The following is a 72,089-nucleotide window of genomic DNA, read 5'->3' on the forward strand; positions in this document are numbered from 1 at the left end:
GCCTTTCATGCAGTACACCATGGCAGTCTGCCTTGTTGTGCTGTCTTGTATGCACATTGTGCATTAATGTGGCCAAGGGCTCATATTTCACACACATGCACACTACTCTATACAGATAGCAACTTTGCTACATTGCAGGGAAGTGTAAGGGCATGTACGTAGTATGGTTTTCTTATTTGTGTACACTCATGTAATTTCAAAACCCACACAGTTGGCTCCATAGTTCAGAACAGTGGCCACAAGGTACCAACTCTGAGGGCATAGGCCCAATTAAACTAGGTAGATTGCTACCACTGGCGCTCACCATATCTCCTCATCGCCAGAGTTGGTTATCTGCAGAGTATCACACATAATTTGACTCAGCCCCACTCACTTGTACCAGTACATGACTCCTCTGGCAACCCTCATCATTTAGGCCCGGAAACACACATTTATGGCACCCAGATCATACATTGACTCTCATGTAATCCCAACACCAACAATGTGAATCACCATATTGACCAACATGCTTGTCTGTACTTGAGGGCTATGGGGCAAGCTGTACCCCACATGCTAGTAGTGATGATAATATTTGACATGTACCTACCAATGATTGCCACACAACTAGGCCCATACATTTAACCCTCCAACCATTCCTGAATCCTGCCCATAGTTGTGGCACCTTGGTCATCCTATAACTTCACAATTCCCTGTTTCACATGCTCCTCCTTAGACATATGTGGCATGGTAAGACATTTATTTTTCCTGCTCCCTCCTGACACCTGCTAGATATTCACCCAGGTCCACATCACATGTAGCACTCCAATGCCCACTTCTTTGTCATCCCTTCCCATCTGCCACACAAGTGACACTTTTCGGCACATCAGTGCATGTGTATTGCTCACGCTACCTTTCAGTACACACATCACTTCTCACCTCCTTGCTATGCAATGCCTCCCCTTTCATATACAGTGCCAGTTCAATTTGCTCAGAAACACCTACTTTGCATTGCACTACCATGGGCCCACTGGGCTCACACACCATCTATTCTTTCCACAAACACACATGGGGGCTTATTTATGAGAGCCTTGCATCACTTTTGCACCTTATAAAGTGGTTTATGCATGGTGCAGGGCTCAGATTCAGATTTATGAAGCCACACAAAGCCACCCTGTGTGGCTTTGAGTTGCCTTGTAAATCTTGAGTAGGGCAGTGCAGCGCAAATCGCTTCATTGCCTTACTCTGCATTAACAGCTGCCCCAAATTAACATAATTCTATTAAACTGGAGATGCGCAAAATCCTTACACCTCCTGAGGTGAGGCATAACGAGGATAAATGTCTTAATTTCTCCTTGTTTTTTCCTCTTTCTATCTGGGTTGAATTCTGAAGCACACATAGAAAAAGGAAAACACCTTTTGGGAAGGTTTCTGTGCAGGAAGGTGCCCTTTCCTGCACAAAAACAATCCTGCATGCGAAGGAGTCACCCTTGCACCACGGTGAAAGGATGCCTACAGTGACAGTAGAGAGCCGAAACTACACCAGTGCAGGGAGAAAGCACAGGTATGCAACATATTGCATAAATAAGAGTGCATTCCAGCCCTTTCACTGTGGTGTAGGGCAGCACAGCACGGTAATTTGCAGCATTGGCATATGCTAAAATTACATAAATGAAGGCCATGGTCCTCTGGTGTGTTTAAATTGCATTAATTCCCACCTCCAGTATGGATTTGTACATGACAGGAGTTAGGGTGGTCTCTACCATGGTAGGCAACACCTGTGTGCTCTCAGTCATCAAATCGGAACAGCTTTGTGCAATGTAGTTTCATGCTAGTGACTATACACATGGCTCTTCACTCATTCTTATGTGGTGCTACATCACATGGGCCACACCTGACCATTTTGCGATGCAGCGTGTGCTACGAAATTCGTTTTATTTATTTAATTGTTTACTTACCTGTAATTATCCATATTCCGGTTTTTAGAACCCCCCACCCTGCCCCTCCCCCGACCCGCCTTACTGCCCCACGGAACTCCCTCCACGGGCCGTGGCTGCACCTGACCCTCCCTCTCATGCGAGGAGCTTATACTCTGACTACCCCATTCCATTCCATTGCTTTACAGTTTTGATTTGGCCACATGGGCACAATTAAGACACACTAGCCTCATGATGCATGGGGTCCTGCTTTATCAGCATCTGGTTGGGTAGGGTTCAAGTATCCATGCATGATGTGTTCTTCCTGTCCATGTTTTTTGCTATGTATTGTGGGACTTGTAGTTATGCTGACTTATGTTATACATGCCACTACAAGTCCCAGTATATATTGGTGACCCTGGACTTGTGCTGTACATCACACATGGAATGGACAAACTTGACGGAGCTGGACTGAGCTGTACTACATGCAACTGGGCAGTATGACTTACATTTATATGATGTATGACTGTACATGAGAAAGAATCGTATCCTCTACCTTGCCCACAGCGCAGTGCATTGCAGGGACATGGCTTGCTGCCCTGCACAGCATGGCCTTATTGCCCATATTGCTCCTTGTTGCTACTTATCCTGAAGGTCTTGCTAGTCCCCGAAGCCAACACTGTCCTGTTCTTCTATTCTTGCCACCAACTCTGCTATAATGACTGCTGCCACCTGCTCCTCCAAGGGGGTCAGCTCCTCCTGGTCCTCAGGTCCTCTAACTCTGGTATAAATGGCTGGCCTCAGGTTGTTTACCAGTTTCTTCTTGATCCTGTACTTATAATCATGCCACCACTTCTTGCACTCTGGAACTGTCCTTTAAGCTTGCCCAACACTGTTAAAATTGTCCACTATAACAGCCAAATAGCCTCTTTCTTCCTTAATGGCAATTTTGAGCTGACAAAGAGTTGATGTTCATACTTTGTCACCTCTGTTACCAACATTTAAATCTCCTCCTCTCTAAAATTACTCTTCCTCTTCCCCTGGAAGTCTACCTGGACATCCTGGCAGGGGTTGGGGTTGTTGGAGTTGTTGCCATGGCTGCTGCTGCCTGCTCCATTTTTCTGTATTGAGGCTTGGGAAAATGTTGTTTAACACAAATGCCTCAATTTTCATGCAATTTTTGACACGTTAGGCAGTCCAATGTGACGCTAGGGTGATTTGTGCTGCTCTGTGTGCCACAAAGCAGAGTAGCATCACTTTTGCTGCACATGCGTCAGTTTTCTCTGCTGCACCCGTCCCACGGAAGCTTAATTTATTTTTGATGCATCATAGATCCTTATGCCATAGTGCGCTGTACCGTAAATATGACTCGTCCAAGGCGTTAGAAAATGTTGCACAGCAGCACAGGTGTTCCGACACATCTCTGTCTTACCGCAGCGATGCATCAGTTTTCATAAATGAGGCCCTGAGTGTATTACACCCCATATAGGGTGGGCACAATGCAGGGTGGCCGGGGAATGGAGCTAGGCACACATATTTATATGAATTGGCCTCCAGATGTAGAATGGAGATAGGCATGCATAAGCACATGAATTTGGAATGCCTAATGATAAAGAACTTTGAGGCCCAGGACTACAAGGTACTAGGCAGATTTGGGACAGTAAGTATGGGACCCAAATTCACACTTCTTGGATTGATGGATCAGAAGGGGGTCCATGGGCTCCATGACACTGGTGGGACTGGGATTTTTAATCACAAAACACAACATTGACCATCACTGGATATCTCTCGCTGTACGTCATATAACTGAGTGGCTGAAGGGAATGGACAGATGTGCTACGGCTGACAAAGTAGTATATGTGAGCAGAGGGTGTCCTCAAAAGCATATGAAAATCTGGGGACCATGGATGAACTACTTCAATGGGAATATCAGAAAACGTAAGCAACGCATTCATTTACAACGCATTCATTTACTTCGCCTTGTTTACAACGCACTCATTTGAAACAAATGTTAAAGGAAACAAATTAAAGCTGCATTTGCGAAGTATACTGTTATAAGGCTTTTTCATTATCCAATCCAATCCAAATTTTCTTTATTTCGGCCGATTAGGCCATAAAAGATAGAATCACACAATACATTTAAAACAATCAGTAAAAATACAAGCATAATAAAACCAATAAAATCAATATACAAATATTACGGACATCTATACAGTGGAATTCATTAGACAGCACAGTTCTTGTTTATATTAGACCTTATATGCCACATAGCCGTTAAAAATTTTGCAACTGCAAAGACTATGTGCGGATCAGTGTTCGTTTTCAGTATTCTGTACACCTGCAGATGACTCCTAATGCCTAGATTTCTGCATAGCGGGACTAGCCAGTATCTTCTTGGTCTATTGTAAGCTGGGCAAAAGAACACAATGTGGGTTTCTTCCTCGTCATGATTGCAGCAGCCTGGACAAATTTATCAGTCCCTAGCCTCCATTGTATGAACAATTTTCTGGATAGGATGGGAAAAATAATATCCATAAATCCCTCAAACTGGTAGTGGTCCTTGAAAGTCAAAAATCGATCAGTCAAGGACCCTTTGTTAGATGCAGAGACCAGGGAGGCATAACGTTGCTCCCTATAAATACCCACAAGGCGTTTGCGGGAGACCCCAAGGCAGCCTTGCTCGGGCGATTCCCATAATTCGGGGAGTCCCAGCCGATAGAGTTCTTTCTTTATCAAGGCTAGCCAGGTAATTTTATCGCAGGAGTTCAGATTCATAACATGTACAAGCTCTTGCCTATAGTGTACAAGCTCAGCAGTAGACCAGAGCCTATGCCAGAACCTTAATGGCATAAGTTCCAGGTCCTCTTTTATAGAGGGTAGACCCATATCCATTCTTAGGGGAAGAAGGGGTGTGCCTCGGGGGAGGGCCAGGAGACGCCTTAAAAAATTGTTTTCTACATTAATGATTCCTGTGCCCGCCGTGTATCCCCAGAGTTCTCCACCGTAGGATGCGGCTGCTTTGGCTTGCGACTTGTACATTACAACTGCCGGGCTAGTTGGTTTGTAGGTGGAGGAATTTGCTACCTTCAGAATTCCCCCGGACAGTTGTGCAAGTTTCATGCGACTGATTGCTACATGAGGTTCCCATGATAGGTTCTCATGCAGCGTTACCCCTAGGTACTGAAAGGTTTTTACTCTCTCAAGTGTAACTGAACTCAGGGATGGGTTTGGTCTAGTTTTGGCTGAGGGGTTGAATATCATAAATTTGGTCTTCCCTGTGTTTATTTCCAGGCCATGTTGGCTACAGAAAAGGCCAAAACCATCTAAAATCCGTTGAATCCCCATCGGGGATTTGGACAGCAGGAGGGTATCATCCGCGAACATAATGGCCGGTACCCTCCTGCCGGCCAGAGACGGGGCGTCATTATCATGAACATTGTCAAGATATGCAATTACAGTGTTAACATAGAGGCAGAACAGGGTCGGGGCAAGGACACAACCCTGTCTGACCCCTCTATGAACTGGGAATTTAGATGTCAGCGCACCCGTCCTTCCATACCTGACCTGTGCAAAATTGTTTTCATGGAGCCTAATAATAGCATTTAATAGATGGGGTGGAACTCCCAGCCCCGTTAGTGTCTCCCATAGTTTCTTCCTGGGGACCAGGTCGAAAGCTGACCTCAAGTCCACGAACACCATGTACAGCCTTCCCCTCTCAATGATCACAGTTTTCCAATATAGGAGTACGAGGCGGAAGATCTGGTCCATGGTGGACGTGTTTTTCCGGAAGCCAGCTTGTAAGGGGCTGAGAATTTTATTTTCCTCCATCCACTCCATAAGATGGTTTAGGAGTAGGCGCGAGTAAATTTTCTGGGGGACATCTATGAGACTTATTGGCCTGTAGTTGACTGGGAGTAGAGGAGAACCCTTTTTAAAAATGGGCACTATCTCAGCCCCCAGCCAAGTACAAGGAATCTCCATCCCACCCAGAATAGCGTTAAAGAGTGTAAGAAGATAGGGACCCCATATGTCTGCATATGAACGAAAAAGATCGCCAGGCAACCTGTCAAGACTAGGGGTGGGCGGAATTTGCGTAATCGCGTTACGCAAATCTCCGCGAAACGGTAAAAAATCTCCGCGAACACGCAGAAATTCCGCGAACACGCGGAATTGCTTGTTCGCGATACTTTTTTCCTGTTCGCGATCGCTGTTTGCGTGCTCGGGGTGAAATATCTCGCGAACACGCATATTGAGAACGCGAACAAGCAAAAAATTTCGCGAAGTTGCGGAACGCAGATTTTTGGGCAATTTCGCGTTCTCCACGGAACGCGAAATTACCCAAATTTCGCAAATTCCGCGAACGGAACGGAATTTACCGCCCAGGCCTAGTCAAGACCAGGGGCTTTCCCCATCGAAAGGGCTAGAATAACATTGACCACCTCGGGGAGAGTAAATTCCAGGGCTGGTGCTGTGGCAGGAGCAACAGTAGAAACCATGTCCCTCCCACCATCAATTTGAGGTGGTTCCTGGTATAATTGGCCAAAATGGGCCTCCCAAACGGATGCTGCAATATTTGGCTCTAATGCAGCTTTGGGGTCTGGCATACCGGTATTCACCAGGGACCAAAATTTCCTCAGATCTTTCGCTTCCAGTGCTGATGTTAAATCCTGCCATTTATTCCAATCCCAGTCGGCTCGAGCCACTGCCATGGTTTTCTTGTAGGTTCGTCTAAGCTCAACAAGTTTGCTCTTGTCCGATCCTTTTTTAACACACTTCAGGAGTTCGGACTTAGCCTTTTTACAAGATGCATTATACCAGGTTGGAGTTCGAGTTGTATTTTTCCTTGGGGGTAACACTGGGTAAAAGACCTCACCTAGAAGGGCCACCAATTCTTCATGTATGTGGGCTAGTTTCCTATTGAATTCCAAGTTTCTTGGCTGTGAAATTAGATTGTCCGTTTCTATTAGCTTCGGGAGTGCTAACCGAAAAATTTTACTTAGGGACTCTTCAGAGCTCGCCAGTTTCCCCCATTTGATCCTACGTCTATTGGAACTAATTGTCAAGTTCCCGGGATCTTTACTGGGCTCAGCGGCAAGTGATCGATCAGCACCTTTAGGGTGCGCCATAAACATTACAAGTGCATTATGATCACTGTCCGTTCTTGATATTACTCTGAAGTCCTGAACCATAGGCCAGAGACTAATGTCTACAAAAATATAATCTAACCTAGATTCTTGGTTCACCCTGTTAAAAGTACATGCAGAGGGAGTATCTGAGGTACTGCGGCCATTGCATGCCCTTAGAGAAAAATTTAGCGTTAAGGACAGAATTTGTACTACTAAGGGAGTCCAGATTTTAACATATGGGGATTGGCAACGCGGTACGCCCCAGAGGTCATCTTCCACAACGAGGGCTCCTTCCTTGAGGCCTTCTAAGGGCTCAAAGTGGCAATTCAGGTCGCCTCCCAAGACTATCTTAAAGTCATTAGGGAGGCTGGCCAGAAAGCAGGTAAGATCGTCAAGTGTGGGAGATTCCATGGCCAGCTTAGTGGGACGGGAGTATACATTGATTATTGCTGAACTCGAAGCATTAGGCCACCTGAGCAGAACACACTGGATGTCCTGCGAATGCGTCGGTAAACTCTCCGCATTACACCCAATGTGGCTAGCTACCCAGATCGCCAATCCTCCGGAGGGCCTCCCTCTGCCTGACCAGATCGCGTTTATTTCGAACACAGCATACCCCACTCTAGATAATGGTTCCCTTGCCCATGTCTCTTGAAAGAGGCAGATGTCGCTGTTAGCTATCAGGGAGTCCCAGTCGCTCGTGTCAAGTTTATTGGCAATGCCAGCGACATTCCAAGAAAGAACCTTTAAGGAGACGTCAAGCGGGTCAGGGTCACTTCCACCACTTTTAGGCGGGGCAGCATCCAATGGTGCAATCGTAAGACTGGGCCGGAGTATTTCAACAGTAGATGGTTCCATCGGGTCTGCTTTATGATGTGTTGGGACTGACAATTTTAGCTTGTTATTAATACCGCCCAAGATGGTTTTGGTTTTAGATGATTCAGTTTCTTCACCGTGGGGGTTAATAGATGACAAGTTCTCCCCTCGGGGGGCACCATATTCTTGAGTGGCGATGGCTATTTCGCATACGCCATGCCCCTGACCCTTAGAAAGTCAATCTATCTGTTCAAGACAGCTGTAACTGTTGGGATGGAAAGGGATACCAAAGTTTGTGCTTGGGACATTACGGGTGGGCCTGACTCTGCGGCCATCAGCAGCAGGTCCAACCCGGGTCCAACCATTGTCATTGTTCAAAATTGGCTTAAAGGTATTGGGATAAAAATGTGACAGGTGGACCACTTCAATAGATGTAGACCCTTTGTTCCCGGTCCAATTGCAAATATAGGACACAATTTTGGGGTTCCTAAAATTTACAATTATGCAGTCACCAACACATTTCTTATCGGTGTGGCCGATCCATGGGACTCTTCTAACCATGAGAATTTCTCCCTTAGTATTAGGTGGTAGTGGCCTGTGAGTGTTAAGCCAGCTAGTGACCTTGTTATGTAAAGAATCATAAGGTTCCACCACGGTTCCCTCGAACGGGGGTACTCCCTTCAAGACAACAGAATAGGCAGCAGCCTCGGGAGGCAAATTTACCACTTTGCGCCAATCTTGTTGGCTATCTTGCCTGTCTGTAGGGTTCCTTGCGTCATTTGATAATTTTACCTGATTAGGACCAGAGGCCGTACCAGATGAATTCAGCCTACTGGTAAATCCTGTGACGGGTTGGTGGTTGCAGGGTAGTGCGGGGGCGGATTTTGACAAAGAAGCTGGCTGCACATTTTCCAATGGGGTGACTGTCGGGGGTACAGGGGCCGAGATGATGGAATTTGAAAGTGAATTAGGTAAATTAGGCGTCCCTATGGAGTGCCCACCTACTGCGTGCATACCTGCTCTTTGGTCTGTGACTATACCTAGTAATCCCCTACGCAAATCTATTAGGCAGATTTCAATGTTGGCCAGACGGTCTTCTAGGGGATTAAGCAATTCCCTCAATAGAGTGCGTAAATCAGAGAACATACTATCATACATCCCGGCAGCATTTTGTTGGCTAGGAGGATTTTTTGCCGGGGTGTGTTGGTGCAGGGCTTCGTGTTTACGGGATGAGACCGGCCCTTTGCTAGCTATGTCCTGTTTAGTTCCCCTAGCTCTAGAGTTGGCTTTAGTAGCTTTAGAATTTCCCCCCCTGGTTTTGTAGGCCCTTTTATCCATTTTCGGGATTGCTCCCTCCTTCTCCCGCTGTGTGGGCTGGGTCAGGGCCTTGGTATTGCTTGTGGTCTGCTCAGTGACAGCTACCTCAACAGTGGTGTGTACTGTGGGGCCCTTACAGTTTGGAAGAGGTAGGATACTAAGCTCTGCATGCTCAGAATTATCACAATCAATAGAGGAGGTAATGGAGCAGTTAGTAACAGATAGGTCTGGAAGAGCAGACAGCCCAACTACCCCCCCTGCCGGAGGTGTTATGGGATTTGGTGGCTTGGCGGGGGTGGCAACATGTGCGATGGGTCCCAGGGAGGATCTCCTCACCCAGTCTATTTCTTGGGAGATGCGTCTTTCAAGAATGGAAATCTCATCCACGAGAAGGGACCCAGCTTTAGCAAAGTACGTATCCAATGTACCTGTTGGCCTTCCCGTCGCCATAGCACTCTTGCTCCTGGTTTCTCTCGTGGTCATAGTGTCAGCGACAGCACCTGGTATGCGGTGGATTGCAGACAGGCTGAGGTGCCCCACGCCCTCCCTCGCCCGTACTCGAACGGCCTCAAACGGCCCGCTCTTTGCCCGGTCTTCGCTCCGGGCGCGTCCCGCTGGCGCGTTCGGGCGATAGGCTTATACTAGGGGGAGGGGTCAATGAAGGGGCGGGGCCGGGAAGAGTCACCAGGTGTGCCGAGTAAGGTTGTCAGAGAGCACCCTGGTCCTCGCAGTCCCGGCCTCTCAAGCTCCGCAGCGGCCTCTCCGCAGGCAGCGCGACTTCCCCTCCAGACCAGCAACAGGACACAGACCGGCTCCAAGGTATTCCTCAGTCCGTAGCAGGTTCAGCGAGCGGCACCCGCGAAGCGGTGGCCGCGAGGAGTGATGTAGGCAATAGGGGCGGGGCCGGGAAGAGTCACCAGGTGTGCCGAGTAAGGTTGTCAGAGAGCACCCTGGTCCTCGCAGTCCCGGCCTCTCAAGCTCCGCAGCGGCCTCTCCGCAGGCAGCGCGACTTCCCCTCCAGACCAGCAACAGGACACAGACCGGCTCCAAGGTATTCCTCAGTCCGTGGCAGGTTCAGCGAGCGGCACCCGCGAAGCGGGGGCCGCGAGGAGTGATGTAGGCAATAGGGGCGGGGCCGGGAAGAGTCACCAGGTGTGCCGAGTAAGGTTGTCAGAGAGCACCCTGGTCCTCGCAGTCCCGGCCTCTCAAGCTCCGCAGCGGCCTCTCCGCAGGCAGCGCGACTTCCCCTCCAGACCAGCAACAGGACACAGACCGGCTCCAAGGTATTCCTCAGTCCGTGGCAGGTTCAGCGAGCGGCACCCGCGAAGCGGGGGCCGCGAGGAGTGATGTAGGCAATAGGGGCGGGGCCGGGAAGAGTCACCAGGTGTGCCGAGTAAGGTTGTCAGAGAGCACCCTGGTCCTCGCAGTCCCGGCCTCTCAAGCTCCGCAGCGGCCTCTCCGCAGGCAGCGCGACTTCCCCTCCAGACCAGCAACAGGACACAGACCGGCTCCAAGGTATTCCTCAGTCCGTGGCAGGTTCAGCGAGCGGCTCCCGCGAAGCGGGGGCCGCGAGGAGTGATGTAGGCAATAGGGGCGGGGCCGGGAAGAGTCACCAGGTGTGCCGAGTAAGGTTGTCAGAGAGCACCCTGGTCCTCGCAGTCCCGGCCTCTCAAGCTCCGCAGCGGCCTCTCCGCAGGCAGCGCGACTTCCCCTCCAGACCAGCAACAGGACACAGACCGGCTCCAAGGTATTCCTCAGTCCGTGGCAGGTTCAGCGAGCGGCACCCGCGAAGCGGGGGCCGCGAGGAGTGATGTAGGCAATAGGGGCGGGGCCGGGAAGAGTCACCAGGTGTGCCGAGTAAGGTTGTCAGAGAGCACCCTGGTCCTCGCAGTCCCGGCCTCTCAAGCTCCGCAGCGGCCTCTCCGCAGGCAGCGCGACATCCCCTCCAGACCAGCAACAGGACACAGACCGGCTCCAAGGTATTCCTCAGTCCGTGGCAGGTTCAGCGAGCGGCTCCCGCGAAGCGGGGGCCGCGAGGAGTGATGTAGGCAATAGGGGCGGGGCCGGGAAGAGTCACCAGGTGTGCCGAGTAAGGTTGTCAGAGAGCACCCTGGTCCTCGCAGTCCCGGCCTCTCAAGCTCCGCAGCGGCCTCTCCGCAGGCAGCGCGACTTCCCCTCCAGACCAGCAACAGGACACAGACCGGCTCCAAGGTATTCCTCAGTCCGTGGCAGGTTCAGCGAGCGGCACCCGCGAAGCGGGGGCCGCGAGGAGTGATGTAGGCAATAGGGGCGGGGCCGGGAAGAGTCACCAGGTGTGCCGAGTAAGGTTGTCAGAGAGCACCCTGGTCCTCGCAGTCCCGGCCTCTCAAGCTCCGCAGCGGCCTCTCCGCAGGCAGCGCGACTTCCCCTCCAGACCAGCAACAGGACACAGACCGGCTCCAAGGTATTCCTCAGTCCGTGGCAGGTTCAGCGAGCGGCTCCCGCGAAGCGGGGGCCGCGAGGAGTGATGTAGGCAATAGGGGCGGGGCCGGGAAGAGTCACCAGGTGTGCCGAGTAAGGTTGTCAGAGAGCACCCTGGTCCTCGCAGTCCCGGCCTCTCAAGCTCCGCAGCGGCCTCTCCGCAGGCAGCGCGACTTCCCCTCCAGACCAGCAACAGGACACAGACCGGCTCCATGGTATTCCTCAGTCCGTGGCAGGTTCAGCGAGCGGCACCCATTATTAGTTATGTTTTAAAACAGAAGCACACGAGCCATGTCATCGTCACTGTGAACATTCTATATGGACACTCGAAGCAGAAAAAGCAAGCTGGGCATCGTACAGTTTTTACTTTAATTCCACACTGCCGTCTACTGTATCCAAAACAGTAATAGATACTATCTGAATATTTTTTAAACTCATATTTTTTCCAAAATCACACGCTTTTATATACTATTCAAGATTTTTTTGTTGAAAAGATGTTTAATTTGATTAAACATTTTTGGAGTACGATTAAACGAAATTTCCCCAATCTAAAATAGTGTTTCAATTTCGAAAAACAAAAGTTATGTTTTTTTTAAATATTTAGCATAACTCTGTTTTAAAAAAATAAATAATTTTAAATGGAAAATGTCATTCTTTTATTAGGCATATATGATTTTACCCATTTCAAAATGACATTTTATGATGTAAAAATACCTGTTATCTTTTTTAAAATATTTATAACAATCTTTTTTAGATGCTAAAATAGTAATATTATCCTATGCTTAAAACTAGTTATAGAATGTGTTATCCTAATTTACCTTTACAGGTTTGTTGTTGGTTTCGGAAACACCAGGCTTAGCTGTGCGCGGGCTTTTTAGGTCTCGCCTGACGTTAGCAGCATGCATGCGCTGCCCTAGCCATGCGAGTGCTTCTTGGAATCAATATGGTTCCAGAAGTTCGCTTTGTGCTCTGCCCATGTTTTCCATTGGTGCGCATCATTTTGAGTCACCAATAATGAAAAACAGGGTGTTATGATTGTTCCAGAGGCTTTTTAGTCCCTCCTGGTTACCACCCTGTCCACTTTTTTCCCCGCTCACGTGGACTGGATCTTTTATGGCTGGCGTGGCACAGTCTCCTTCATTAGTCAACACGCACTATTTCCTTTCACAATGCCGACAGCTTTTTGGAAAATGCGCCTCAGGCGGGCTCTTTACCTCGTCTTCAGACCCCAGGTGAAGCGTTTTTTGTGCTGCTCTCGCCATGCGAGGGCTTCTTGGAATCAATACGGTTCCAGAAGTTCGCTTTGTGCTCTGCCCATGTTTTCCATTGGTGAGCGTCATTTTGCGTCACCAATTATGCAAAACGGGGTGCTATGATTGTCCCGGAGGCTTTTTAGTCCATCCTGGTTACCACCCTGTCAACTTTTTTCCCCACCCACATGGACTGAATCTTTTACGGGTGGTGTGACACAGTCTCCTTCATTAGTCAACACGCACTTTTTCTTTTCACAATGCTGACAGCTTTTTGGAAAATGCGCCTCGGGCGGGCTCTCTACCTCTGGATTTGCACGCAAGCATTCTTAGAACTATGACTAGGTCATAATGTAATGAAGTCGGCAGCTCTGGCCGTTGGGCCACATCCTCTCACATCAGCATCATTGCTGGTAGGATGGGCAGATTTGGAAGCATAAAAAACAGGACTTGCCACTGACACAGAAGTAGGAACAGGGCCTGCTTTATTGCAACAGTATTTGCTGGCTGTAGATTTTACACCACCAAAGTCTTCTTTCTCCACGGATTCTCTTGCTACCACCCATGCCGATCAGCTCTCTACAGACCCTCTCTCACATCTATTTAATTTATTTTATAGCGATACTCATCCCATTGCAGGGTATAGAGCGCTTTACATCACACTTATTATGCAAAGCTAATAACTTATAAGTGTGCAAGTCAAGGTATTGGAAATGTTACACAAGACAATGATCACTCCTAGGTGACATTAAAAATGCAATAGGTCTCGTCTTTCATGAAGGTAAAGCCATTTGCTTTGCTATACAATACCATTAGCAAAGCAAATGGCTTTAACTTAATCAAAGGCGAGACCTATTGCATTTTCAATGCTTGTTTTTTGGTTCCCCTGACATTTTATTGATTTTCTTCACGTTCAACATAACGAGAGTGAGAATGAGTAATATATGAGCTGCACATTAATGTTTAAACGCCCGTGATACAACATTACTCGTATTCCGCACATCCCTCCCACCACCCTCTCTCTCCCAGGTGAGTAAACTGGGCATACAGGTCTCCAACAGGGTGCGTTTGACTAAAAGGTAAACCATGGGCACTGGATCTGAGGGGACCCTCCCTCAGTGCTGCGATATATCTATCATTGACGCCTCACAATCTGAGGTATCTCACTTTAAGTGACATCGGTTAAATGGTAAAGTTGAGAGATCGCAGAACCTAGGGGCAGTCACATTCAAAACATTTGTCGTAAGGTGGTCCGCTAAAGGTTGCTACTCGCTATCATATATGTAGACTGTATTGTTAACAATCCAGGTTAGATTTCCATAGCCAGCAGCATTCACAGTTTACTATACCATACCTGCATCGATGGGACGGTTTGAAATTTACATTTTAGTGCCAACAATTGTTTGCAGCTAGAAGCATTTTATGCATCAGTCTGCAGATGGTGTTGGGAAGTTCTCTGCATTTAGAAGGTCCTAGGCCTAGTACCATAGTTGCCAGTTCTCATTGAAAGGGATAGACCCTTTAATAGTCACCCTTTAATATGACTAAGAGCTTGCAGAACATCTTCAACTAGTGGCATGTCCAACACATACGCAATATATCCCCCTCCTGCAAGCAGCCCCTCTAACAAGGACCATCACCAGTCCCAATATTTGTTTTAGCTTCTTCGAAGTAATATGACACACCATCAATATTGTGTGCATCCAATCGCTATTCTGCACACTTTTATAGATTGAGCAGCTATTTCACAACAACTTTTGTCATTGGGGCAGGGGATATTCTTTACCTTACAAAAGGTGCCAATATCTTGTGATTGTCCAATCCGTTTCTGGAAGCGACACTGGATGTTCAGAGTTAATGTTAGAGATGAGGCCTTTAGGACTAGTATAGATACTAAATAATGTCTCCCACTTCATTAGGGGTCTAATGGCAGCTTCTTTATTATCAGAGTGTAGAACATAATGCAGGAGTCAGAAATAGTGTAAGTGATAATTCTCACTCATTCAGTCCATAATGTTGCTTGCACTGCTAAACAGATTTGGGACCATATTTATCAAGTAGTTGCGTCTCACTTGCTCCAGGCAACGGGGTGCATATGTGACACACCTACTAACTGCGATTAACCAAGCCATGCAGGGACCCCTTGCATGGCCCTGAGTGGCTTGATAAATCTGGAGTACCAAAATGCAGTGCAAACCGCTGAGTTGCATCACTCGGCCCCAGGGAGGCGTTTCATGGCTGATACGTGGGTGTTCCCATGCAACTCCCATGGATTTTGGCACCTTGCAAGATTTACGATAAGTGTTAGACCTGGAGATGTGTCAATACTGCTAGACATCCGTAGGGGAGGCACAACTAGGACAAAAATATTTTATTTCTCTGCTTTGTTTCCTCTTTCTGTGTGCAGCATTCTGCACCACAGGTAGAAAGAGAAAAATGCCTCAAGCAATTGTTCTTGTGCAGAAAAGTGCCCCTTCCTGCACAAAACAGTCCTGCTCACAACACAGGCACCCTTGCACCATGGTGCAAGAGTGCCTGCATTGGCGCTAGGCAGCAAATTGTGTGCCAGCACTGGAGAAAGGCAGGACGTGCCGCACTATGTTAAATGCGGCGTATTCCTTCCCTTTCCCTGTCACGCAGTGCAGCAAGGTGGCTTGCTGTGCTGCGCTGTGTTACATATTGATAAATATGCCCGTCAATTCCCTTCCCTTGAAATAGGTCACCCACCATCCTGCACGCTCCCTCCGTCCACTTTCAGAAATAACTGGTCGCCAGGTCTGGCATGAATGATAAGTTACCCATGAGGTGTTTAAATGGAGAAGGGAAGCTGGTCAGACTGGTTCCCTTTGTAGCCGAATCCCTGTGTTCTTAAATCTGAGTGGTGACATAGTTGTGGTCTGGCGCATTTGGGTAGCCATGAAATAGCCCCAGGAGCCCTGTCCATCGCTGCCACCTCCATGTAAACCCAGTGGCTTTCGGTCTCGTAAAGGGACCGCTCAAAGAATATTCTGAACCCTGCAGCTTGGAAGTATTTTCTGTTGTCTGAAAGACTCAACCCCTCAGGTGATGAGGAGTGTCCCTGATATGCGTGTTCCCCTGCCCGCCGATTTGGATGTATCAATGGCTGTTTGCAAGGCTCGCTTGTCATTGTTGAGCAGTCTTATTGGAATTCCTTGGAATATGACAGGTCATCTGGGCAGAATATTCTGCCTGACCACCTCAACTCTGCCCAACCATGACAAACTCTGCCCAACCATGACAGACAGAGGCAGTTTCTGGGAGAGACCACTATGGAGTCTGGGGTCATTTGCCTCGTGTAACTGTTGCAGTTTTGGACTGATAGACATTCCCGGGTATTTAAGATTGATGGCGGCCCAATGAAAGGATGCCGTTTCTGTAAGGCGAGTCACTACTTCATGGGGTGGGCCTCTGTTGAGCATTTCGGATTTATCATCGTTCACCTTGAAACCAGAGATCTGTCAACACAGCCACCTTCTGTGCGCCTAATGTATATCGTATACACTTATAACGCAAACGTATTGTAAATGCATGCGATGTAAATGGTCTTAAGGGTAAACAAAATGCATTGTAAATTGTTATATTGTAAATATGTAACATTGTAATACTGCAGAACAAAGAGGAAACTATTTTAAAAGAAAAGTGAAATCTATCATGAATTATACATTTTTTACGGGGTCTGATCACATTATATATCAAATACAATCGCATGGGAAGGGATATTTTGGGAGTCTCGTTGCTGGAACCTATAAACGCAAGAGATGAGAACCAATGGTGCGTACATATCCAGGCTTCTGCTCAGTCAAGTGAATGATTCTATTGACTGTCTCATCCATAAGCAGGTCTCACAGTGCAGGCTCGTTTTGTGACCTAGCTGAACACTCTAGTGCCTTATTAGAACTCCTTCATCTTCACTGGCAGCTGCTGGGGTAAGAATGCATCGTTATGTGTAGGGTCGGATTGGTAAGGCGGGCACTCGGGCAATGGGCCGGTATCCGAGATCCAGCCATGGGACACTTTTTTGGCCAGCGTGGTGGTAGATATGGGCTGTGTGGGTGCAGTCCAGATGCCGCCACCGGCCCAGTGGGGCCCTGAGTGGCCCATCGGGTGGCAGTCGCTATTTCCTGGGGTAGGCCTCTGTTTGGCATTTCGGATGTATCATGGTTCACCTTGAAATCAGAGATCGCCTAACACCGCCAGAATCTTAGGCACCGAGCACTCTGTCTCGGTCAGTGAGAGCAGGATGGTGCGAACGTTTTTAAAGTCAACACTGCCACCTACTGTGTGCGCCTAATGTATGCCGTATACAGTTACAGCGGAAACACGTATTAATTTGTAAATGCATGCAATTTAAATGGTCTTGAGGTAAAATAAAAATGCATGGTAAAATACATATACGTTCGTTTTAGTAGTATGTACAGTTAGTATTAGGCTTACATTGGAGTGTACACATTTTGATTCGAATGATAAATATGTATTCCTTCTCTGTTGCGTACCTATTTGCATCAGCTGTGTTTTGCTGTGATCAGCATTCTGGAACATTCCTTCGTATGACGTTCCAGTCAAACGGCTCTCCTTGGCAGTTGATTGTACTTGCCTGTGAGAAGGATGCTGTTCTGTGGACACCTTTATATTTAGAAACACATCTCGTTTTACCAACTCCTTGTGCATGGTATATTGGCTCCCAACATTTGGTCATGAGCTGTGTTTAGAGTTGTCTGCGGAGCCCACTTATTAGCCTCTCTGCCCTCGTAGTAAATGACTCGCAGTAGAGGTGATATACTCTTCAGTCTACAGGTGACCACGGAGGAGGGCTGGGGGTGTAACTGATGAATCCATGTCGAGTATTGGGATACAAGGGTACCCAGGCTAATATCAGTATGTTTTGTTTGCGTTCTTAGGCAAAAGTCAATAAAAAGAATGGTACAAAAGAATATACATGGGCAGATTTACAAGTCCCTTGCAACACATTTGTGCCGCCGTTGCGTCACTTCTTTGACGCAGAGGCGGCGTAAACCATGTGCCACGTTTTGACTTATTTACAACGTGACGCATCTAGGCAGATGCATCGTGTTGTAATGCACTGCGCTACATGGTTTCATGTGGGCGGTCCGTCGCAACATGGGCGTTTCGTTGCAGGAAAGCCTCTTAAAACTGACTCAGTGTAATCTTGTAGATTTCACTGAGGCAGTTTTACGACACTGCTGTGTAAAACCTTTACGTCTGCTTGAAGCAGGCGCACAGAGTGACGCACCACGTTAAGAATGGGCGGCCCCTGTGCTTTACTGGAGCTGCGTCGCCCTTACACCACAGGATGCGACACGTATCTGCCTATCCTTGCGCCACAGTGCGCCGCATTGTAAATTGGACGCATCTGTGGTGGCGCAAGGTGAGAATTGCGTGGCGCGTCTATTCTGTCGCATCCCTGCTGATTTGCAGGGTAAGCGCCAGACCTTGTAAACATGTTCCCCAGTTGTTGTCACAAAAATGTCTGTGTGTGCTTTTTAAACAACTAAAAACAAAGGAAATTAATTAAAACATATTGTAGATAGGTAACATTGTAATTCTGCAGAACAAAGAGGAAACTATTTTAAAAGAAAAGTGAAATCTGTCATGATTTACACAGATTTTTCTGGGTGGAACCACGTCATATTTCACATACAATCGCATGGGAAGGAATGTTTTGGGAGACTCAGTTCTAGAACCTATAGCAGCAGAGATAAGATCCAATGGTGCGTACATATCCAGGCTTCCGCTCAGTCAAGTGAATGATTCTGTTGACTGTCTCATCCATAAGCAGGTCTCACAGTGCCGGCACATTTTGTGACCTAGCTGAACACTCTAGTGCCTTCTTAGAACCCCTTCATCTTCACTGGCAGCTGCTAGGTTGATAATTCATCATCATGTGAAAGTGGATACTGTAGTAAGACTCGTCTCGGGCAGCAGGCATTAATCCCGTTTTTACGTATCGACCAGCTGGGAGCCAATGCCACTGCAGGGGGTTCTTCTGGCCAGACTGCACGAGGCGTAGACTTTGCCCAAAAGATGTGTAAATAATTTCCTCCCCGACGTGATGCGTTTTCTGCTCGGTCCGTCTTTGGACCATATCACTCCCGGGACCTACGTGACTAAGAAGACTCCCGCCCCCTATCATAACAGGGGCCATAAGTTAATGGAGTGACAAACTCAAACTCTAATGTGACTTCTGGGACCCTTTGTCCACTAATATTCCTGTTACCACCTTGACCTCTTTACGCCTGTGTCATAAGGGGTTCATCAGTCTGAAGGGCCTCGCGACAGCCCCAGGCCCGCGCGCCACTCACTGGACGAAGCACGTGCTGGCCGAACAAGAATGGAAGCTTCAACCAGCTGTTATTCGGTGCAATTAAAATATGAGTTGAGCTGCTCATATGTCTCAAGTACTAACATTACATTACTAGGAGGAGCAGGAAGAGAAGGCCCTTCAACTATTCACGCAAAAAATGATTGAGTCCTTTTCTGTTTGAAAGGCACTTCAACTACTGGGCAGGTTTCTCAGCCGATCCTGTTTCAGCCCAGGGCTAGAAGTGGGAATTTCCCAAACACAGATAATTGTACATACTGCGCAACATTTCCTTTTATGCAAAGTTATTAAGTTATTATAGTGAAGGAACAATAGTGAGAGCAACAGAATATGATCCGCTTCTGCTCCGCCCTTATTGTGGGCGTGGTCTCAGACCATTCGGAATCCTGGCTATAAATGGAGGCCTGCTTTGAGGGTCAGACATCCATCAAGACGTCTTTGCCTCGACACCAATACCCAAGCGAAAGAGACGAGATGAAGGCTGCTGTGCTGACGGTCCTCTTGTTCGTGGCATATGCCAAAAGTCAAATCGATGTGCCAGCCAAGCCAGCCTTGCCAGAATTGGTCCTACCAATCAAACCACTAGGATGTAAGTTCACAAGACTTTCGTTTTCACTTAAGGCTCTTTATCCTATGCATTTGTGAGAGTGAAAGGTGTAACATTAGCGGGCGATTCCTACAGAGAGGAGATGAGGGGTTACTTGAGTTTGCTTTTAAGGGAACAGTTGTAAATAATGCCAGTGCCGTCTAGGCCAAGGCGGCTGCACGTCAGAGGAGTGACTCCCCGCCGTAATTAGAGATCTTTACATACCCAGAGAGGATTTGCCCAGTGAATCTGCTAGTTTGAGGGATGCATTTAAGGCAGGGCTGAATGCAAAGTGGGCTTTGTGTTGTTTCACCTACTAGGCATTCATTTTTGTTTTACACAACCAAAATCCCAAAGCATGAGTCACCTTGTGTAAATGGAAACTTAAATACCCTGGGGCAGATCTACAAGAAACTGACACATCTGTAGAGATGCATCAGTTTCCCTGCGCTGACCTGCGATACCCTTGGGCCACCATGGATGCGCCATATTTACAATACGGCGCACCATGGTGCAAGGATTGAAAGATGCGCCACAAATTCTGACGCATCTAATTCTGTCACATCTGATGGCCCAAATGTCATGCATTGCTGGATTCGTATCACAAGCAACTCCAACAATGCATGTTGAGGCATATACTTATTGTACTATGTCACTCCTTATGCCTGTTTCAAGCAGGCATACGGCTTTGACACAGTGGCGTCCTAGAAGTGGCGCAGTAAGTCTTGTACATTTCACTGCGTCACTTCTACAAGGCTTTCCTGCGTGGGAACGCCCACCCTGCATACATAATACCCAACGCATATATAATGTGATGCAGAGCTTTACAACATGATGCATCTCCCTAGATACGTCAAGTTGTAAGTTGGCCGCATTGTTTATGCCGCTGCTGCGTCATAAAAGTGACGCAGCGGCGGCGCAAAAGTGGTTCAAGGGGCTTGTAAATCTGCCCCCCTGACACCAGGGAGTTTTCAGTCTGCTTATGAGGGGGCATTGTACGTTTTTCATTGCCCAGAATCCGTGAAAAACTGAGTGAGCGCTGCTTCACATTACATAGGGTGGCCAACTGTCTATGAGACCTGGCAGCCCAGTGGTCAGGGAGCCAGCAGGTCTAGATTTGCAGATGGTGGCTCTCGCAGAGGCTCTGCCATCAGAAATCCTGCAGTGCCCTCTCCTCTAAATGAGTTGAGGAAAACTGCGAAGTTGACGGTTTTTTGAAACACACTCCGGACCGAACTATCGAATGAAGCCCTTAGTCTTCATTGAAATCCGAATAGTGTGATAGCCCTATTTTGAAAAATAGGTACAATTAACTATCCTACAGACGACCCAACTAATCAGGATAAGGAACACTGACTGGAAAATACTGACCAACCCTTTACATTGCTGCCGTATATATGTGCTTCAGAGCGTGACTGAGCGGTACCTTTTCAAACAACCATTGGTAAATGCAACGGGTTCGCCTATGTAATGAATAAAGAGATGTTTTCATCAATCATCTTCCAGGAGAAGGAAAGAGCTCCCTGACATATAGCACGATGTGGCACAGCGGCCAGAGCTGCTGACTCCAGAGCTGGGATCCTGTTTGAGTCTCAGCGGCGCCGGGCACAGCATCCTGTGATCCTATGCAAATCACCTAATCACTCGGGTGATACATTGATATATAAATATGCTGCAAGAATAAAAGGCAAAACTGTATGAAAATATAAATTCCGCCAAAGGGTATGTTAACAGTATTTCAGCAGCGGGAAACTGATAAGAGAAGGAGACAATGAACAAGCATTGTTAAATACAGGAAAATATGCTACAGCCAATAGAAATGGAGGAAAGGTAAATGGCAAGCACAGGAACCAATGAGAATCCAGGAAAGAGAGGAGGCTGGATGTAAGTCCCTTTTAACTGTATATTTAAAATCAATAGATTTCTCAGGCACAGTTCAAGCGATGTGCAGGCAAAACCTAACAAAAAAGTCACTCTCCTTCAGAGCTAAGGCAGACTCATAAAGTCACAAGTTCTCTTACGAACTGCTGAGCTTTGGGACAGTTCGAACACGTTCTTGAATGTGACTCATAAACCTACTCAAATGCTGACCGTTGAGGCTGGACGTAATTTGACTGGGTTGAGAGCAGTCTGTGCGGCACATTACGTACCCCTATATTTTACTGTGCATAAATGTAACGTTACACGGCTCAAAATAAATAATAGCTGTTACTATGATTCAAGACATGTTACTCAAAATAGCAGCCTCACAAGGTGACTTTGACGTCTGATGGCTCTGTACCAGATAGATACACAGAACTTGGTGATTTCAAAGTTGCTACTTTACCTTTTCAATCAAGGCTTATGTCTGTTTTGGCGTGGGGACTTATTTGTTATACCTTTGTGTTTTTTCGTTAGGTCCCTCTTGTGTCCTTCGGAAGAAATCTGTCTTGGTCACACAAGGCTCTTGCTCCGGATATGTTACCATGGGATACTGTTCTGGATGCTGCTCAAGCAGTGTCTCGTAAGTGATCTTATGTTTGTTGTGTACCGGAGGTGAATTGGTGTTGGGATAAAATATGCAAATGGCTAGGCAACACATAATACACCTTTTATTTAGAATCTTTCCTTTGCTCAAACACCTGCAGGGATAACACATATATCACAATGTATTACCACAATGAAGGATTATTAGCAATGCATACATGGTAAAGTCGAGTTGAGATCAAATTTGTGCATTTTTTGTTGTTTTTGTAGTTTTTAATAATTAAAAATAATAATAATTAATTGCTACGGTTTCCCAATTCAGAATGTTTTAAAAAGTGGGTCCTTCCTACTTATCAAGTACTGATGGGTGTAAAAAACGCTCAGCCCTTTTACACAGTCCCAGCTGCCCTAATTGCACCAAGAATTCTATCCATCCGAAGGCACGTCCTTGGCATTCTTCGGCAGATATGAGCAGGAAGTGCTACAGGCAATGCTTTTCTACGGCAGGCATAAGGCAGAATCTACAAGTCAACAAAGGGCAAATTAGATTAATCTGTCAGATTTTTTTTTTTTTTTTTTTTTTAAAGTTTCCAAAACCTTTATTTACCAGTAGGAGATACACAGGGCCAGCTGCCCACAGTTCACATGACAATAACTGGGCTCTGCCCACACGGGTGAGTCGCCCCACCAATACTTAACACAGCCATTCAGCCGACATCCCGGAGGACCGGCGGCGTCTCGGTTGCTCGACTTGGGAGCTATACGTCCTTCAGTGACAGGCCGCTGTGTGCAGCCCCGTCGCCACCAGCCTATGTAAAAGCCTGTAGAAATCTCAGGGAAATCAGGGACTGGCAGCCCGAACTGGCGAACCCAGTCACTATCCCATGCACTCCACTCACAGCCCCTCCCCCCACCCCCCCACCCACCCTTCGCACGCACACTGTCCTGTCCGGCCATCCTTCCCCATCTGTTTGTTTCCGTCGGGACGTCAGCCTACCCCTGCCAGTCACCACACTCCGCCCCCATCATACCGTTTCCCAATCCATACCGCACTGTCACTCTTCACGTTGCCCCCGCACCAACTACCCTGCGGGTCCTGCTACAGTCCTGCACGCCGATTAATCTGTCAGATTTAGTGAAATGTATATCTGCAGTAATGTATGCATATGCATTAAAGTATAGAGGAAAGTCTAATGAGAAATCAAAACACTCCTTGGCTCTTTTCATGGAACTAATATTATCTATGTGGGCGAAGAGCAGAGAAAAGAAACGGACTAACTTCAAAAGAGCACACCAAATGCAAATAATTGATGCTATCTTATTTTGGCGCTATTTCTCAAGCCTCAAAATCCATTATTACAAATCAAAATATAAAGAATGCCAAGCTCGATATTACCCATTTTACCAAACTGGTGCATCATAGTCCAATTGAAATGATAATATGTAGTATCAAAGGTTAGCAGCATGCATTGGATCTATATTAATTGAGCATACATGCCGATTTAACAATGGAATGTAAAATGTTGACAAAGCCTTGATAAAACTTCACGCTTTGTCATACGGTACACACGGTATACATAGAGAACATGTCCATGTAGGTAAATATTCCAGCACTACAAGCTAGCACCTGCATGAAATAAACAAGATACATGCCCAGCTGGAAAATGATCAGGCAGACATGGGCACAGCAGAGACACCATTACCACATAACATTTATTTGACCTTGTGTGTACTTCTGATAATAAAGGGAAGTACATCAAACAGAAATATGCATTATTGTTCGGGTATCAGATACAGTGCTAGGGCATGCTTCGCAAATGGGAAAGGGAAGAAAAGGATTCATATTCAAGGCATCCCACTCAGTTATCCTGATCTGAAAATTAGAAAAAGGCATAGTCATAAGTAAAAGAAAAGGATTTATTTTAGTTCAGAACTTCTCTAATTTTAGAACTGCTATAGCATACAAAATAGAGTCCCTCGTGGTCAGAGGAGACCAAGTGATGCATTGATTGCTCATATTGGGGCCTATTTACTAATGCATTTTTGAATAGTGCTTTACATACCCACACATGCTATTCACTGAGATCTTGGAAGAGATACACCAACACCTCTCCTTTCTCCTGTGAGTGAAGTTATTAGCACAGCTATAGAGCACTCCACATACAGAGGTACATGTTGCTAGTGTGAATGTGGGCGAGGCACAGGGGGATGGCAATTAAGTGGGGAATATCTACTAAACAATAGATGGAATATAGGTAAATTAAAGGAGGGGCATTAGAAATACTGGCAAATACAAAACCACACCTGCAAAAAATTAACAACGTTACAATTAGTAGCCGAGATACACCTTAGTAGTACTAGACACCAAACAGGTTCAAATCATTTCTATACTCTCCATGGAGTTGGCCACCCACCACACATGGCCACTCACAAGTACTGCAAGGCAGCCTCATGGAAATCAGTTGAGGCATTGATCACTGGGAAAAATAGAGCAAACATGGAAGAAATATGCATTGTATTCCTACTTTTTAAGTTTAAAAAGATATATATTTTTTTATTTTAAATTAAAAACACAGGCACATAACACTAAACATAACTATAACTAGTAGAGAACATATATAGGAACGAGACATCATTCAGATTTAACTCGCCTGCTAAAGCAAGAGGATGAGAAATTCAACAGTCAAGATTCCACCACATCTATCAACAGGTGAAACTCAGTGCGCCATCAACAAGTCGCACTGCCTGCCTGCCTATGAACGAAAGCCACAGACAAACTAATTTGTCCTCTCTGATGGCAATGTCTCTGTTCCCTTGCCTCTCATTTTGAGGAACAACTACTTGAGGAGGAGAGACAGGATATAAAAGGAGATGATAACACTTTTTGACATGTCCAGGGAATTAGTAATGACGTGACACTGCTTCTCTTCAGACGTGATCCTTGACAAGGGTGCAGACTGGGATTACAAGCTCATTGACCTATATCACACTCCCAGGCCAGTCCTGCCCATGTCAAATTACTGACTGCAATCCACTTTCTGACTAGCGGATCCCTCCAGAGGGTCACTGGGGGAATGGTGAATATCTCAGAGGCAAGACAATCCTAGTCCCTGCACCAGGTACTGAGATGCATCAACATCAAAACGCACCGGTTTATCACCATGCACTAGCAACTGGTCAAAAAGGCAATGAGTGGAAAGGGAATTCTGTTCAGTTGATCACTTCTGTCAATTATTAGATACTCACAAAAGATATCGGGATGTTATCTATTGTGTCAGTAACTGACCTTGATGTTTGTGCGTGGTAAGGGGTAGGACATTAGTCTTTTAAAGACGAGAACGCTCACTCACCCAAAGGTGACATGCTTCATTATTGGGTTCCCTCTTGCACACTGAGACCGCAATGTTCGCGGTGTGGGCTACGACTCTCCCTATGAGAAGAGGAGCGTGAGGTGTTTTGTTTGTGAATCATCCAATGGAAGTAGGGAGTGGGGAGCAGAGTGCAAATAAAGTGAAAAAAGTGTATTAAAACTAACTCACAGAAGATCAAAATTATTTTAATAGGTGTCTCGAGTGGTTAGGACTAAAAAGCTAAGTGAATAGGAATATGGATGTTCCCTGTCAGTGTAAGGTCAATTATTAGATGCCATCAAGTGCAGTCACATGGCACGTCAACCATCCAGTCAAAGAAAATATAATTTCTCCTACAGATACTTCTGGCACTCTGTCAATAGACAAAATTCTGCAATGTAATGGGTTGCTTCCGTAACATGAATGGTGCCTTTCCTGGGTGTAAACCTGTCAGCTATATGTTCTGACAGTCTGCGCTTGCATGTCAGGTTGTTTCTGGGGATTTCAGTGACATGCTACTATTAGGTAAATGTATCTAACTCATGCTGGAACTGCTTGTGCACCTGGGAAATGGCACCACAAATGCAGTCAGTTATAACTGTACCCCATCCCAATACAAAACTTGACACTAATATTGACTGAATGTCGGTATGGAAAGTTTGCAATATTTTCAAGGTAACCATATTATAATAAATACTATCTTTACCCATCCCTTCACTTTATTTAATGACAGACTTCCAGGGCTGAGCTGGCATATAACAGAGCACACACACATATGTGAGTCATCATTGCTGTAAATGTTTTGATCATACAGGTGGCTGTGCCCCAGTACTCCCCAGCGGTATTGTGCAAGATCATTGTAATCTGTTGTGTGTTCCACAGCATCACCATGTAAAAGGGCCTTAGATGTAGAGATTTTAAGACAATGGTTCTTTTCCATGCATGCATACAGGCTCTAGAACAACATCACAGTATCTATCAAGCCTGCCCCAATGCTGCTCCAATTTAAGAAAGAGTTGAAGACTCATCTCTTTAAAGAACACTACATCACAATGTATTAACCATCCACAACACAGACATCTCTCCTAATGATTGCCGACTTTAATAAATATATATATTATCTACTGGCGGTCGCCAGTAGATAGTTATAGTTAGGACCGGGTTCCCATAGGAAATCTGGAAATTCTATTTTGAATAACTTTGGCGGCGGTTGACGAATCCTCGCGAAATTTTCTAAACTAATGGGGCGCTCCGCTCAGCTCCTACCCTGAAAGTCTCGGGGTGATTCGTCAAGCGGGGGCTGAGGAAAAAGGGGGGTCCCAAAACGTGTTTTCCCCATGCATTTTCCCATAGGACCTTTAGTCGAAGGTACAGCCCGAACGGCTGAACAGAATTTCTTGAAATTTGGCAAAGAGGTAGTCCTCAGGTCAGGCATGTGCCTTTTGCATATATGGTGTCAATCTGTTCAGTAGCTCCTGAGAAAATTGCAGTTAAAAGTACATAAATATCTATATGCGCGCACCGTGCGCGCATGGTGCCGTGCGCGAGCGTAATTCTGATTGGTGGTTAGATGTCAGTCAACATTCGAATCGGTCAAAATCAGGAAGTGTCGGACGCCATTTTGTGTGTGGCAGTGAAAAAGAAAGGTGTAGAACGTGAAAAGGGGGCAGGGTAGAGAGTTCCTGACCCCCTAGCCTTTGTCAGGGGGTCCCTGAAGGACCCCGAAGAGTGAAAAAAACATTTTATTTCTTTTAAAAAAATCGCGGGGTGCGCGCACCGTGCGCGTGCGGTGCGCGCATGGTGAAAAACCTTTTAAAAAAAAAAACATTTTAAACTGTTTATAAGTTTATAGAAGATATTAACTATGCTGTTCAACTTTATCCAAATTCAAAAAAAAAAGCTGAGCCATTCCATATTACAGGATACAGTCAATCTATAACTATATACATAGGTAGTTTATTGTAAAATAAATATATAAAAAATATAATAATACATACATATATTAGCATTTAAAAAACCTTACAAATTCACAAAAAAAAACATAGGTTTCACACACGTTATAGTTAGAAATTAGCTTTTGAAAAACCTTGCAAATTCACTGAAAAAAACATAGGTTTCACGCATGTTATAGTTCGCTGGACATTTCACTCGTCAAAAACCATTGAAATTCCCCCGTTATAGTTAGTTCAGGTATCTATAACTCGCGCGACCGCAATCCACTGCTGATGACGTCACATATTACATCACTGATGACATCATCCAGTGAATATGTGGCTTTCTGTAAAATAAATATGTTTTATATATGTATATCTAAAGGTTAATGGAAGAATAAACGGGTAAATAAGTGTCTAAATGGATGTTTTTTGTAGTAAAATTAATTGTATAACTGACTTATTAACAGTATCTTAGTGAATACAGTGATGTAATATGTGACGTCATCAGCAGTGGATTGCGGTCGCGCAAGTTATAGTTACCTGAACTAACTATAACGGGGGAATTTCAATGGTTTTTTACGAGTGAAATGTCCAGCTAACTATAACATGTGTGAAACCTATGGTTTTTTCAGTGAATATATATATAAATACATACATACATACCCACCCATGAACTATGGCCCCATCCAAGTACTGGCTGTAGCGGGCACGGGGCATTTCCCCAGTGGGCTGTCAGTGTGGGGGCTGGTTTTGGGCCCCTGGGGGCTGTTTTTGTTACCAGGGGTTGGCAATATCGGCCCCCTGTAACAAAATCGGTTGAAACCGGCCCTTGCAAACAGCTTGGCTGCACCCTCCTCCCTCCAGGGGGGCCGGCCGAGCTGTTTGCCAGGGCTGGTTTCGGTTCCCAGTCTGGCCCTGTCCGGGATTGGGACCCTGACTAAAGACCATGCAGAAGTGCGTGAAATGACACGGACTACATACACCATCCTGAGACACCAGTGCTTTAGCACCATGATACCACATCCTTGCCTGCTATTCTAAATGTAATATGTTTTCAAGTACACATAACAAGGGCCACTGGACCTCCTGGAAGTATGTGATTTTGCAGCCTAATAATTTTCTACATAATTAAGAATTTGGTGCATTTGCGACCTAATCCATCATCTGATGCATAATCTCTAGACTTTAATGCAAAAAATGTGTTTCTAGCTAAAGTGTTTCAAAAATGTCTAAAAAAGCAGTTACACTTCTTGCAGCAAAGTGAAAGAAATGTGCTTTATTTTTCCACATAATTTGCCTTTTCTTGATGCATAATTGAATCTACCTTGCAACATAATTTGGTCGTTTATTTCGATAGAATTCCAGTGTCACTCAACATACCTCACTTATGCAGCAACATAATCAGTCATACATTTCATATACATCATTCACACACAATTGAAATCTCATCTCAGATCAGGGTACCTGTTAAACTTGGCATCTTTTGGCGTGTTTCCCCTGAGTTTTTGCTTTGTGCCCTCCCAGTTTTGACTCTGTTTTTGCTGGCGTAGTGTTTCTGCTCACTTTTCACACTGCTGATCAGTGGTAAAGTGCAAGTGCTCCTGTGGTAAAGTATGTTATGGATTTGTGTTTCCATGATTGGCAGTTTGGTTTTCTTGTTAGCCCCTAGTAAAGTGCACTGAGTGTGCCGGGGCCTGGGAACCAAATGTTACGTATGGGCCTGCAGCACGGATTGTGCCACCCACGTGAGTAGCCCGGAAAAGGTACCTCAGACCTGCCTTTGCAGAGTCTGAGCGCAGTTTGTAACTGTCATGTCGACTTGGCCTGTGCACACACTGACCAGTCCTTAACCTTCCCTTTTCTTACATGTCAGGCACCCCTAAGGTAGGCCCAAAGTACCCCTGTGGGCAGGGTGCAGTGTATGTGAAAGGTAGGACATGACCTGGTGTGTGTAGCATGTTCTGACAGCCCATTTTGTTTTTTCACTATTGCAAGGCTACCTGTTCCCCATAGGACAGAATGGGAAGTTTGTTTATAACATCTTATAAACATAACTGGCCCTGGGATCTAGGTGGGAAAAGAAAATTTAGTATGTCTGAACTCAGAACCTAACGATGCATCTTTTAGTAAAGGTGATTTTTACATTTTGTGTTTGCAAATACCACTTTTAGGACATAGGTATTTTCTTGCTCAGCCATTCTGTGTGCCTCTGTTGGAATGAGGATTGCCTGTCTGGGTTTTGGACGACAGATGGCTAGGAAGCAAGGGTGGCTCCTGATAGTCTAGGTAGGTCAGGAAAGGGCTGAATAGACCTGGGCTGCGATGGGGGAAGAGGGAGGAGATTTCCTTGCACCTCAAAGGGTCTGCCTCTGACAATGCCATCTCCACGCCCTGCTGTGAAATCGCACCAGAGAAGGCAGAACTGGTTCTGGCTGGGCACAGACACCCTCTGCCTAGAGGATCAAAGGATTTTTGGATACAAATACTGGGGTCAAGAACTTTAGAACTCTTTTGGATCAAGAAGACTGCCAAGAAGAAGAGCTGGAGAAGCTGTGAGGAGGGACTACCACTTTGCTGTGTGCTTTGCTGTGTGCTTTGCTGTGTTGGCCTACAGTGGCTGCTTCTGTCTTGGGCCGTGAAAGGACTGGACTGAACTTTCTGTAATCTACTTTTGTGAGTTTCTCCAAGGGCTTGAGGTAGAGCTGCCCCCTGTTCAAGAAGTCTCAGGAACAGCAAAGACTTCAAGCTCTTCTGCCCTCAGCACTGGGGACTGTGTGTTTTGTGCTGCAACAGAAGAAAAGCAACTCGGCTATGTCTACGACGCCGCTGCCGGCTCCATGTCCTGAAGGCACCGCAGAGGGCACCGCCGCAATGCCGCACTGCGACCCTGGTCTCACCGACGACACCTGCTGACGCCGCCACCGAGGCGCTGCTCGCACCACGACCTGTGGGCACTGCACTCCGCACCGCCTCGCTGTACGCCGAAGCCTGGGCACCGCAGAGAGCACAGCCACTATGCCGCACCGCAACCCTGGTCTCACCGACGATGCCTGCTGATGCCGCCACCAAGCAGTTGCTCGCACCGCGACCTGTGGGCACCGCACTGCCTCGCTTCACAGCGACGATGCTCCATGCTGAAATTGAAGCCGCTGCTTGCACCGTGGTTCGAGAGTACCACTCGTAAAGTTACACCCTCATCCTGCACTGCAGCCTTGGCCTACCGATGCCGGAACCATTGACTCCCGTTCGTGAGCCGACGACGGCGCTGCTTGCACCGTGACCTACTAGCACTGTGACGAGCACCGCCTTCACCTCGCACCGCGACCCTGGTCTCAATGACGACGCCATCTGACGATGCCACTGAGCCGCTGCTTGCACCATGACCTGAGGGCACCGCACCGCTGCACTTCGCACTACAGCATCCAACGCCAGTGCTCCTGATTCCAACAGAAAGGAGCTCGACCTGCAACACGAGTGACTTCAAGGGCCTCGGTGCCCTGCATCTCTAACAGGTAGTGTTTGCGGGTCTTCCCGACACTGTAGCTGGTCCGCGACACCACAACCAGCCTGAACTGTTTGGATTTGTTTGCTCATGACGCTGTGATAGCCCCAGACCAAGCTATCGACACCAAGGAACTGTTTTTTGATAACTGTAGATTTGTAAGTACTGTAGTGTGGATTTTTCTCGTTTTTGATCTTGTATATAAAAATGTTGCCTATTTTTCTAAACTGGTGTGGTGTCCTTTTGTAGTGCTTACACTGTATTACTGTCGGTTATGTGCAAATGCCTTTTACACTGCCTCTAAGATAAGCCTGACTGCTCGTGCCAAGCTACCAAGGGGGTGAGCAGGGGTTATTTTATGAGTGTAACTCCCTTATCCTGACTAGGAAGAAGGGTGCCTACTTGGAAAAAGGTGCAAGCCCTTGCCAACTAGAGACCCCCATTTCTAACAGTATCCCACATGTAGTATGTGGAGACTAGCACATATAACATGTTAGAGTGCATGCACATATATCAATTTACAAAATGTTGTCTAGTAACACTAGGACGTCGTTCAGAACCCGAGGTAGGATGTTCCCTTCACTCTGGCTCTTCCAATGGTTAGTACGCCTAAGTGCCGTATCTCCTCCTCCGCTAACAAGTTGGAGAACTATGTAGCGAAGGTATAGAACAACATAGCAGAAGTGGAGTTTTCCACCAAGTTTGAAAAACAGGAAGTTACATGAGCAGGAATTAGGTACATACTGAGCCATCTAAGGACCACAACAGAATACTCCTTGATCCAGCTTCTCCTTTTCATCAGAAAACCCTCAATATGGCTGAGTATTAAGAAGAGAGGGCCACGTTTCTCCTATGAGGAGTTAGAGGTCATCAGGGAGGTCTGTGCTTCAAGTATTTCCTCAACTGTATGGGTCTCAGACATCCAGCTGAGCAATACAGCACCAAAGAAAATTTGGCACAGTGTTTGGCACTACAGTGCAGCAGGTATTCCCACCCTTAGAGCCAAGGAGTGGCACAAGTGCCAAGAAGAACTTAAGTGTTGGACATGACTGAAGACACAGGATATACTAGGGGGGTCATCCCTGCCCCCTTCAGGGTACCCCAGGCTCTTCCCACTGCGCAGGACGGTCCTTGCAACATGCAAGCATCACTCCCCTCCCACTAGGTGCTGATGAGCAGCAAGGTGGTACTTTATACAATATAAACATGTATTCTTTCATCTGTGAACTTGTAGTTTTATGTCTCATGTGTAATGTGTCTTATTATGTCCGTCTTACTTTTATTACATGCTGTCTTTTAAGCGTCATACTTGAGAGCATGTCATCGGTGTAACATTTTTTGTTTAACTCTTCTTAAGTAAATTAATTAAATAGGTTTATGTTATATATTAGCACACAGAAACTTGGTCATTGTAAATCGTGTGTAGCTTTATGAAGAAGGTACATGCAGATTGACTTTATAGTGATCAATACATGTAACAACGGTATCCATGTCTAATACTATTATGTCAGACTGATAATAGATATTGTGAAGGATAAGTCCCATATAAACTGACATAGTAACATGCACAAAATGGTTATTATCATATAAATGCAACGCACAGTCTCGCATGCGCATCTAATAGCTATTCATGTTATAACCATCAGTCAGCACCTGTTAAATTCAGAATCATGTATTTATTCTCGCCTGTCATCATGAGGGAATGCGAGGGTGAATATTGTTAGAGGAAGTCAAGGAATGCCATAAGCTAAGGTGACGTTTCAGTTTGTAGGTCACACACAAAGGCTTATGTTCCAGGGGGACTACTATGTGCTACTGCTGTATTTTTGCTGGCTATAGTCACTCACTGTTAAAGGTGGCACATGGGAATATTGAGCTTGCCTGGGAAAAGGGGATTGAGGTATGTGAGAATGTGAGTCTTTCACTCAGAACACGTTTCTTTTAGTCCGATCAACGTCCCCACTGTGCACTCCCGCTAAAACATAAACTGGACGATTTTTTTACTCAGTGCTTAAATTGTAAAAAAACATAGTGCTGGAGATCTTGACAGGAGGACACTAGAGCTTGCACCATCCGTTGCCCCTGGCAGCACTGCCAATGACAGCACCAACACACTACTAATAATCACACTCTTAAAAGTGTGACAATTCATCTTATTACAGGCCCCCAAAGCTATAAGAATGGTTTTGGAGGCAAATAATAATAATTGGAAATTGAAATGGAAATAATAAACAGAAGTTTGTTGTGCTCGTACCTAAATTGGCAGACACCACTACCATATGACAGAGAGTCATAAACTCCGGTGCTGGCAATTAAGTGCGGGTGCTGAGCACCGGAAAGCACCTGCACAAATTAAGCACTGTTTTTACTCTAAACAAATGTTCATATAGTCATACAAATTAGTTATGCAAGTTTACATTTATTTCATTTAATCGTGTTTTTAAAGGATTAATGTCCATCGTGTTAAATCATCACACGCTGAGCTTTATATTCCAAATAAATCCCAATGCATTTCAGGACAAGCCCTTCATGAGGGGATACAATCCTGCAACATAATGAACAACCAAAGTTCAAAGATTTATAGATCCAAGAAAACAGTCATTCTTAAAGATAAGCACCAAGTGGCCGCCGTTTTTGAAGGTGAAGGGTGTAAAAACCGGGAGAAAGCCAAAAGTTTGTTAATAAAATTAATGTCATAGTCACACGAATGAGCCCAATAGTATCGCCACAGCCAAACACCAATACACCAAACTCAGGTGCATTAAGAAACAACAGTGAAAATGGCAAAAAGATGATAAACGACCGGTGGTCACCGAATAAGCCAAATACAATAAGAACACAGTGAACATGCCGACGGATGCCGGTATTAAGTGAATCTGGTGAAAAATGGTTCCTGCATACTAACTAAAAAGGTGTCACAAATCATAGAACCTGCCACATCAAGGAAGAGAACCGAAGTCTAGCGGGTAACCTACCGTTAATGAAAAGTGCATTTCTTCCTGAAGTTTGATGCTCCCGGCGCAGATAATCACGTGGTTCCGGATGTGAGCCTTTGTCACAGTGGCTATCGAATTAATGAAATACGAAACTTTATGCACATGAAGTAGTATATATTCATGAGTCTTTTTTTCTTACCTTATTTTTAATCGGAAATACAAGTTAGACGTAGGGAACAACAGAACCACAGGTGTAAAGACAAACAAGGGCTTCAGCTGAAAGGCCTGACAGGAGAACAATCAGAGCACAGCACAATCCCAATCTAAGTGACTCCGATGGAGGTTGTGGAAAGTACTGTGGGGGTGGTGGAGCTGGAAACCGCAAGCCAGGAGCAATCTAAGAATGGGGCTCTGTCTGACCTTGAAGAAGAAGCATTTTTGGTGTTGTAGGAACAGGCCCATCCAAAAAGGAGGCCTTAGGCCTGCCTCTTCACCACTCAAGAGGCCTCCACATCAGCGGTGGCTCCAGCTGCATCCTTTGTAACCCATCCTCCGATTACATGTGTCCACCCACAACACAGCGGCTGAGGGTAACATTGACCCCAGACACCACTAAGACCTCATGTGTTAAACACTCTGGGGGCATATTCACAAGAACGTGCTATAACTTTCGCCAAAGTAAATTATCGCCAGAAAAGTTAGCACTGCCTAACCCCAATTTTTTTTGCCGTGACAGCGTGGAATTCACAAGCCCGCGCTACATGGCAATAATTACAGTGAACGGCAGAGAAAACAGGCGACAACAACATCGCAATGGCGATAGTTATTCCTGTGGATCGGCATATCACCGCCGGATAACTCACCTTTCTCAACCCAGGCCATATCGCATTGCGAACATGGACCTACAAATATTAGGATGTGAGGGTCAGGATGTCAAGTGAATAACAAATGCAGGAGACATTGTCTGGTTCTTTTAACTTTTGGCATGCAGCCTGAAAGACTGCTGTGTCAACAGAGGCCCTTTCCCCGACCTCTGTACCCCTGCTCTATTGAAAGACCCTGCCAGCCAGCACCTACAAGTGATAGATGGAAATGCATTCACGGGGGAATGCTGAGGGGTTGGCAGGTAATTAAAAAAACTATGGCATGGGGCGGCTGGGGGTGGTGGCGGTGGGTGTTGTGATCCTCATGGGTATCGGAGCTGCATGATCCTTGCCTACATGGCATCTGTGGGTCTTCAGGTGTGGCTCTTGGCTGGGCTCCCTTCCATGCTGTGGCTAGTCGTCCTGCTTAGCACCAGCAAAACGGTACAAAAGGGGGTGGTTATGGACGGAGCATCAGAACCAATCAAACACTCACACCCAGTCAACAGATCTGGGTTTGATCCATCACCGTTCTTTAGCCCACTCTGCCACCCCAGTTCAGACATGGCCATATGCAAATCAGTCTGACCCTGTGCCTCATGGGAACAATCCAGCCCGAACTGCCAAGCCATGCCTTCACTGGACCGGAAACAAGCTTCCTAGGACCGGTTTCTGGCATTTCAGCCGTCTTCAGCCAGGTTTGCTTGAATCCTGTGGCAAAGTGTGCAAGGGACTCACGTCTGAGCATACCCTGCCAACTTATGGCGAACAAAGCGGTGCAAAAGGGGGTGGTGATGGACGGAGCATCAGAACCAATCAAACACTCATAACCAGTCAACAGATCTGGGTTTGATCCATCACCGTTCTTTAGCCCACTCTGCCACCCCAGTTCAGACATGGCCATATGCAAATCAGTCTGACCCTGTGCCTCATGGGAACAGTCCAGCCCGAACTGCCAAGCCATGCCTTCCCTGGACCGGAAACAAGCTTCCTAAGACCGGTTTCTGGCATTTCAGCCGTCTTCAGCCAGGTTTGCTTGAATCCTGTGGCAAAGTGTGCAAGGGACTCACGTCTGAGCATACCCTGCCAACTTATGGCGAACAAAGCGGTGCAAAAGGGGGTGGTACTTCCTATCTGCAAACAGATAAGTACAAAAATATTGAATCCTAAATACCTTTGTCAATAATATAGTTTGCTAAAATATCGACTTTTTTAAATGTCTTAAAAGTAATATAAAATTAATTAAATGATCAATATAATTAAGTAAAACACTTAAAAATAATTAAAAAACATTAAAATTAATACATAATATATGTAATGTAAAAAATCATGCATTTGTATTTTTTATTATATGTTAACTTAATAATATTAAAAAATAATTAATATTTTTAATTATAAAATGTTAAAAACATAATTTGAAATATAATGTTATATATATATATATATATATATATATATATATATATATATATATATGTATATATACATATGTATATATAAGCCTATAATATAAATATACAACTTATTTATAATAAGTTAAAACATTGAAATAAATATTATTAAAAAAATATATATTTTACACTACATTAAATATAACAATACTGAAAACGTTGCATAGCGTAGGGGATAAAATAAGTATTTCCACTCCAACGTGTGGTCCAGTAGGGAAAGTGTTGGATAGCAGGTGGATAAAAATTACTATTCCCACTCCAGCGAGTGGAACAGTAGAGAAAGTGTTGGATAGCGGGAGTGTATAAATTACTATTCCCACTCCAGCAAATGCAACAGTAGGAAAGTGTTGGATAGCGGGTGGGAATAATTTAATATTCCCACTCCACCAAGTGTAACAGTAGGGAAAGTGTTGCATAGCGTAGGGGAAAAATTTAGTATACCCACTCCTGCAATATAATTAACATTAATTAACAAGTAATAATTTTTTCAAAATTAAGTTACTTCCCACCATTTTCCCCTATAAACATCACCTACAATATAATTAACATTATAAAATAACTTACTTACTTCCTACTATACTCCCCTATCAACCCTCAATCCACTCCTAAAAAAAGTACACAATCAACATATTTACAAATTAATTATTAATAATTAATATCTAATTATTTGCTAATTAATAAAACAATCGACCCAATTAACATAATTACCAAATAATTCATTATAATTAATCAATTTTTAATTAATTAATTAACTTAATTAACAAAATAGCTTATTAAATACTAAATTATTAAATAATAAAATAATTAATTAATTAATTTCAAATAAATTACTTCCCACCCTACTCCCCTATAAACCCCCCACCCGCTACTGAATTAAATTACGCAAAATTAATTAACATAGAATTCATTACTTTTAAAGAATTCAAACATGCATTACAAAAATAATACATACTTTTAACACATATACTAACACTTAAATCACACAAAAAAATGATATTTTTAACAACTATATTATGACTGTCGATATTACTAACTTCGATATTATAAAAAACAATATTTCTTACCTGCATTTCGATATTCTGCACCACTATATTTTTGTAAGTCGATATGTCCACTCGATATTTAAAACTCGATATTTTGCAATATCGCTATTAAAAATTCGATATTGTGACTGAATACTGCCCTAGGTATATGGTATACTACTTTACAAGAGATTTACATGTAAACTAAATTAAGCCAATCAGCTATACACTAATGCCACCATGTGAGTGAAGAAGCACATGCACTTTAGCAGTGGTCCGAAGTGGTAAAGTGATCAGAGTCCTATAACAAAAAGATATAGCAAAAAGTGGAGATAGGCAGGCAAAAGTTGTTGTAAGACTACCATAAGGACAATGGGTCTAACAATTTCCAAGAGTCCAAGAGTCACAAGGCGTATGTGTCAGGCTTTAATGTTCTGTTTGGTAGGTGGTAGCTTCAATACTTTGTGAATATGATCTTTAAGAGAGCTAATTAAAAACGTTATACACTTGGAATTAATTTTTCACAGCGGATGTGGCATTGAGATAAAGAGTTTTATTTTGTATGAATGCTGGATGACTCGTCTTGTGGTTCAAATATGTACCTTGCTAGTAAAAGGTTGATGGATAGGGGTGAAGGATGGGTGGGTCCCACGGATGTAGCAGCCAGATCACGTCTTTTGACCTACAGTGGTAGGCCATTTCATGGCGATTGTTGACAAAGGGACTGATGTGTAAATAGCTGAGTGATATCTTTGTAGAGCAAAGTTGAGATCACAAGTGCAAATGGAGTTATGCGTTGCCTTTCTAGTAGCCAGAATTGTCGAAGTTGCAGGGAAATTAGAAGGGTTTATTTTATTTTCTAGACACTGCACAGAGGCAATGTTATAACTTGGTTCTAGTTAGAAGAATTTAGTTTATAGGATGCCAATCTGGTATCCCCATTACTGCTGAGGATAGGCTGAGGTTTGGGTCATTAAGAGCCAACAGCACTGAAGAAGAGATCATCGTGATGAAGAGGGGCACACTCTTCAACTTGTGAGCCATTCTTTTTAGAGCCTCGATCTTGCATTTCAATGCAGCCCAGTTTGCAGGGTTGCCAGTTTGCATGGTTACCTTGAAGCATGAGCCTTTTCACTGTGGTAGACATTTAGCCATGGTTAACCACATGAAGGTGTGGTAACCATCCTGGGATACTAATTCAATGAATAAACGTGGGGTGCACTATCCATTTAATTTTGGGTTACTGGGATAATATTAACTCCGCGTCATGTGCCCTCACGGCTGATATTTCATTTAGTAAAGCAAGCCTCTTTAAATGATTTAGCAAATCATCACCCTCTCAGTCCAGACGCCGCATTTGGTGCAGTGGAATGCTAGGCTGAGATTTTGGCCCATTTTTACTCCGCCACTGCTTACTATAGTTAACAAAAGCAGTGGCGGTTGCCTCGGAATGGGGGTTGTAGGCGTTGGAGTATGGATTACAAATAAAAATTAAAATAAATAAATAAACTTACCGCCTCAGCCGTGCTGCTGCACGCCTCTCCTCTGTCCTTAGTCTGTTCGAAGCACCCAGGCTTCCGCACTCTCCCAGAAAATCAAGATGCTGCAGGAGCAGCATCGTGATTGGTCTCAGTGTCCTGTTGGGATGCTCAGGAAGTGCCTGGGAGCATGGTCATGTTCTCCACGGGGATGTGTAAAAAAGCCCAATGGAGAGCATGCCAAGTGCGCATGACGGTTTTACCGGCCCTAGTGGGCTGGCCAAATAGTCATGTGCACTTAGAGGAGTACAAACCACTACTCTCCTGCTCTGGCTTCACAGAGCCCAGAGCCGCCCGACACCCACATAGAAAAATCAAATGATAATAACCTTCAGTTATTATCATTTTATTTTTCATTTTTGCACAGCTGAAATAGCAGTGGGGCGACGCATTTCAGCCTTAGCGGACAAGCCACCCCTGAACAAAAGTGTATCCGCTGCAGAATCCAGTAGCAGCTGGCTAAGAGTTTACACCACGAGTTCAGGCCAACTAAGCCTTGCTATTAAGGGTTGAGTGCAAGCCTTTCTTCTGTTGTAAGATTAACGCAATGGCAGATTTGAAAAATATGGGGAGGCTCTACATGTGACCCCGAGGGGAACAATACCAATGTGACACAGTGATATGTGGAGAGAGAGTGGCAGAGAGAAATGTAATGGGGAGTGGAGCTGCAGAACACTATTCTGACTTGCCCTAGTTTAGGAATAAAGTTAATTTCAAGTATGTATAAATTAGTGCAGGTTTTCAAAGGTTTTCTTTAGGAGTTCGACATATGCACTGTCGAATTATTGGGTTGCAAAATATCAGGTATCAATAATTTGGATTCCACCTCATGTCTCTTAAATCCTCCGCCCTGCACTTTTTTACAACCCACCTCTGTCCAAGACATGTGTAAGATAAATGCATTTCAGAGGCGGAGACCTAGGTAGGTCCAATACGGCAGATTAGGTATGGATAATCAGTAGATATAGAAGGCTAGATCGGTTAGATAGAGATGACAGGTGGTACAGGTAAGTATGGTATGCATCTAAGATAGGTGTAGTAGATATGGTATGTGTGGTATCTAGGTAGTTATTGTAAGTAAGTTATGGTCTTTAACACATGGTGGATGAGGCAAGGTAAATTTGGGATGATGAGTATTGTAGGTAGACATTGTGTGTAGGTAGGTGGGAGGTAAGTGTGGTAGGCAGGCAGAGGGTGGTGTGGTCAGTAGGGAGATACGGTTTGAAGGTTGGGTGCTGGAGGTGAGGTCTGGTAGGAAGAGAAGAAAAGGGGAAGCCTCAGTGAGAGAAGCGGTCTGAAAGGACTCAAGGGTGAAAGTCCCTCTTTTGTTTCCACAGGCAGTTGTTACTGTAGAAGAAGGGTGGCTTTATTAGCTGGTTGGTGTGAGGGTGGAGGGAGAAGCAGCCTGGAAGGATCCAAGGGTGAGATGTCCTCTTTTTCGTCGCCACAATGATCTAGCACTCTATGAGGATACAGCCTTAAAGAACCGAATCTTGAACAAAGACTTCCAGTTCCACAGCTGAATCAGTGTGATACACACTCTATGCTTACTAATCGAGAAAGTCCAGAGCAAATTAAAGAATTCCTGGATAGCACCCTGGCATTACCCGATGTTTCTGTGCTCCATGTGACAGCGACCTATTTAAATAACAGCAACACCTAGCAGGTGCCAGCGCCTCCTCCATGAGCAACCCCGATGTCTCCTTAACAGAGCTGTGATGATTTCTTGCCCACAGCAACACAACCAAGAAAACAATGTGCTATGCCCTGGAAGCCAGACTCAGTCATACAGCGCCTTTTAAGAAAAGGACTAAACTGCCCAGAGTCTGAGCATGAAAGTGCACAGCCCAGGGACAAACCTCGTTAAAGTAATACTGTCCATCAGCTGCAGAGCCCAGCAAGAAGTAGTTATCTGAGTGGGCGTGCAGAAGACAGAATGAATGTTTCATGTCTGCTATGCCTGGAAGTGTCGCTCCCTGTCCCTGACCACCTTCTCCAACTCCTCAAAGGATTGTTGGACACAGTGCAGCCCTCCCTAACTAGCTGGTGGTTCACAGAATCGCCCTCAACGAGTAATAGGTCAGTGCTACTTCCTTTGATCTTCTTTGGTCACCAATCCCAGATGTAAGAGTTTCAAGTACTCCAAAGTTTTCCTTTGGAAATGGCCATTAGTTCAGGTGGGTTCTGAGCGGCCCAAGTGTTAAGCAAGGCCGAGTATGGATTCTGGAAATGTGTATTCTCTTCTGAAGGAAACCTCCCCTGGCAGCTTCTAAATAATGGGCTGTTTGCACAAGGAGCAGGGTCAGCACTGATTTGCATAAGGAGGGCCTCTGTGTGTAGAGGCACAGTGTCAGTGAGTAAAAAGCCATGGTTATGAATGCAATTGAGAACAGCCACCAGAGGTTTCGATTATTTGCTAGCGGTCCTTCCATCACCTTTTGTGTGTTTGATTTAGAAAAGAGAGAAATGTACCACTGTTAGCTATCATCAAAAAATCTTCCACCATTGTGAAGTTTCAGCTTTAGGCTGTACCTAAAAGAGCTATCTTTGAATTTTCATTATAATATTATTTTCTACTGATAATATTGAAATATGTTGTGTTTTTACTTGACAGGTACTCGGCTGATACATTATTGAAAGTGACACGCGACTGTACTTGCTGCACGGAAACAACACTCGCGCCGAAGGCGGTGAAACTGAAGTGCCCAGGAAATTTACTCCGTGTGTATAGGTACTACACCATTGCTTCATGCGACTGTGTAAGCGCCAAATGTAGTGCTCCTACTTTCCAAATGTCTGCACTGCCTTCACTGGAATCCGCGGTAGTCACAGAAGCCGCTGCAGTCCCAGAGCCAGACATTGCAGCATAGAAGACGAGAAGGACCCGTGGGAACCCTGCAGAGGGGGAACGACCTTTACAACGCAACTTTTACAACGCACTACACTTACAACGCAATTTTTACAACGCAACATCCACTACAACGCATTCCATTACATCGCATGACACTACAACGCATTTTTAAAAACTACCTTTACAACGCATTCCATTACATCGCATACTACCTTTACAACGCATACCATTACAACGCATAATATTACACTACACTATCCAACACTTACCCTACTGTTGCAACCCCCTAGAGTTAGAATAGTAATTTTTACCCCTATACTATCCAACACTTACCCTACTGTTGCACCCCCTGGAGTAAGAATAGTAATTTTTACCCCTATACTATCCAACACTTACCCTACTGTTGCACCCCCTGGAGTTAGAATAGTAATTTTTACCCCTATACTATCCAACACTTACCCTACTGTTGCACCCCCTGGAGTTAGAATAGTAATTTTTACCCCTATACTATCCAACACTAACCCTACTATTGCACCCCCTGGAGTTAGAATAGTAATTTTTACCCCTATACTATCCAACACTTACCCTACTATTGCACCCCCTGGAGTTAGAATAGTAATTTTTACCCCTATACTATCCAACACTTACCCTACTGTTGCACCCCCTGGAGTAAGAATAGTAATTTTTACCCCTATACTATCCAACACTTACCCTACTGTTGCACCCCCTGGAGATAGAATAGTAATTTATACCCCTATACTATCCAACACTTACCCTACTGTTGCACCCCATGGAGTTAGAATAGTAATTTTTACCCCTATACTATCCAATACTTACCTTAAATGCAATGTAATATTATGCGTTGTAATTGTATGCGTTGTAAAGGTAGTATGCGATGTAATGAAATGCGTTGTAAAGGTAGTTTTTAAAAATGCGTTGTAGTGTCATGCGATGTAATGGAATGCGTTGTAGTGGATGTTGCGTTGTAAAAATTGCGTTGTAAGTGCATGCGTTGTAAAAGTATGCGTTGTAACGTCATACATCCCCTGCAGAGATATAGGGGGGCAGTAAACGGGAAATGATATGCAATCAGTTAAACTTGTCTCAAATTTCTCAGATCTTTGTCAAAATGCAACTCTGTATGTATTACTTTCAGCAACTTTGGGCTTGTGCCAGAATAATACTAGCATAAAGAGAAATCAGGTGCTGTTGTAATGGGGTGACTGACTCTACTCCTGGCCATTCAGCCTTTACGTTCCACCAAGTCTTTGAAAAATCGTAATATTCCCTCAAGGGCTAGTCTCGGCGTGGCTGTTTTTTGGTTACAACTGCATTGACTGCTAGTTGAGAAATCATGCATAAATTGAGAAGGCCAATTGTAACGTTGAAATGTTTACCATCACTCCCAATATGTTTCAATCTAATTTCTTCAAAAAGTGACAATTCTGTTATGTAATGTAATTGCAAGTAAAAAAAAGTTATGCACCGGACTTGGAATGTCAAATTTTACCGCCCCCTGAAACAGCGCAACTGACATAGATACTGTGTTGTTGTATTAAAGCCTATGTGGAACAAATGCTGTTTATTCCAGACATTATATTATTTGCTATTGAATATGGTGGAAATATAATCGGTGAAAGGGAATGGTTAATCATTTGATGCAATTTACTTGTCACATAAAATGTAGCAAAGCAATAAACTTGAGTGTCAAGATATTTCTTGCCAGTCTTCTGTCCATGCAATGTTATGGGATCTAATGGATCATTCACATTTTATATATGTTCTGCAGCTGTTCACGTGTCAAATGTTCACCATTGTCGCATGTGTTCTTCAGTGTGCTTCCCAGCACGCCATAACATGTTTCTTCTTAGACATCATACGGTTAGATCTTTTGTTGCAGAGTCAACCCCCAAGTTAATGCCGGGTGGATTCCCACCAGGGCCATCTGGACAGACGTCTCTTTTCTCAAACATCTTCCTCTCTCGTACATTGCCTGCTTTTGTTATGGTCCTTTATATCCAGAACTGAACTACCACATCTGCACACACCAGTAGCTCCCAGCCCATCACAGTGACTGCTGTTAACAGACCTCCGTATCTTTAGGCCTTCTTTGGCGATATTAAGGATGAACTGGAGTTGGCTGTGTTGATTATGCTAGAAAACGAATGCTGCCATGTGTGAATGATTTCGATATTAATATACAGTAGTTGTCATCATGTTCAGCCAGTAAAGAGGTTTTTCACAGATGGGACAGGAGGCATCGGGTAGAACATGGAATCTTTTAATTTCCATCTTACGCCCTCAAGTACAGTGCCATTTGTGGGGGCTAGTTAGGGCTTCATCCTCCTTCCGATTGTGACCAACCATAGGATTTCACTCGACACACCACCACCAACCTTCTATTACATCGTCACTCACTCTAATCAGCCCTGAAACCAGATCATAGATACATGCATCCACAGTACATCTGTAACGCCCTGAACGTCTCAGGATCGTTTACCAGACACGACAATGAGGACGCAACCACTTGTGAAGGGTTAGTTCTTTTAATGAAGGCAAATAAAATACAAAGAACAAACAAAAGTTATAGTCACTGGAATCCTCCAGGCTAAGTACGTTACCAGCCCACAGCACGGATGGTCCTAACCGTCCTCTGCATATACGCCGATCCCGGCGTATGCCAACAGAGGGCAGAAATGAAATGGCCGACAATGCCAATCGGTAGGCTGTGAGGGGCACGAAGAGTGTTGGGGAGAATCGAGGAGTCAGGGAAACACCCAGCCGGGGTCTCTACCTGAAGGGAGCAGCCGCTCAACCTCTTCCTCAGACTGCACCGGGACGCGGAGTCACCTCCTGGTGATGTGTCACCGATACCCCAATCACAAGCAAGAAGACTGAACCGAGAGCAGCCGCTCGATCGATCCTGTGGACTTCCGAGTCTGTAACGCGGCAAACACCTCCTGGTGTGCGTTACAGCTGGCAGTCCCTGTGTCTCTGGTCGGGCTGGGAGTTACGACTCCAACCAGCAAAAGCGCCACTGCGCTTGGACTCAGCCGAGTCAAAAAGCGAAGCTCAATGGTTGACCGGTAGAGCTTCCGGGTCCTTCACAGGTGACGATGGGGCAAGACACGGCCCAGGGAGTAACGACTCGACCTACCTCCGTTCTTGCCTTACTGGAGCACCACTCCGGAACACTGCTCTTCACGAAGCAGGTACGTCGGTGTAAACACAATATCCGACAGCCTTGTACCTCCCGGTTCCTCCCTTTATAGGGAGTGTTTTCCTTGAGTTATGTAACAGCTCTCCTGTTTACATAAGGGCGTGTTTTCCTTGAGTTATGTAACAGCTCTCCTGTTTACATAAGGGCGTGTTTCCCTTGAGTTATGTAACAGCTCTCCTGTTTACATAAGGGCGTGTTTCCCTTGAGTTATGTAACAGCTCTCCTATTTACATAAGGGCGTGTTTCCCTTGAGTTATGTAACAGCTCTCCTGTTTACATAACCTCTCAACCGCTAAGCATCCTGGGAGATGTAGTCCGTTTTCGCTGGTTACCGTTTTCCTCCCCTCGTATGACAGGAACTCTTGACAGTACATCCTCCCTCTCAGCGGCTCCCCACGGGTCCAGCGCTGGCAGGAAAACGCCGATGGAACAAGGAGACCAAGCGCGGAGCATGAACCCCTTCAGCCGGTTCCCATGAATGCTCCTCCGGGCCATAGCCTTTCCATGCAACCAGGTACCACAGCTTCCCCCTGCGCCATTTGGACGCCCGTATGCCCGACACTTCATACTCCACCTCCGACTCCACGCATACCGGCCTAGGTGTCCCAGACGGCTTGGAGGGTGCTGGTTTGAGCAATGATACATGAAAGACAGGGTGTATCCGCAATGACTGGGGCAAGCACACCTTCACGTTCACGGGACCCATACACTTGGTAATTCGATAGGGGCCCATGTACTTGGGATGGAACACACTGTTCTTTCGAAACCTCATGTTTCTTGTGGATATCCAGACGTAGTCTCCAGTGCGGTACAGTGGCCCGGGCCTTCTCTTCCTATCTGCCGCAGCCTTGTATCTTCTCTTGGCCTCTATTAGGACAGCCCTTGAGCGCATCAACGTGTCTTTTATGTGTGCCACCCTGTCCGCTGTGGCGGGAATCCTGTCCTCTCTGAACGGATGTAGAAATGGCAAGAACCTGGGATGTTGGCCATAGTTGCTATAGAACGGAGATGACTGTGTGGAGCTGTGAGTGGCGTTGTTATAGGCTATCTCTGCAACCCATAGCAAGTCGACCCATTCTTCCCTGCCCTGGTCCACAAAACATCGCAGATACTGTTTGAGCGTTTGGTTCAGGCGCTCGGTTTGGCCGTCCGTTTGAGGGTGGTAGCTGGTGGACAGGGCGGTCTTAACATGCAGCGCAGTGCACCAAGTCTTCCAGAATTGCGCAGTAAACTGCGACCCCCGGTCCGACACGATCACCCCAGGTAATCCATGCAGTCGTACCACATTCTTTAGGAGTAGTGACGCCAATTCCCCGGCCGTAGGAACTCTCTTGCAGGGGATGAAGTGCCCCATTTTCGTCAAGTAATCCACCACCACCAGTATTGCCGTCATCCCCTGGTCTACCGGTAGGCCCACCACGAAGTCCAGTGATATGCTATCCCATGGTCTATCCGGGGTCGGAAGTGGATGTAAGAGCCCTTGGGTTCGGCCATGGTCGGCCTTCATGGTAGCACACGTAGGACACTCCTGTCCCCACCTCCTGACATCCACTCTCATGGTTGGCCACCAGAAATGCCGTCCCATGCTAGCCACCGTTTTTTCAAAGCCCAAATGACCTGCGCATGGAGAGTCATGGCACCAGATGAATGCTTGTTTCCTTAGCCTAGGCGTGGGTATCAATAGGCACCTGCCCTTCAGGGGTATCCCGTCCTTCAGCTGCCATTCTCTGTGACTGAGGAGCCACCTCCGCCATGCGAATGACCTGATCCCTCTCTTTATTCCCCTCAGGAAAGTATCCGGTTGGATAACCCCCAATACCATCCTCGGGGAAATGATGGAACGCTCGGTTGCAGGCAATGGTTCCTTAACTGCAGATTGACGGGACAGGGCGTCCGCCTTCCGGTTTTCCGTCCCCGGCCGATATGTGATGCGGAAGTTGAACCCCGCAAAGAAGATCATCCACCGCAGCTGTCTGGGAGAAAGGTGTCTAGTGGCCGTCATGAACTGTAGGTTCCGATGGTCCGTGTACACCGATACCACATGTCTTGCCCCCATCAACCAATGCCTCCATTCGGTGAAGGCGTCCTTGATTGCGAGAAGCTCCTTCTCCGCAATATGGTAGTTGCGTTCGGCGTCGTTGAGTTTGCGGGACATGTACGCAACGGGATGAAGCACCCCTGTGTCGTGGTTGCGTTGGGACAAGATAGCCCCCAGCGCCACATCCGACGCGTCCGCTTCCACCACGTAGGGGAGATCCGGATCGGGGTGAGCCAACACCGGCGCCTTACCAAAGGCGCTTTTCAGGGCCTCAAAGGCTTTGTTCGCTTCAGGGGACCAGACAAACTCCTTGGACTTCCTCAGTAGCTGTGTGATTGGGGCCACCACTCCTGAAAATCCATCTATAAACCGCCTGTAAAAGTTGGCGAAGCCAATGAAACTTTGGACGTCCTTCACGCTTTGGGGCACCGGCCATTCTTTCACCGCCTTGATCTTTCGTTCTGCCATCTCCTGTCCCTCTGGACTCAGCATCACTCCGAGGAATTCCACGGATGTGACGTGGAAGTCACACTTGCTGAGTTTACAAAACAGCATGTTTTCCCTCAGCTTTTGGAGCACAGCTTTGACGTGGTGTACGTGCTCCTCCACACTGGACGAATAGATGAGGATGTCGTCGATATATACGACCACGTAGATATCCAACTCCTCTCTGAATACCTCATTCAAAAAGTACTGAAAGGCTGCCGGGGCGTTGCACAGACCGAACGGCATGACGAGGTACTCAAAAAGGCCGAACCTGGTCTTAAAGGCGGTCTTCCACTCGTCTCCGTCCCTCATGCGCACCAGATGGTATGCCCCTTTCAAATCCAACTTGGTGTAGATACGAGCTTTCTTGACCTGTTCCAGAAGTACACTGATGAGAGGCAAGGGGTACCGATTTTTTATGGTTATCGCATTCAATGCCCTAAAGTCCACACAGGCTCTCAGCTCCCCATTAGCCTTCGGGATGAAGAAGAGTGGCGAGGCGGCCGGAGACTTGGACGGGCGGATGAATCCTAGCTTGAGGAGTTTATCCAGGTACCCCCGGAGATGCACGTTTTCAGGCTCCGTCAGAGCATACAGCCTGCCGCTGGGAACGCTGGCCCCTGGCACCAGGTCGATCTGGCAGTCAAACTGTCTATGTGGTGGTAGCACTTCCGCCTTCACCTCATCAAATACATCCTCAAAACTGTGATAAGCCTGGGGGAGAGCCACATCTTTTTCTGCCGCTGTAGCCACCGTCTGACTCCCGCTCTCATCTGCGTCAAGGGATTCCGTTCTTATTCCACAATGCAGGATGCAATACGGTGACGTCATTTCGATGCGATGTGTTGGCCAATCCACAAAGGGGTTGTGTTTCTGTAGCCACGGCAATCCCAATATGACGCCATATTGGGGCGCTCGGATGATGTTAAAATCGATTTGTTCCAAATGGTTCCTCCCATATCTCATCGGAAGGACCCCCGTGTGCTGTCCGATGGGCCCCGTCACCAATCGCCTTCCGTCTACCGCATAGACGTCTTCGGGTACTGCTTTGGGAAGAAGCACTAGCCCTAGCCTGCATGCCTCGTTGTGGTCCATAAACATGCCAGTGGCCCCTGAATCCACCATGGCCACAACGGGTATCCACTGGTCATGCACTCCCACGTGCACCGTGATAAACAGGTGTCGTTGTCCCTTAGTGACCGAGTTGGAAAGTGGAGGGATGGATGAGTGACTCCGAGATGCCCCTTCTCTGGTCTTGGAGTCCTCTAGTTTTCCGCCGGTATGTCCACCACGGCTGTTACCGACCGGTTGGCCCGATAACGTGACGTCTTCGGTTTGGCAGGGCATTCACGTACGTAGTGGCCTTTTTTGCCACAATATAGGCACAATCCTTGTTTACGGCGTGACTCTTTCTCCGTGGCTGTGAGGCTCGCTCGTATTGCGCTGATGTCCATGGGTTCTCCCTTGGATGCGGTGGAAGTTTCAGGACTTCCCACCGTCACATAGGATGGAAGGGATTTTCCTTTTCTCCCATGATCCCCCTTTCTTTCACTTAGCCTATGTTCCAGCCGTAATACCAGGTTGATAAGGCCCTCACATGTCTTGGGTTGAGGGTCAATATGAGCCACGGCGTCCTTGAGCTCATCGCACAGCCCTTGATGGAAGAGCGCCGTCTGTTTAGCAACAGGCCACTTGGTTTCCGCAACCAGCCTTCGGAACGCGTTGAGATACTGCACCAGGTCGTTGGATCCCTGTCTCAACTCAAGCATTTCACGGTCCGCCGTGTACGAGTCAGCCCTTCTGTCGAATACCTTCAGGAATTCCTCGCGAAAAGCACCCCAATCACATAAGAGGGGGTCGTCCCTGCTCACCAGAGGTACGGCCCATTGTGCCGCGTTTCCAGCCAAATAGGATATAAGGAAAGCCACACGAGCCTGACTCGTGGGGAACGCCTTTGGTTTGCACGATAAATGTAGCGCCACTTGTGTGAGGAATACCTGCACTGTGTTAGGATCCCCACTGTACCTCTCTGGTGTTGCCAAGGGGATGGCTACCGGCATTTCCACTACTACCGCAGGGGTCTGGTTCGTGAGGGAGGTGCTGGGCGTGAGCGGGTCCAATTGGATAGCATCCAGTCTGGCTTTTACATCGGCTGATTCTTGCCTAGAGGCAGCCACTTCAACTTGCATGGCCGCTAAAGCAGCCAGCACATCATCAAGTGTTGCCATGTCTGTTATCGACCGGGAGACAGTTAGTGTTATTAAGGTCGGATATTTTGTAACGCCCTGAACGTCTCAGGATCGTTTACCAGACACGACAATGAGGACGCAACCACTTGTGAAGGGTTAGTTCTTTTAATGAAGGCAAATAAAATACAAAGAACAAACAAAAGTTATAGTCACTGGAATCCTCCAGGCTAAGTACGTTACCAGCCCACAGCACGGATGGTCCTAACCGTCCTCTGCATATACGCCGATCCCGGCGTATGCCAACAGAGGGCAGAAATGAAATGGCCGACAATGCCAATCGGTAGGCTGTGAGGGGCACGAAGAGTGTTGGGGAGAATCGAGGAGTCAGGGAAACACCCAGCCGGGGTCTCTACCTGAAGGGAGCAGCCGCTCAACCTCTTCCTCAGACTGCACCGGGACGCGGAGTCACCTCCTGGTGATGTGTCACCGATACCCCAATCACAAGCAAGAAGACTGAACCGAGAGCAGCCGCTCGATCGATCCTGTGGACTTCCGAGTCTGTAACGCGGCAAACACCTCCTGGTGTGCGTTACAGCTGGCAGTCCCTGTGTCTCTGGTCGGGCTGGGAGTTACGACTCCAACCAGCAAAAGCGCCACTGCGCTTGGACTCAGCCGAGTCAAAAAGCGAAGCTCAATGGTTGACCGGTAGAGCTTCCGGGTCCTTCACAGGTGACGATGGGGCAAGACACGGCCCAGGGAGTAACGACTCGACCTACCTCCGTTCTTGCCTTACTGGAGCACCACTCCGGAACACTGCTCTTCACGAAGCAGGTACGTCGGTGTAAACACAATATCCGACAGCCTTGTACCTCCCGGTTCCTCCCTTTATAGGGAGTGTTTTCCTTGAGTTATGTAACAGCTCTCCTGTTTACATAAGGGCGTGTTTTCCTTGAGTTATGTAACAGCTCTCCTGTTTACATAAGGGCGTGTTTCCCTTGAGTTATGTAACAGCTCTCCTGTTTACATAAGGGCGTGTTTCCCTTGAGTTATGTAACAGCTCTCCTGTTTACATAAGGGCGTGTTTCCCTTGAGTTATGTAACAGCTCTCCTGTTTACATAACCTCTCAACCGCTAAGCATCCTGGGAGATGTAGTCCGTTTTCGCTGGTTACCGTTTTCCTCCCCTCGTATGACAGGAACTCTTGACAACATCACACACCCCACTTTCTCACAAAAGAAAGGGGCAAACAGTCCAATATTTCACAGTCAGTCAATCACCAACATCTCTCTGTTACCTTTCCAGCAAACGAATTACCTGTTACCTGCAACACCCACAAAGGCACACAAAGTAAAGAAATCGCAGTCATAGTACTTATGCAACAATAGTGGAAACTTTATAGAGATGGAAGAGGGACAGGAACCCTTTGTACAAATGTAAATTGTGTTGCACTTATTTACAAACATTTTTCATAAACCCTTTCCATATTTAATCAACATGAGGTTGATTTGCCACAGATTATTCCAGGGAAGCAATATTTGATGTTAATATTAAGTGTAAAAGTGCTTCTAAATGCCCGGTTGCCTTTCCATGGACACATATAACCCGTTCATTAGTATTAGAAATTGGATTACTGGTTTACTAGGGTTCGAGCCCTGGTCAGGCAGAAATCAAAATCCTAGTCAGAGTAAGGTGCAAGCAAACCCCAAATTAACCTGTGCTCAATCTCCTGGTAGTTTGGCACAGAACAGTCAGTCTTAATTTAAAGGCAATGGGCCTCATTACGAGTCTGGCGGTCCACAGACTGCCTGACTGGGGGGAGGGGAGCCCAGCGGTGGTGGACTACCAACTGCCCTATTACCACCAGTGCAGTTGGGCCACCCTGGGACCACCGCAGTCGCCAGAGATCAGAGATCTCTGGTGGTGTTGCAGCTGTCTTGAGGTCTCAATATGCTTGGTGAGAATGTTGTGGTCCCACCAAGCATATTACGAGTTTCCTCACAGTAACACTTCTCATGGTGGTGCGACAGCCATAATAAGTGTGGCAGTGAGGAAACAAAGGGGGCCCTACAGGGCCTCCTGGTGCCTCTGCGCCATGGGGGGCGTATATAGGGGGGCACATGCACCTCAGTAACTACACTGCATGGACTTCAGCAGTCCATGCTGTGCGGGTACTGATTTTAATGTTCCCAATGCAGTGCCTATTTTTCCATAGGCCCTGCAGTGGGAATGGCAAAGAACTGCCCGCCAGACAGGAGAAAACTCCAAATTTGTCGAGCAGTTCAACCACAGGTTTGGACTTGTTGGAATGGGGCGGTCCCCCTCCAGCACAGCCAAACTCGTTATAAGGCCCAATATGTAAAGTATTTGTGCAACACACAGTAAAACAATGAGAACACCACACAAAAGGATCCCACACTAGGTTTAGAAAAATAGAGTAATATTTAATAAATAAAACAAGACCAAAACTACAAAAAATATCTGATCAGTAAAACCGGAGATAATACATTTTTAAGTTTTAGGTAAAAAAAAGCACCAAAAAGCACAAAGCCCCAACTTGGAACATCTGGTCTCACCAGACCAGAACAAAGTCATAAGTTCAGATGGATTGCGATAGGGCACGGGCCAGCTACAGGGATCCATTTAGGCCTGCTGAACAAAATACCTTAAATTCTGGTTGCGTAGCATTGTGTGGATCTCCATTGAAGATGTGACATAAGGCCAAAGTGATGCAGGGGTTTCGAAAAGTGATGAGGTCCTGTTGCGTTATCGCCAAGGATCCCGTCAATGGGTTCTGCCTTGTCCTGACATTGGGGATGCGGCATTCAGCTGGTGAGGCTTAGGTTCCGAGAAGCTGAGATGCTGCGATGTGGAGTCTAGCGTAGTCAAGGCTGCCCTTGACAAAGAGAGAAGAGGACCTGGGCTGGAGATGTGCCATGCCAACGGAGATGCGTAATTCCAAAGGCTAGGGGAGCAATGCGGGGCTTTGTGATGGGTCCAATACACGCAACAGCAGTGGTGCATCAGTTCTACTTGAGAATGCGCTATTCAGAAGATAAGATGCATCAGTTCTGCTGGCAATCAACTTGGGACCACTTGCAAGGGTAGACTCACGGCAGAGTCCAGGTGCTGGTGCAAGGTTGTTTGAAGTCCTTAATGTCCCTGAGGCTTCAGATTAGGAGGCCAGTAAGCTAGCCCTTGGAGTCAATCTGGGTTCTGGGTTCAACAGATACAGGTCCAGCCCTTCTCACCCAGGCAAGAGGGCAGCAGGCAGCAGGTCAGTGAAGCAGGAGTCCAGAAGAGTAGCAGATCAGCAGAGTGGCAGTCCTTCAATAGCACAACAGTCCTTCCTGACATAGTATCCACAGGTCTAGAAGTGGTGTCTGAGGTCCTTTTTGTATACACAGGTGTGCCTTACAAGTCAGGAGAACCTTCTAGAGGCATGCCTTTGAAGTGCACAGATGCCCTGCCTTCCTGTCCTGGCTCCAGGCTAACTACAGGTGGTATGCAGCTCTTTGTGTGTAGATAGATTACAGCCTATTCAAGTGTAACTGAAGCTGAGCCCAGCTTCCCTCACCCAGGCTATTAGTGATGGCCCATCTAGTCACACCTAAGCTCCCATTGTGCATAAGCAGTCTAGGAGGAATTTAAATTAGGATTCCAGGATCACCAAAATTGAACCAGTTATATCTTCCCATTTGGCAATTGCATTTCTTATTTTTTTTTTTTTGTAAGATCAAAGTTTATTATTTACTACCTACATACAAAAACATATTGCACATCAAACAACCAAAACAAAAATGTTCTTTTCTAAGGACTAACATTTAGTTTATACAGAATAAACCTTCTGGAAATTTATCATTCAGTAGTTTGGATAATGTCTTTAGTGACATGACTATGTTCAGTTTAGTGTTTAAACTAAAGCTCTGTTTGATTTTAAATACTGTACAGTTTAATAAATAAACCAAACAAATCCTTGTTATAGAACAGTCAATGCCAACATCTTCCAATATCCCTGCAGATGAAAAATTGACAAATTTGTTCCAGTGGTCTGCAGTTGCTTTCCTCTACATACAGCATTTAAAAAACATTTATTAAAACAGACCAGTTTCCAGACTTAACTAATGGAGAAATTACATTTCAGTGCAAAATATTTTAGACTGCATTTCTTTCTTGTTTTCCTCCATGGCGAAGTGGTTGCATATTATTACAAATGTAAGAAAAGCAGCTAATGCTTTCATAAAGATTATGATGTAGGGACACCCCAACCCCTCCCACCCATTTGCCATATCCTGAAAACAAAATAACAATTCCTATATAGCCAGCATTTTTCAAGTTACATATACTTTCTGAAGGCACATCTGATGATGTATTTAAAACACAGTAGGTGTCAACTTATGTTTAACATAGGATTTTTTCAGGATCCCTCTCCTTTCTGTATTCCAAAATGGAGGAACTGAAAGTGCGGTGTAAATCTGGCGATCCTTATTCTATCTTTGGCAAGCTCGTACAAGCACTATTGTAAAATGTAATGCAAAAGAACTGTAAACTAGAACTTCAGTTTATGAAACACCATTAACTATGGCTTCTTGATTGCCTTCATCTTCTTGAAGAGGAGTTGACAGATTTCTTTCTTGTGGAATCGACTGTGGTTTTGAAGTATCAACAGACGCAACCAATGGGCCATTTAATGGCATGTCAGATGGAACATGTTCTTCTATCACATTCGCCATGTCCCTCTTGCTTTTTGCTAGTGACTCTTTAGGCAGGTTGCTCTCCCTACTTTGAGATTCAGCTCTTGATATATAGTCTGCCACAGTAACTAGCCCATTCTCATTAACAGACGCTGTATCAGATTCTGTCATTCCATCAATGATAGCAGCATCTTCATCAGTTCTCCTCCTTCGCGACCGTCTACGACGGGTAGTGGGAAGGTGAGATTCGCTTGCATCTGTGTCGGCCGTCTGGTCTGACTCAGTGTTATCAAGAAGGCTGTAAGGGTTGCTGTCAGGGTCCTTCAGCACACCTCGGGACCCACCACGCCCTTGAACCCCAGAGCCACTTCTCCCTCTTGGTCCTGGACGTCTTCTGCTATCTTGTGGGTATCTACTTTCTCGCTCATCATATCCTGCGAGTGACCAATCACTGAGTTCATCTTTTCTTTCTGATTCAGTTTCAGAAGGATTAGACAGCTCCGAATTTGTACCATAATCAGATGTATAGTTGGGGCCCCTTCGACCTCTTCCTCTTCCGCTATATGACCTGCCGCCACGAACTGAGGAAACAGTACTTTCATCAGTCGTATAACCTTTCTCTTTTTCAGTTCCTCGGCTAGAAGGTGGTCTGAAAGCCATACCAATCTGGCGCAACTGTTCATCGATCTGTAACCTTTCCATCCTTAATTGCTCCACTTCCTTTAAGTAAGAAATGTGGTATTCTAGAAGAACCTGCACATTTCCAATGCTTTCCTTAGTGCCGACAAATACAAAGGGAACCATCCCATCTTCTCTGGGTTGTTTGTTTTCATTGTCTCCTTCAATTCTCACCCTAACGACTCCAGATTTGTCCACAATTTCTTGAATCACTTTTCCGTTCTTCCCAATCACTTTGTCCACAAGGTTTCGAGGGACCTGAATGAAATCCTCCACAAATTCCAAATAGCTTCTGGCTTTTTTTACTGCTTCTGCACTCTCACCATAGATGCTAAATGTACCAGTGTCTTCCTCCAGTTCGATTGCAGTCACTCCTGGAACTTTTCTAGCTTGCTGAATCGTGATACCATGTGTCCCTATTGCCAGGCCCATTCAATCTTCTCGGACTGTGAACTCCTCATGAAATGCTGCTGCAAGTTGTTTGGTGCACTCTAAATGCTTGGTTGCTTCCTCATTTCTTGACATAAGCATGATTTTTGTGCGAATACTCCGTAAGTGCATATCACTTAGTATGTTCACTCTCTTCACTGTTGCTTCACTGCCAGACAGTATAACTAACTGATTTGATTCCGCATGGAAATAAATTCGACATGCTCCCACAGCTTTTTTGAAGTCTTTGTGAGCACTTTCATTCAAGCATGCTTCTCTTAAATCTTCAGGGACATCCACCGTACATTTAAAAAAAGAATTCTGTGAAACAGGCTTATTTTGATTGACAGGTCGAAGTCGTTCAAACGTAACTATTTCATTGTAAGTTGCATCACAAGCAGCATACTCAATGACGTAGAACTCTCCTTTCATCATTCGAACTTTAGCCAGCCACCATCCACATGGCTCCTGGTCATTTGCTCTGGAGTATACCTCTACTTCCTCTCCTTCAATAATTTATTTTTTAATATCAGGAGGTGGCGGTAATCTGACTTCATTAAATGGAACCTGTCGTTCTGGTTGCCAGTTGTTTTCAAAAACTACTGTGAGTGAATCCTCATGTACGTCTTTGTTGAACCCCTTGTAGTAGGCTCCGTTTGAGCCGCGCACTTCCACAGTTAGTTCCTCCATGTTGGAATCGCAAGGGCCGACGGGAAGGATTTCTAGAAAGTTTCTGCGTGAAACTGAGAGAAACGAAAGAGAGAGCGAAGGGAAGGAAGGAGGGAGGGAGGCGGGCTAGACGGGCAGGGAGGCGAGGGCGGTGGCAATTGCATTTCTTAAATGTAATATAGTAATCCCAATGTTATTTTATGGGATATATGGGCTTTGTAGTAGTAAAAAACAAATGTGAGAGTTTTTCTCTACCAGGACAAGTGAAACTTAAAAGTATCTCCTGCTTTTTAAATGTAATGCACCCTGTCATCTGGGCTTTACATTGCCTACCTTACGGATGTTTTAAAAAGGAAGGTTTAGGTCTGGCAGAAGGTTTATTTTTGTAGGTTGAAATGGCAGGTTAAAACTGCACATAGGCTCTGTGGTGGCCGGTTTCTTGAGTGAGTGGCACAATCAGTGCTGCAGGCCCAATAGTAGCATTTAATTTACATGCCCTGGGCACATGTAGTGCACTCGTCTAAGGACTTATAAGTAATTTAAATATGCAAATTGAGTATAACAACAATGTTGCCTTGTTTTAGGGAGAAAGGACAATCTCTGTAGAACGACAGGCTGTACCCAAAACGAATAATTATTTTCTGGAATAAATGTCCAAATCCTTCTTAGTATTCCAAACCGTTTATTGTGATCATCACAATTTAAGCCTGATGTGAGAGATGCAGCCGGCACATATTTTGCCCATATGGCCATACGCCCAGGGATTTCTCAAGGCAAAAAACAAAGTAAATGGTCCAGACTGACGACTGCAGAGACTGCATGGAGTGTCATGACTACCTGGCAGGAATACGTTGTCTTTATACAGACTGTTGGACCATTTACTTTCATTATTGCCTTGAGACAGTCCTAGGTGTGTGGCCACAGAGGCAAAACATGTGTCGGCTGTATCTCTCACATCAGGCTTAATCCTAATGATGCCAATATATACTTTGGAATACTATAGAGGAATTGGACATTTTTTCTAGAAAATAATTGTCAGTAACAGCCTGTCGTTCTCAAATTTCGTGATTTGCTTGGTGGAATTTAGGAGCATACCCACCTGACAGGCTGCCCTAGCTTGAATCAATTGGAAAGGGTCCTGTTTCAGGTATATAAAAACTCCCTGGGCCTCATCCCCACTATGATGAAACACAATCATGTTAGCACTGGTTAGCAGTAGTAAAGTGCATAGAGCCATAAAGCCAGCAAAAACAAAGTCAGCAAAAATAGGAGGTTTGAAAGTAAAAAGTTAGGAGGAACCACACCAAGGATGCCTAATCTCACACATTTTGCCCCAGTTGAAAGCGTGGAGAACTACCCAGCTCCTCTGCAGTTCTCTTCACTGTGATGGAAGAACCTGGAGAGACCATCAGAATTGGTGTGGTCTGTTCTAGGATGGTGTTCCACCATACAATCCATCCTTTGTAGGGAAATGGGCCACATCAACAGTTTTATATTCTCACCCCACAACTGCATTACCATCTAAGGGGTCTGTAGTCTGTCTGAACCTCCAAACCAAGCACCAAACAGATATAATCTCAGCTTCTTCAGTGCCCAGACCACGGCAAAGCCTTCCTCTCTATTATAGTCTACCTGCGTTCCCGGGGAAGAACCTTCTACTGATCAAGGCTACAGTTTGATCCAGGCCCTCTTCATTTAGCTGTGAGAGCACAGCCCCAATGTCATGCTCTGAGGCATCTGTCTGTACTATGAATTCTTGAGAGAAGTTAGGGGACTTGAGAATGGGTTCTGTGAACATAGCCTCCTCCATGGTGTCAAAAGCTTTCTGGCCCTCCTCTGTCCAAACATCTAATGTGCCTCTTCTTGGAAGCCAGCTCTGTCAAGGGTGCAACAATGGTGCCACACCCCTTGGCAAATCTGTAGTTGCCGGTGAGGCCTAAGAAGGGTCTCACCTCTGTTTTGGTCTTGAGGAGGTTACAAAGCCAGAATGGTTTAAATCTTGGTCACAAGAGGATGCAGCTTGCCTCCTTTCACTTAGTGACCCAAATAGACCACTGCCCCCTGCCCTATATTCCACCAGTGCTTGATAGTCAGGCCTGCACTCTGCAGTGCCAGAAGCCCTTTTCTGAGGTGGCACAGGTGACTGTCCCAGCTAGACCTGAAGACTTAGCCTAAGCTTAGTTGGAGGTGGATTGCTTGAGTTCCGGTTCCGGTTCACGCTGCAGTGCATCGCATCATTGCATCGTCGCAAAACTAACGAGCAGTGAGGCAGCGTCAGAGCCCAGCGTCAGTGCCCAGCGTCGGAGACCAGGGCTTGGGACAACTTAAAGAGCGGGCCGACCTGCATCCGCACAGGACCGACGCACCGAGGAACGGGTCGAGCTGCTGATTTGCTCATGATGCCAGCCGCTTGATCGAGCCCCGCCCCTCCCTCCCCACGGAAGCTGCCCAGTGTTTTTGGACTGGGTGCAGCTTGTGGAGAGAGGAGTGAGGAACACTGAGCATGGTGAGAAGCATGAGACGCGTGCAGTGTTCAATTCGCAAAGCGGAGGCTGCACAGGAGCGACACAGGAGCGACAACACAACAGAAAGTAGAAAGCCCAGGACCAGTCATCAAGGCATTTAGGCCAGGCACAGGAGGCTCAGAAGGCGCCGATTCGTTTTTTTTTTGCTGGTGACAGGTGGCAGGTGATTAGGTGATCAGAAGTCTCTGGTGAGGGGGCACAGAGCAGCAGACCGGCAGGTCAGCGTGGGGGGGAATCTCCAACTTCCAACTTCCCCCACCGAAGAGAGATCACCAAGTTCAGATCAGGACGGTAAGCTGGGTGAAAGCGGGTGAAAGCAGGTGAAAGTAACTGGGAAGCAGGATCTTGAGTGGGGGGGCCACCAGTATATACCACTATACACTAGCACCAGCACTGGCTTCGGCGACCCAGGGTGGTTAACGTCTACTCTAACGCAGCAGGGCTACAGCACAGAGGGGCTCTGGTCAAGGACCTCACATCCAAGAACATTCAAGAACACGCACATTCAAAGGGTAACCCGGGAGCACCTGCAAAGGGACTCATAAAGCCTTCAATAGCCTCCTATAGTATCCCTCTGGCGCACCACTAATTCACAGCAAAAAAGGAAAAAAGGAAGAAATAGAAGCATAAATACAATACAAAACAATTTATAACTGCACTCTAACTGTATTAAACATCTATAAAACAGCAATAACTACAATAACTACAATAACAGCATGAGATTAAGAGCGACAGCAGGATGAGATCAGGCAAAGTGAGGCAGACTCCAAAAGAAGCCTCAAAAAACCCAGAAGTCCCTAAAAACCACTGGTACTCTTCAAGGGGAAAAAGAACAAAACACAAAACAGCCAGTAAAAGGAACAAAAGCTAAACTGAAAAGCCCCTTAATTTCACCAATCTTGAAATTGTTCAGGAACCGGAAAATTAGAGGCGCAATAGAAAAAAGTTCAGGCTTTTCCTTTGTTAAAAACCCCAAGGCTGTAATTTTCTCAACACCTAGGGGCCTACTGGTTCTTCCAGCACCACTTACCCCACAAAGAGTGGCATATAATATTGGAAAAGAAGAGAAGCCACGTGCCTCAATATCCACAGCTTACACATTGGAACGAAAGGACCCAAGCAACCAAACGTCTAATAAAAACTTGGGTCAGGAAGCCAAGGAAAAGGGCAGTCAGAAGGAAGGCACTAACACGAAATGCGAGGCAAGATAGGTAACATCTATGCCTGATGACCACCACCTTGAGATACTCTCGGAGGTCAAAACAAAAAACAGCACCATTGGGAGTTATTCCAAGGCCGCAGACAAGCTTGAGCCTGGCAACAGAATAGAGCAGAGCGAAAATCGAAGGATGCATACTGCAAAAACCAGCCTACTAGACCCATGTACAAGCCCGAATATTGATCGTGCTCTAACACAAACTCCACAACTCCTATCAATCAATCAATCAATCAACAAAATTTTGTATAGCGCGCTACTCACCCGTTAGTGTCTCAAGGCGCTGAGGGGGGGGGGGGGGAACGCTACTGCTCGAACAGCCAGGTCTTGAGTTGTTTCCTGAAGGAGAGATGGTCCAGGGTCAGCCGTAGGTGGGTGGGGAGGGAGTTGCATGTCTTGGCCGCCAGGTAGGAGAAGAATCTACCTCCGACGGTGGATTTGCGGATTCGTGGGACGGAGGCGAGGGCGAGGCTGGCGGAGCGAAGTTGGCGGGTGGGTGTGTAGAATGTAAGTCGGCCATTGAGGTACTTCGGGCCCGTGTTGTGGAGAGCCTTGTGTGCGTGGGTGAGGAGTCTGAACATGATCCTCTTGCTGACGGGGAGCCAGTACAGGTCTTTCAGGTGGGCAGAGATGTGGCTGTGGCGGGGGACGTCCAGGATGAGTCGTGCTGAGGTGTTCTGAATGCGCTGGAGTCTTTTCTGTAGTTTGGCTGTGGTTCCAGCGTAGAGGGTGTTCCCGTAGTCCAGACGGCTGGTGACGAGGGCCTGGGTGATGGTCTTCCTGGTATCGGTGGGGATCCATCGGAAGATCTTTCAGAGCATGCGCAGGGTGTTGAAGCAGGATGAGGAGACGGCGTTGACTTACTTGGTCATCGTGAGGGAGGAGTCCAGGATGAAGCCTAGGTTGCGAGCATGGTCCATTGGCTTGGGTGCGGTTTCCAGGGCGGGGTCCACCAGGAGTCATCCCAGGCGGTGGGAGATGGTCCGAGGATGAGGACTTCCTTCTTGTCTGAGTTCAGTTTAAGCCGGCTGATCTTCATCCATTCCACGATGTCTTTCATTCCTTCCTGGAGGGTGGCTTTGGCGGAGGCGGGGTCGTTGGTGAGGGAGAGGATCAGCTGGGTGTCATCGGCATAGGAGATGATGTTGAGGTTGTGTTGGCGTGCGATGGCTGCGAGAGGGCTCATGTAGATGTTGAACAGGGTGGAACTGGGTGAGGATCCTTGCGGAATGCCGCAGATGACTTCGGTGTCCGAGGAGCAGAACGGGGAGAGGCGGACTCTCTGCGTTCTTCCGTCGAGGAACGAGATGATCCACTCTAGGGCCGCTCCTTGGAGTCTGGTGTTGCTGAGGCGCTGTATCAGGGTGCGGTGGCATACGGTATCGAAGGCTGCTGAGAGGTCCAGGAGGATGAGGGCGGCAGTTTCCCCGTTGTCGAGCAGGGACCTGATGTCGTCGGTGGCTGCGATGAGGGCGGTCTCGGTGCTGTGGTTTGCTCGGAAGCCGGACTGTGAGGGGTCGAGGGATCCGTTGGTCTCGAGGAAGGCAGAGAGTTGTCTGTTGACGGTCTTCTCGATGACTGTGGCTGGAAAGGGGAGGAGCGAGATGGGGTGGAAGTTCTTGAGGTCCGTGGGGTCCGCGGTGGGTTTCTTCAGGAGGGTGCTCAGCTCGGCATGTTTCCAGCTCTTCGGGAAAGTGGCGGATGCGAAGGAGCTGTTGATGATGTTCCGGAGATGGGGTGCGATGATGGAGTCGGCTTTGTTGAAGATGTGGTGTGGGCAAGGGTTGGTAGGGGAGCCGGAGTGGATGGTGTTCATCAGGCGGGTGGTGTCTTCAGTGTTGATCGGGGTCCAGGTGCAGATGGTGTTGGTGGGGAACGTTGGTTTGGTGGTTGGGTCCGTGGTTTGCGTGCCGAAGCTGTTGAGAAAAATCGGCGATCTTGTAGTGGAAGAATGAGGCGAGTGAGTTACAGAGGTCTTGTGAGGGTGTGATGTCGTTGTTGCAGGCGCTGGGGTTGGAGAGCTCTTTGACGATGCTGAAGAGTTCCTTGCTGTTGTGGGTGTTGTTGTCCAGACGTTCTTTGAATGATGCCTTCTTGGTGGTGCGGATCAGCTGGTGGTGTTTCCGGGTGGCTTTCTTGAGGGCGGTCATGTGTTCTGCTGTCTGGTCGTGGCGCCAGGCTTTCTCGAGGGTGCGGCAGGTTTTCTTGGAGTTCTTGAGTTCGTTGGCAAACCACGAGGCTTTTCTGCTGCCGGGTCTGCTTGGAGGGTTCTTCGGTGGTGCGAGTTCGTCGGCGCAGTTGATGAGCCACTGTGTGAGGTTGCGGGCTGCTTCGTTGGGGTCCGTCGTGTTGGTGGGCGGGTTCTGGCTGAGGGCGGTGGTGAGCTGGTCGGTGGTGATCTTGCTCCAACTTCTGCGGGGAACCTGTTGCGGATGGTGGTGGGTCGTGGTTCTCCTGAAGCTGAAGTGGACGCAGCTGTGGTCTGTCCAGTGTAGTCCGGTTGAGTGGCTGAAGGAGATGTGCTTGCTGGAGGATAAGATGGGGTCGAGCGTGTGGCCGGCGTAGTGGGTGGGGGTGTTCACCAGTTGCTTGAGTCCAAGGTTGGCGAGGTTCTCCAGTAGGGTGGCGGTGTTGCAGTCCTTGTTGTTCTCCAGGTGGAAGTTGAGATCCCCTAGGAGGATGAAGTCTGTGGAGGTGAGGGCGTGCTGACTGATGAAGTCGGCGGTGGCTTCGCTGAATTGTGTGCGATGTCCCAGGGGTCTGTAGATGAGAGTGCCTCTGAGGGTTGTGTTGGGGTCAGTGTGTATCTGGAAGTGTAGGTGCTCGGCGGCAGTGAGGGTGTCGTCGGAGTTGGTCGTGATGCGGATGGTGTTCTTATGGACGATGGCGATGCCTCCTCCAGTTTGGTTGATGCGGTCCCTCTAAATGATCTTGTAGCCCTCCGGCATGGCTATGGCGATGTCGGGTGCTGAGGAGGCGTTCATCCATGTTTCAGTGAGGAAGGCGACGTCTGGAGATGTTGAGTCGAGGAGGTTCTAGAGTTCGACGGCGTGCCTGTGGATGGAGCGGGTGTTGAGCAGGATGCACTTGAGGTGGTTGTTGCTGGAGCTCGGCTTGGCGGGTGCGGTGCGGGTTCAGAGGCAGGTGACTTTGCAGATTTGGCAGGTGAAGGGTCCGTGGGTGTGTTTCGGGGTGGCTCGGTAGCAGGCGGGGTTCCGGCCGGCGTCGAGTGCGAGGAGGGAAGCGGCATTGTAGGTTTGTCGGGTGCGCTGGCATCGACGAGGACCAGGGGTTCTGGCATTGGGCGTGGTCCAGGCGCGGACGGTCGTAGACGGGCTTGCCTATGGCGCGCCTTTGGCGCACAATCGGTGCACCCGCTGCGCGTACGTGCGGTCTCCATTTAAGGCAAAGTGGGAGGGAGGAGCAGCTGGGAGGGGGGAGCGGGGAGGACACAGAAAGAAAGGGGGCGGGGCCGCGATGTAACAGCAGTTGGAAGCGGGGAGCGGAGGGGGGTTCACACCAGGGGAACAAACAGCAAAATCGCTAACCTAGTGAAAAAAAATACAGAGTTACAGTGCAATACAAAAACGAAGCAAAACAGAGGCACAGGAGGGCAAAATGGAAGGAAGAACGAGCAGCAGCGAGGGGGCACCGAGGTCAAGGGCGGACCTGAGGTGCTGGGGCACAGACTCGCCTACAGCTGGAGGGCCGTGCGGCGTGGGGGTGTCCTGAGGTCAGGTCACACTCACCTGCGCTGCGCGGTCTCCATTTAAGGCCAAGTGGGAGGGAGGAGCAACTGGGAGGCGGGAGCGGGGAAGACACAGAAAGAAAGGGGGCGGGGCCGCGATGGAACAGCGGCGGGAAGCGGGGAGCGGAGGGGGGTCACACCAGGGGAACAAGCGGCAAAATCGCTAACCTAGTGAAAAAAAATACAGAGTTACAGTGCAATACAAAAACGAAGCAAAACAGAGTCACAGGAGGGCAAAACGGAAGGAAGAACGAGCAGCAGCGAGGGGGCACCGAGGTCAAGGGCGGACCTGAGGTGCTGGGGCACAGACTCGCCTACAGCTGGAGGGCCGTGCAGCGTGGGGGTGTCCTGAGGTCAGGTCACACTCACCTGCGCCGCACGGTCTCCATAGTACCTGTAAAACTACACAAGATTAACACATAGTAAACGCTTTGGAAGAAGTGAACTAGAAAACTCTTGGCTGAGACTCCTAAGCCTAACATCGAACAAGGAGTCGTCACAAGATTTTACCTCAATAGAGGGACTGGATAGAGAGGACCACACAGCCCCTATGAAAAACAGAGGGGGAATACGTGGATTGGAATAAAAAAAGAAATTGCGACTTTATCTGTTCAGATACAGAAGAATAATAGCCAAACATCAGCCAGCAATCATTTGTTAAACGCAGACCCATACTCAAGTAGTAAGCAGACATCTACACAAGGAAAATTATCTAGTGATAAAAGTAATCACTTGAAGTTCTTTACGTCGTTATTAGACACACTTCAGTGTTCTGTAAAGGCACTGAATTTGCAATCAGACAAGCTGAATGTCCAAATAGATCTAATGAATATTACAGCCAAACATAAAGCAGGGATAAACACCAAACTGAATCAACCTAATAAATTAATAACATCCGCGCAATTGAAATACACGCTAGAGCAAACTTCCTGCACCTGTGGTCTAATCATCAATAAATTGAGTCTCCTTCCAGCTCTTCTTGAACAAATAATAGCTCTTAGACAGCAAAACACCCCATGCCTCGAGCCGCAAAAGCTGACAACAAAATACAATCAGCCGCTTCTAAACAGGCGGATAAGGAAGCAGAAGGCAAAGCGATAAAAATACTAGCGGAGACAGAAGCTACTCCTATTACAAAGTTGGAAGAGTGTACTTCAACCAAACAAAGGAAAAGACAAAAAAAACGGGAAAAGGAGGCAAGAAATAAACAATCAGAAAGACATCTACACAAGGAAAATTATCTAGTGATATAAGTAATCACTCGAAGCTCTTTAGGTTGTTATTAGACACACTTCAGTCTTCTGTAAAGGCACTGAATTTACAATCAGACAAGCTGGATATCCAAATAGACCTAATGAATGTTACAGCGCAACATATAGCAGGGATAAACACCAAACTGGATCAACTTAATAAACTAATAACATCCGCGCAATTGAAATACACGCTAGAGCAAACTTCCTGCACCTGTGGCCCAATCATCGATAAATTGAGTGTCCTTCCAGCTGCTCTCCTTGAACAAATAATAGCTCTTAGACCGCAAAACACGCAATGCCTCGAGCCTGCAAAAGCTGACAACAAAATACAATTAGCCGCTTCTAAACTGGAGGATAAGAAGGAAGAAGGCAAAGTGATAAAAATACCAGCGGAGACAAAAGCTACTCCAATACTATTGGAAGAGTGTACTTCAACCAAACAAACGAGAAGACAAAAAAAACGGGAAAGGAAGGCAAGAAATAAACAACCAGTAAGAAACACTGAGCAAAATTAAAATATATATTCAGTGCATCCAGGGGAACAAACAACATACTCAATGCCACAAGGTCCTCTGAGGGAACAACCGACCCCTCAATTGCGAACCATAAGGAGTGGTCCACGGATACAGCAGCTAGGGAGGAAGACGAGCCAAGGGAACAAAGAGATAATAACACAAGCAGTATAGCGGAGCACAGACAAAGGGAACAAAACAGCAATACATACCAGGGAGGCATAGACCCCTGAGCATGAAAAGTGCAAACAATAGGGTCACAGAGCAGTGACCCAATTAAGAGGCATTTTTACTCAAGCCCAAGGAAAGGCTACATGGGAAAGCAACAAAGATGTGACCACACCGAGGAGACCGTGACCCATGAGAAGAAGCAACAAGGGAAAAAGGAAGGGCAAGCCGTGAACTTGATACCACAATTGTTCACAAACAGCATCACACACCAGAAGCAGAAGGACTGGACAAAAGGACTAACCAAAACGAAAGAGGAATTTAATCCATAACAGAGCAAGGACATAAGTACTGAGGATGGAACCCAGCTAGGTTGGACGCGTGAAACCCAAAGCAAAAAGAAGAAGACGCAGAAATATCCCTCCCCAAGAAAAGGACTATAAGATCACTTCAATCCAGTATTATCAGACTTCATCTCCCAGACCTACAACAAGTGGCACCCAGTTATATGAAAATCTCAGATTTAACATTCACAACAAGGAGAATGTAACCCCTCGCGGAAAGGAATCATGGGAGTCGGCCAAGAGATATCGAGAACAACCGGAGTAACATGTCATCACTAGTTACTTCAGCACAAGAAGTCAAAAAGAGTACTAAGACTGACGAAGGAAAACTTATAATACAAATATCTATTGAGGTGAGAAAAGATCAAGATGTTGACAATAGCACCAAATCTCAACAGTATGGACAACTATTACAGCAAATATTATTGTCACCAGAGTACGAGTCCCAGGGGCGACAAGACATCCTAAACAGGGAAATATTTTAAAACTGTTAGCAACTATCCCTGGGCTAAAACATCTAAACTCAACCCACTTACTGACAGTGGAATTTTGCCAGCAGGGAAATGGAAACACCAATGAACAAGCACTCACAACTTGGCAAACAGCGGGGATTGCCAAACTGATTAAGAGTCAATACCATGAATTTGACACATGGGGCATAAGGCTGTCTAAACCCATAAAACCACGATGCCCAGAACCATTAGGGGAAAAAAACACTCGGGAGGAAAATGCCAGGCAGAGCCTGGTAATAAACAAACAGGCATACTCAGACCTCCAGCAAGCAAAAGGAAAAAGCCCAAGATGTAATGAGACCGCAGCACTCCGAGGCGCCGCCACTGCCTTTCTCTTTGTTCAGGATTCCCGGGAGCCAACTCCAGTGATCGATGTCGGGCTCTCTAAATGCCTTTTTTCCTACAACGATCTCATTATGTCTTGTTAACATTGGCCTTTTTCCTTTTGCTTGCTGGAGGTCTGAGTATGCCTGTTTCTTTATTACCAGGCTCTGACCGGCATTTTCCTCCTGGGTATTTTTTTCCCCCTAATGGTTCTGTGAAAAAGGAACCTAGAGTGGTATTGTTAATCAACACCTATGCTCATCCATTGGCGAAACAAAAAAATGCCCATATTGTCTTATTAACAACCAAAATCACTGACATACAAAACATCAACCCATTCTGGGATATCATTATAACAGGCGATTTCAATTCAAACAAAATCTTTACACCAGAAGAGCAGAAGAAACTTGCAGCAGACAATAAGTCCTGGAATGTACAACCTCAATATCAGTTCAAGTCCGCTTGTTACGACCTAGTGGGGCAGCAACTGGTGAAAACACTTGAATACCTGGGCTTGAGAATAATAAATGGCAGAACCTGTGAAGACTACCCTCCAATGTATACCTACTTCAGAGGGAAATCGCAATCAAGGCTTGATTACACAGCAACATCACTTCCTTTAATGCCCTTTCTTACCCGGTTTCCCATTGAACATACAACCAAAACCGACCACGCATACCAACACATTTACTTTAGTTTAAATCCACTAAAGCTTCAGATTAGCACGACAGCTGTAGAAAGCATACTCTCAATTGACTTGAAACGGCTGAAATGGACAACGAAGAACATCGATGAACTTCAAGCTAAAGTATAGAGGTTCAAAATGGAAAGTGAAAGAAGTGATCTAAACAAGATACAAGAGTGAGTGAGTTTCACGGATAAATTCATAACAATCATGATTAGCAGACCAAAATAGGCCCGAAACTTAAAAACAACACGCCAAGACCGACTGACGCTCTCAGACCGAAATGGGAACTAAAAAAAACTCTATAGGAACAAAATAGAACTGAGTTAAATGCTACAGGATGGAAAGCCATACGTAACTTAAAGGAAGAATACAAAAAGAAGATATGGGAACATAAAAAAAGATGTGAAGACAACTTCTGGGCTACACTATTACATGATGCAAAAAAAAACAACTCAAGCACATTCTGGGAAACAATTAACAATCTGAATCGGTCCGTCAATAAAAGAATAATGACATGTCCTCTAAACATAAAACAAACAGCGCTACGCCCGATACCCTACCTATGCGCCAAAAGCAGAAGAAGTGCAAAGGAATTGAGCCATTACGAATGCCAGCAGCTCAAGGACCTCACCTGAAAGCTGAGCCTATCAACTAGAGGAGATAAAAAGAATAATCTTGAAGGAACGAGTAACCGAGGCCCTGTCCAAATGGAATCCCCCTGCTAATATTTAAACTTGCACCAGATTTCTGGGGATAAATCGGCCCCGTTCACTTCCAGATTAATTGCTCTACTGGATGTAGATGCAAAGTACTAGGCATCTCTGATAATGGCAGATTTGATCACCTGGTCAGACAAGCTAAAACTGATAGAAACGGCACAATCACAAACATCTTATCACTGTCGCTGATCGCCGACAAATATAAATGGAAGTAACAACACAAGCACCTCTGTTTTGTTGATTTAAAGGCAGCTTTTGACGGTGTAGATCATCAAATTCTATGGGAAAAGCTGCGAGCCTGGAAAATCTCTGAAAATATATTTAGAGGACTATTGCTCCTGTATTACAACACATGGATGAGAGTTAAAGTGGGAGACCGTTCAAGATTATCAAGGATGGTCACCACCACAAAAGGACTCAAACAAGGGTGTGGGCTGGCACCGCACCTCTTTAATCTTTTTATGGCGGGCCTGGCTCATAAGCTCAACAAGATTATCTCCCACCCCCTCCAACCGGGCACCGTGTCGTTATCCCACCTATCATATGCAGACGATGTAGTCCTGATGAGCCTAACCAAGATTGGCCTTCGCAGGTCACTCACAGATATGCTGGAATATATAGCCGATAATAAGATAGAGATAAATACATCGAAAAACAAGACAATGATAGTTTGTGGATACCCGACGGCTAAACAGAATTTTCAACTTAAGGGCAAAAAGCTAGAGGAAGTCTCTAATTATAAATACCTGGGTTTCTACATCGACAATAGGCAGAACCATCGAGAGCAAAAAGCATATATAACACAGAGAACAAACGCCGTATCGTTTGCCTTTAGGACCCTGGCAAAAAAACTAGAGGGCCCATCATTTAAACCCCTACTACCAGTAATATCAGCCAAAATGCTACCAACACGGGAAAGACGCTGACCAGCTAAACAAACTGCAAGTTTCAATATATAAAAGGGTATAAAAGGGTTTCAAATCCACCAGTCCGCATCTCCAGCTCAGGTGAGATTAGAATTTGGCATAAACAACGAAATATTGGGGAGGATGTTAGCAACCAATAAGCAATAGTCCAAACTGAAGCAAAATACAGCAGAATCAGAATTGAATAAAGCTTTGTGGGAGGAATTAGAGAAGGAAAACCAATCTCCCTATAATCAATATCTACAAAAAGCTTTTCTAGCAACCTGTACAGGAGAGCTTTGAAACACCAACCTGTTGGATTCGTCCTTGAAACAAGCCATAAATAAATCTGAAAAACTCCACTCTCTACTAGTAGATAAAGATATCTTCAGCAAGAGAAAGCACATCTGGATGGTAATCATTAATTACAAGACCCTTACCCCAAGCCAATACCTGAATATTACATTCTTGGTCCATCGCAAGTTTCAACTGATGGCCCTGCGATTAGGCAAATTACCGTCCATCGCGAATTAGCCAGAATGGGTCCACAAAGGGCCAAAAGAGTGCAGACTGTGTGGCAGCAGCAAAGAGTACTTCATCTGTCTAGTCTGTATATATCCCAAACTTTCAAAAGCACATGTCACTTTTTAAAAAAATGCAATGATCTCCAGAAGAATAAGGACGTGCAGATCAGCTATCATAACTGGTTGGATCCAACTGATACCTTAATGAACTGTCAACTGATAAAGTTCCTCACCTCACATGAGCAAGTATTAAAAACTGAATCTCCAGTTACTGCCCAGTAATCTGTACCGGGAGGGTTGGATTAAGAGAGAGGCTACCCGCCTAGCAAAAATCATGGCTGGAAAAAATCCTTTTAACGTCTCAGCAGAACAAAGACTAATTATTTCTTTGATCTATTCATTGTTTACTGTATAATTTTGTACATACTTAATTATTATTAATTGACTCATTAATAGTTTATTACACACCCTTGTACATACTTGAATATTAATAAGTGATAACAAAAGGCTTTTTATGATTCTAAGCAATTTTACAAAGTTTTTATTTTTGACTTTGATTATACAGGGAACAAACTGTAAAGGTTTTAACTAAATGAAACAATAAATATTTGAATTGATTTGATTTGACCTGAAGACCTAAATGTCGTCCAAATAGGCAGCATTGAATTTCTCCAAACCAGCCAGGACTTGGTTGACCAACTTCTGGAACGTGGCAGGGGCATTCTTTAAACCAAAGGGCATTACCTACAACTGGAAGTGCTCTTCTGGGGTAGGCCCCCTTGGTCAAAGCAATCTGCTAGTACCCAGATGTTAAGGCAAATGTGCTAAGGTACTTGGCAGCTCCTAGCCAATGAGCGCATCAGCTCTGGAGATAGGGTGTGAGTCATTCTTGGTGACTGCATTGAACCCAGGGTAGGTCACTCAGAGCCTAAGTTCTGGAATGACACCTGGAGGGGGAGCCTTTGGGACCAACACCAATGGGCTGGACCAAGGGCTGTTGGAGGGCTCAAGAACACTAACTCTAACATCTTTTAGACCTTGATGCTGGCTCTCATCTTATCGGACAACCTGCAAATTTTACTCTTCCAGGCATGCTGTCACCAGTATCAACATCATAAATACACCATGCAGTGAGTCCTGGGGTAAGGGAAAATAAAAAGGCAAACTGTCCCAGCAACTGGCTGCAGTCTCTCTGTTGTTCTAGAGTCAGTGTGCGGAAGAGGCTGGCATCCTCCACTGATGCATCCTCCTACTTGGGCAAAAGGAGTTCAGGCAGAGGTTCACTCTTCTCCTCCAACCCATCTTCTGTGAACAGGAGCATGGTTACCTCAGACCTCTCAAAGTGGGGTTTGTGGTGATTCACGCACAAAACTTTTTTTCCTTTGCTTGCTTCCAGAAGCATTTTGTCAGGTTGGTTGCAGAGTGCCAGGATGTAGCTGACCACATCCTGGGTAGGTTTGGGTGGAACTCACAGAGTTTTACTCCATGGAATTCTGCAGAGTTAGAAAAAACTCAATGAGATTCTGCAGAATTCTGGGAACCAGTAGAAAAAGGCATTTTACACTGCTCATGCTGTGATTTAGTGCCTGGAGCTTGTGTTCTGCACTGAAAAATCAGCACAAACAGCACTACTCAGAGCGCCAAAGGGTGGACCTCCTTGAGTTGATTTTGCAGCAGTTTGAGTGGATTTTCTACTCAAGTGGTCTGACCAAAAAAGGTTGTGACCACCCAAGGCTGCCCTCATTGGAGAAATCTCGCTGGGTAACCTCCTTATGACCAAAATTCTCCCTAGGAGACACCAAATCTTGCTCACACTTGTCAACTTACAGTTTTTGAGCAGTACACAAGAAATAATTCTGACAAGTGGAAGTTGGCGGAATTTGACTGGAACTCAACATTACATGCAGAGTGGCCAAAATTCTGCCAGTTCCGCAGGGGGAGCAGATATATCACCCGCCACCAATCCTGGGGAGCCTTCTTGGGTGCTTACTCCCAGCTCTCCTTCCCCAGACTGATAGGTCCTCTCATAGGGTGCTTGTACAGAAGTTTAAAGGGGCTGAATCTAACTCCCTTCTGCTGTACCTACCTTTCGCAAATAAATTACATGGCAGGAGGACGTCACACTTCCACCTCATGGGATCAGGGAGGCCAGTTATCATGCCATTTAGAGTTCTATTGAACTTTTCAACAAGATCATTGGTTTGGGCATTGTAAAGAGTGGAGAACCTGCAGATTACAACATACTTATTACCCTCATGTAACCTAACATAGAGTCGGTACCATAGCCTGATACCACCTCCTTGGGGAAGCTCACATGGGTAAAGATCCCCATTAATGCCCAGGCCACTGTTCTTAGCAGGATAACCTCTGAGTACCAGATAGGATGGTCCACCAAGAGCAGAATGAACCTGTTGCCTGTTAGACCTGGCATCCTCGGAGTAGTTACCACTGACTTTTTGCCTCTACCTCCTGTATTTTTGACACTGTGCTGGATTTCGTTTTTGCTGGTTTAGATGCTTTGGGCACTTTG

The 72,089-nt window shown here is 46.2% G+C and overlaps 1 protein-coding gene and 1 pseudogene across 1 annotated transcript; one reads left to right on the top strand and one right to left on the bottom strand.

Annotated features, from left to right (window-relative positions):
* The first annotated feature begins 19,615 nt into the window (after nt 1-19,615).
* On the top strand, nt 19,616-43,434 carry LOC146860899 (uncharacterized). Its single transcript, XM_085644899.1, has 3 exons — nt 19,616-19,811; nt 22,206-22,311; nt 41,485-43,434. Exons 1-3 carry the CDS (start codon nt 19,619-19,621, stop codon nt 41,738-41,740), a joined length of 555 nt encoding a protein of 184 aa, XP_085501025.1. The 5' UTR covers nt 19,616-19,618; the 3' UTR covers nt 41,741-43,434.
* Nucleotides 43,435-53,442: 10,008 nt separating this feature from the next.
* Nucleotides 53,443-56,262, bottom strand: LOC146860900 (RNA-binding protein FXR1 pseudogene; annotated as a pseudogene).
* Between the last annotated feature and the right edge of the window lie 15,827 nt (nt 56,263-72,089).

The sequence above is a fragment of the Triturus cristatus genome, chromosome 3_1 (assembly GCF_964204655.1).
Source record: "Triturus cristatus chromosome 3_1, aTriCri1.1, whole genome shotgun sequence".
NCBI classification, from domain to species: domain Eukaryota; kingdom Metazoa; phylum Chordata; class Amphibia; order Caudata; family Salamandridae; genus Triturus; species Triturus cristatus.

Bases quoted from the DNA above. Each gene is read 5' to 3' on its own strand.
- LOC146860899 (XM_085644899.1), top strand. From the start codon at position 19,619: ATGGAGGCCTGCTTTGAGGGTCAGACATCCATCAAGACGTCTTTGCCT. The intron at 19,812-22,205 runs GTAAGTTCACAA...TTTTTTCGTTAG, and splicing joins ACCAATCAAACCACTAGGAT to GTCCCTCTTGTGTCCTTCGG. The intron at 22,312-41,484 runs GTAAGTGATCTT...TTTACTTGACAG, and splicing joins TGCTGCTCAAGCAGTGTCTC to GTACTCGGCTGATACATTAT.